Source organism: Coenobita brevimanus, chromosome 89, assembly GCF_032717465.1.
Source record: "Coenobita brevimanus isolate Jiangsu-jjx chromosome 89, ASM3271746v2, whole genome shotgun sequence".
NCBI lineage: Eukaryota > Metazoa > Arthropoda > Malacostraca > Decapoda > Coenobitidae > Coenobita > Coenobita brevimanus.
This window is the reverse complement of record NC_137042.1, coordinates 28,432,157-28,504,245: the sequence shown is the minus strand read 5'-3', so window position 1 is coordinate 28,504,245 and position 72,089 is coordinate 28,432,157. Positions and strand designations below refer to the sequence as shown.

At 40.9% G+C, this 72,089-nt stretch overlaps 3 protein-coding genes across 10 annotated transcripts in view; all 3 read right to left on the bottom strand.

Moving 5' to 3' along the window:
- Positions 1-32,403: 32,403 nt before the first annotated feature.
- Positions 32,404-48,621, bottom strand: AspRS-m (aspartyl-tRNA synthetase, mitochondrial). 3 transcript variants are annotated; one of them, XM_080281328.1, is made up of 14 exons: positions 48,428-48,621; positions 45,778-45,944; positions 44,769-44,867; positions 43,991-44,089; positions 42,057-42,140; positions 41,153-41,239; positions 39,987-40,163; positions 38,515-38,697; positions 38,001-38,108; positions 35,644-35,862; positions 34,787-35,002; positions 34,163-34,349; positions 33,110-33,297; positions 32,404-32,529 (listed from the first exon to the last, which is right to left on the bottom strand). In XM_080281328.1, exons 1-13 carry the CDS (start codon positions 48,597-48,599, stop codon positions 33,113-33,115), a joined length of 1,983 nt encoding a protein of 660 aa, XP_080137454.1. In that variant the 5' UTR covers positions 48,600-48,621; the 3' UTR covers positions 32,404-32,529; positions 33,110-33,112. The 3 variants fall into 3 exon arrangements, with proteins under 3 accessions (XP_080137454.1, XP_080137453.1, XP_080137455.1); XM_080281327.1 differs by lacking the exon at positions 32,404-32,529 and having other exon boundaries at positions 33,066-33,297; XM_080281329.1 differs by lacking the exons at positions 32,404-32,529; positions 43,991-44,089 and having other exon boundaries at positions 33,066-33,297.
- A 1,992-nt stretch (positions 48,622-50,613) lies between these two features.
- On the bottom strand, positions 50,614-65,130 carry nesd (SHC binding and spindle associated nessun dorma). The gene is made up of 12 exons (XM_080281466.1): positions 64,989-65,130; positions 63,492-63,640; positions 58,703-58,816; positions 57,705-57,799; positions 55,479-55,568; positions 55,026-55,259; positions 54,085-54,241; positions 53,426-53,570; positions 52,770-52,937; positions 52,328-52,500; positions 51,860-51,978; positions 50,614-51,309 (listed from the first exon to the last, which is right to left on the bottom strand). The coding sequence occupies exons 1-12, from the start codon at positions 65,128-65,130 to the stop codon at positions 51,141-51,143; spliced, it is 1,755 nt and encodes a 584-aa protein (XP_080137592.1). The 3' UTR covers positions 50,614-51,140.
- A 2,927-nt stretch (positions 65,131-68,057) lies between these two features.
- Nubpl (NUBP iron-sulfur cluster assembly factor, mitochondrial) overlaps positions 68,058-72,089 on the bottom strand; it is an 18,927-nt gene continuing 14,895 nt past the window's right edge. For all 6 annotated transcript variants that reach the window (XM_080281426.1, XM_080281424.1, XM_080281428.1 and 3 more), the window contains exons 5-8: positions 71,963-72,089; positions 70,887-71,078; positions 68,414-68,511; positions 68,058-68,181 (exon numbers count right to left, since the gene is read on the bottom strand). The exon at positions 71,963-72,089 is cut by the window's right edge and continues 58 nt beyond it. In XM_080281426.1, coding sequence (XP_080137552.1) covers positions 68,119-68,181; positions 68,414-68,511; positions 70,887-71,078; positions 71,963-72,089 — 480 coding nt within the window. In that variant the 3' untranslated portion in view covers positions 68,058-68,118. The remainder of the gene's footprint in view (positions 68,182-68,413; positions 68,512-70,886; positions 71,079-71,962) is intronic.

Here is a 72,089-nt window from a genome sequence, read left to right as displayed (position 1 = left end):
GAGCTCAACTTTATTCAATCCTACTATCCACTAAGACTATTTGCTGGGTCGAAGAACCTAGTTTTTTTTTTTTTTTTTTTTTCCCACTGCCCATCGGCCTCTTCAGTTACCCGTCTTCCTTTGCGTCTCGTTTTCCCCTGTCTAAAGGGAACGTGAGGATGAAGAAATGGATTCTGAGACATATGACGTGGAGTTGCGCACTGGAGTCTTGTCTATGAGAACACTATGTCTGGTATACTTTGTCTCATTTTTTTTCCAAGTGCCTTGATCATATTGTTAAGTAAAGTAGATGTGATTTTCATTATGACTCGGGCGATTGGGAGACAAGAAAAGATAATCTAGGAACAATAAGCATACAGTACTCATTTTATAAATTTGTTTCATGCACCTGTAGCTTCCATATGATCTAAAAGGGTAGGCTAAAGTTAAGATGTTAGCTAATAGTAACGAAAGATGATGCTAGTCGTAACAAAAACACATTGTAACCATCTCTGTCTTATTGTGTGTTACTCTGAAGTACTGACTTGCATCTCCTATGTCACTGCCCCAGATTCCCGCTAAGGAGAATTTCCATGCCCCTGAGAAGTGAATTCTGTCCTGATTCACCACCACCACTGCTGCAACCATTGCCACCATTGATACAGCCATTACCTCAGTCATCACCATCGTCACCACCACAACTGCCACCATTACTACAGCCAATACTTCGGTCATCACCACCATCACGTCTACAAACATCACCACCACCACTGTACCCTTCCACTTTAACGTGGCCTAAAATTGCCATCTCTCATCTTGTGTGCCGACATACAACAAAATATTACTGGTAACATAAGAATGTGATGTTAATCACGTACTGTGTAGATAACGTACGGGAGTAGAATTTGTTTTTGTTCAGAAGATGAACAGAGGAAGGAATAACATAAAACAAAAATCCATACACGACATTGCAGCGACTTCCAAAGAGAAACTGTTTGGTGAACAAAGGAATTCTGATAGGCTAAAGCTCGGCAATATGGCAGTGTGACATTCATGTCATGAGCGCTACCGGATGCCCGTGTAGCACGGAGGAAGGCGTGGAGAGGTGGCACAGTGGATGCAACTTCGTCTGATCATTTGCCATAAAAGTATCTGAAATAATACAAGAGAGACAACATTCCGTCTTACTTGTATAGGAGGTAGTTCATTTGTATTTACTGGGTCATCGATTAGTCTCATAGCCTTGTTCTGGACTTCTCCAGTTGTTTTAGTGCAACCTCTTCACATCAACACAAGGGTGAGCAATGTTCGAGCTGATAGCGCACATGACTCTTGTGAATTATGGCCAACTGCTCGTCAGTGAAGAAATTCGGATTCTATACAATAATCCAAGATTCTTTAGGGCGGTTCTTGCAAGTAATCTAGCATGAGAGGTCCAGCTGAGGGTATTGTTCAGCGAAACACTGAAAATTTCAATACTTTTAGAGATAGGATTATTGGTTACTTGGTAATACAGGAATCAGGTAATATTTATGTTAGTAAATTAGATATACTTGGTTTTCCTAGCATTAATTGAGACAATGTTGATTTGACCCCATTCAGCGATTTAGATAAGTCCTGATTTATGGAAACTGCTGTGCTGAGTTGGGAGTTAGAGATAAATGTTATGAATGGATGGTTAAGTGTGAGGAACTTTGAAGGGTTGAGTAATCTCCATATAAGTGAATGCGATTATTGATGTCAGAAGAGATCACATTATTTTGAAATGAAGAACAGGGTTCGAGCCAGGACTGATCCTCGTGGCACACCGACATTGAGTGGAAATTGGTGTGTACATCATCTACCTTTATTCTTACCTTTATGTTGCTGAGATATGAGATCAGTGGGACAAAAGATGATAGGCTGTACCAAGAAAGTCTGGATAACAGGGAACGGTACCACACTCTGTCAGAAGCTTTAGAAATATCAGTTGCTACTGCATGTTCTCCATGTTGGTTATTTGACTGATGGATTTTATGAGTAACGAGACTGAGTATATCAACAGTGGATTTTTCGTGGCGAAAGCCATACTCTCTGCCACTAATTAAGTTGTTGGCTTCAAAATATTTAACAAGGTGCTTTTTTAATATCAGTCATAAATACCTTACCTACAAGATGTGATAGCTATGGGTCTGTAATCAGAGGGGTCAGAGGAACTTCCTTTCTTTGGAAGTGGGTGGATATTTGTTTCTTTCCAAGAATTAGGGAATGAAAAAGTACGTTTACATGGTCTAAATGTTTTAGCTGGATCAGAAGCAAGTTCAGAACACTTTTTTTTTTTTTTTTTCAAAATTGTTGAACATATGAATACACGAAAGCGGTCGGGATATTTCGTGTTTCCTTTTCCTTGTGGATGTCAGCATATCTATGAATCACATGTTATTTAGTAATTTAAATGCGTATATATATATATATATATATATATATATATATATATATATATATATATATATATATATATATGTGTGTGTGTGTGTGTGTGTGTATATATATATATATATATATATATATATATATATATATATATATATATTTGCCTTAATGACCTGGGCCTTTGGGCCAAAGATCGATAGGCGATGGTGGTAATGTTGGTAGTCAGTGGTGGTGCTGGTGGTGGTGGTAATGTTGGTAGTCAGTGGTGGTGCTGGTGGTGGTGGTAATGTTGGTAGTCAGTGGTGGTGCTGGTGGTGGTGGTAATGTTGGTAGTCAGTGGTGGTGCTGGTGGTGGTGGTAATGTTGGTAGTCAGTGGTGGTGCTGGTGGTGGTGGTAATGGTACTGGTGATGGTGATGGTAATGATGATAGTTAGTGGTAGTGGTGATGGTGGTTTTTGGTGGTGATGATGATAGTAATGGTGGTAGTTGGTGGTGATGGTAGTGGTAATGGTGGTAGATGGTGGTGGTAGCGGTAATGGCAGTATTTGGTGGTGGTGGTGGTAATGGTGGTAATTGGTGGTGGTGGTGGTAATGGTAGTTGGTGGTAGTGGTGGTGATAATAACGGTGGTAGTTAATGGTGGTGGTGGTGGTGGTAGCTGGTGGTGATGGCAATGGTGGTAGTTAATGGTGGTGATGGTGGTAGTTGGTGGTGACGGCGATGTTAATGGTGGTAGTTGGTGATGGTGGCCGTAATGGTGGTATTTGGTGGTGGTGGTGGTAATGGAGGTGGTGGTGGTGGTAATGGTAGTTGGTGGTGGTAGCGGTAATGGTGATAGTTGGTGGTGGTAACTGTGGTAGCTGGTGGTGGTGGCGGTAATGGTGGTAGTTGGTGGCGGTAACGGTGGTAGTTGGTGGTGGTGGCGGTAATGGTGGTAGTTGGTGGTGGTAGCGGTGGTAGTTGGTGGTGGTAACGGTGGTAGTTGTTGATGGTGGTGGTAAATGGTGGTTGGAAGAACGGGGGAGGATGGAGGGGGTGGAGGGGAGGGAGGAGGGAGGGGGGGATGGAGAGGGAGGATTTAGATTCAGATTGCTTCACTGCGATAAACTTGCACATGTGTACATACTTATTGTTTTACGTAATTACACATAGACTACATGTATGCGCATATTAGCCCAAAAGGGTGGTGGTGCATAGGCAGTGATCACTCTTCAAAGGGAGGGAGGAAGGAGGAAGGGGGGAGGGAGGAAGGAGGGAGGGGAGATGGAGGGGGAGGAAGGGGGGAATGGGGGAGATGGAGGAAGCGTACTTTTCAGGGAGGAGGAAAAGGTGGAGGGAAGAATGATAACATGAGATGGAAAGATAAGGACGGGAAAGGAAGGAAACGAAAGTAAGAGAGAGAGAGAGAGAGAGAGGTGGGGGGGATGGAGGAAAGGAATGGGGGTAAAGGGAGGAAAGTGGTTGAACCAGTCATGTTGGTGGAAGGGAGGGGAGGGAGGGAAACCTCTTGGGAGGGGGGGTGGATGGTGGACTGGTGGTGGAATTCGCCGGCTTCCTGGCCAGTCCTGCATGAATTGTGAAGGGGGAAGCTACTCTGCGATCGGTAAGTTTTTTTTTTTTTCTTCCCATTAATTGCTTTAATGATGATCGTACTGATTTTAGATTGTAAACACACCTGAGTATTTCTGAAGCTTATTCAGATAATATGAATTGGTAACAACTGAAAGTCAGAGGGTAAACGAGCTGCGTGTTGTTTGGGGTTGGTGTGTTATGAAGTTTGGCGTCAGTGTCTAATTCCTGTTTTCTGTGTGGAATTTTGTTTTTTAGTATGTGTTTGGATAGTTTCTGGTGTTTTTATGGTCTTTTTATTGTGATGACATGATTTTTTTTTTTTTTTTCAGGGGTGTGAGAAGTGGTAGGGAGGAGGAGGATGGCGACCAGAAAGATGGTCTCAAGGCACAAAACACTAGCGGTACTAGCGTAACCATAGCCATCACTATGGAGGGGACATTTAATTGTATACTAATTTGGTGAGTGACACATTTTCCTTTATATGCTTGCTATTTCCATACGGCATTTCTGCTGGGGTTAGGTATATTAATTTTCACAGGTAAATCTTAAAAATCATTGTAGTAACGAGTTTGACAGAGATCCCTTTTCAGTTATTTGATGGCCAGTTGTAGCTAGATTGGAAAGATTTAGTAACCAAGGAGACTCCTAAAGTATGTCTCGATTCAATGCAGATCCCTAACTTTTTCAGTTAGTTTATGGCCAAGCATACAGATTGAGGGAGTTTTGACTAGTAACCAAGGAGACATTCACAGTAATGGCCCAGATTTGCATTTTTGTAAATTTCACCATACTTATTGGCTGAGACTGACCAAATTCATCCCATAGCACATGACCAGCCTCATACTCTTGGATTAATCTAGTATTACAATTTAGCATTCAAGGTATGAAGTTTAGAAGAGGTTAGAGTAAAAGCATTATAGAAACCAAAGAGACTCATTCCAATCTCCCAACCAAAGTTTGTAAAATTTTGGCATGAAACTGAAATGGGCTGGGAAAAACAAATCTGAACAGTTAAAGATGAAAGAACTGTAGTATATTTGTGATAATATTACTCTTTTGGATACCTCCAATTTCTTCATTACCAGTCAGTATTGGCGCTGGGTGAGGAGTTGACACTGTTGTACAAAGATCAGTATTGTAGAATAAATGGAATACCTAGCAGCTTGAAACTACCCTAATATATGGCCTATATGGAGAATTGTTTACCATGAAAATAGTCTGTGGGAAGAGGAATAACTGGAAATACAAAATTATCATGTTAACAATACCTGTGTGTTGATGCAGCATGTAGGGTGGGAAGACAAAGCATTGTGGAGGCATTTTGAAGTCCTGCTAAAGCCAGTTAGGCTAGTAATTTGATGTTTCAATGTTCTTATAGGTAGCACATTTTTTACGAACATATAGCTTCCCCAGATTAGTTTCCTGCCAAACTTCAGCGTACAGCAGATAAAGTCCAACTGTTACAGAAATTTATAAATGGACACGTATAATCGCGTAGTGGGGTATGACTGTAGTATACTAGTTGGGCTATTCAGTTATGATTCGGTTAATTCTAATGCTATATCCATATTTTTATATTAGAAATGTAGACTGTCTAAACTCACCCCATATCAGTTTCAACTCACCCCACGCGATGCTATAGCAAGGCCTAGGTTAGGTCAAGTGAAACACAACGAAGGTCGCCTGAAGATATAATTTCATCTTCCAAGGAGGTGTTGTCCGAATCTGCAAGTTTACCATACTTTTTACCGTATATTTGTATTGCTGTACATGTATTTCCTCTGTTTTTGACTTTATAATAGTGTTTATTTTATATGGTATGTTTAGTGTTGACCCCAGGCTGATGTGGATGAGAATGAAGTACCTGAAGCAAGATGGTCTCTGTGGAATGATGAGTTTTGGGAGTGAGGCTTTGGAGTGGTGGAAGTGAGGCTGTCTGGAGTGGCAGAAGTGGTTGGAGAGCAGGGATAGAAGGGGATTGATGGACACCAGGTGAAGAAATCTGTTCAGGTAAGTAGGCTAGTACTGTATCACATATGTGTCTGACCTAACATATCCTTAACCTCATTCAGCTCAGTTGAAGGCCAAATGTAGTCAGACTGGGAGATTGGAAATGACTGATGACAAAGGAGCCATTCCTGCCCCTTAATTAACACTAACTTTAACAACCATGATTTAGTCAAGGTAATGTGGGTTGGCCAAGTTCAGTCTGCTGAATAACTTGATAATCACTTGCAGAAATTTTCTGGTAGCACTAATTTTTCTCAGGGTTGAACACTGAAAGTAATCCAGTGTTTTCTCACCTTAGCTTGTGCAAGATTATCACCTTTTTAAACGTAATTAAGCCTAACTTAATGGAAGAATGGTTATTGTATGGCAATGCAGTTAATCAAGAAAGTATTGGTGCTCACTGTGCATGACTGTGATACACCTAATCACTGTTGCAAAAACCCATATGATTGTAAGTAATATCAATAACTTGTCTGAAGGATGCCATATATATAGCTTGCTTGACATATCGCAGTACTTAGTTATCTTATGCATTATGCACAATATTAAACACATCAGTGTTATGCTTTATAGATTTAGGGCATCATTGAGCCCTGCCTGCAGTGTACTTACATACTGTACTGACTACATCCACGCCATAGCACTTTGTGAGTGGCATTGTAGCCTTAGTGTTAATATTACAACTATATCATTGATAAACAGTAATATTAGGCATGATAGTAGTGTAGTTGTAGAAGAGTATCCCCACTGTCAGGCTGAGCAGACCCATCAACTACAAGCAAGCAATTGCTGCTGCAAGTCCATCCCATGCAGTGATCTATTGTTCCTTTGTGGTGGACAGTGCCAGTGTGGTGGAGATAGACAAAGCACATGGGGAGTATGGTGGATTATCTTTAGGTGTATTAGCAGTGTCTACAGGTTTTGCCTTCCTAAAAATTCCTGACAAGCCTAATCTATAGGTATGAAGCCCACCTGTAATTTGCACATCATTGTCATTTCTTTGTCATTGACTGATGATTGGAATTTAAGTGGGTGTGTTTGCTGCCATATTATTTACTGTATGTGCCTGGTGGTCAGGTGGGTTCAGGCAGTTCAGCAAGATGTGCATTGGAATATTAGGCCCCTTTTTTTAGGTATGGAATTTAAAACACTTGATGTTTAGATAATCCAGTTGGCAGGCGTTTGAATGGTGTGTTAGTATTTCGATTAGGTTCCTGTGTGTAGGTGCCTGGTGGTCCATTGGGTTTGGGTGTCTGGTCTAGTGTTTGTGTGTCTGGTATCACAGCAACCACAGCTTAGTGTTGCAATTTTGGGAGTGATTTATCTCCGTGAGATGAAAGCAAAGCAATTAATGTTTTTTTTCTGTATTTGCAGATGAGACGACTTATGAAGACTGTATGAAGACAGCAAGATCAACCCAGGTGTCAAGGAAAATTCCTTATGTTTCAAGAAGATTGGTAATGTGTTAAAACTTCATCTCTCCCTTTGCTTTAACTTGGCCTAGAAGTACCATACTAATCATGAAGTGCTGTGGGAAGGGATTAACTTTGGCATAAAATTATGATCTTTGAATCTTAAGTTTAAAAATAGTATGCTTGTCATGAAGTGCTTTGGGAAGGGTTTGACTTTGACCTAAAATTACAATCTTTGAATCTTGTGTTTAGCTATATTAAATAAGAAATAGCAATACTAGTCATGAAGTGCTCTGGAAAGGATGTAGATTTTTTTTTTTTTTTTATGCAGAAGTGAAGTAAGCTGCTAAAGGATAAATCTTGGCCAAATTAAAGTGAAAGAACTGTAGTTGTGTATACAGAAAGTCCTCATTTGTTCTAGTCACAAAGATGTTGTGGGAATTTAGTGAAAGAACAATAGTTGTAGGCCTATATACAGATTTTTTTTTTTTTTTTTTTTTTTAAATCCAAGTAGTGTACTCATTTTGCTGCCAGGCTCGTTTATATGCTAATCAAGTGCAGAATTAGTTTGTCTCCAGGCTTATCTGAGCATGAACATGGTGGACTCCAGGCTGATTTTGTCCTTCACTTGCAGTCTGTTATCCTTTGGGAAGATGAGGTACAGTATGTGGCTAGTACGGTAACCAGGGAGACTCCTGCAGTCCACCATTATCCTTAGGGAGAATAGAGAGGGAACTGAGGGATGTCATGTTTAATGGGATTGAATTGAAGGACAGTTGTTGATCAGCCTCAGTCTGGCTAAGCAGACCCATCAACCGCAGGCAAGCAACAGCCCCTTGCGGGGCTACCCCACACCTTGTTTCTGCAGTGCCCTGCAGCAACGAGGTATGAGGAATAGAATGGAGGTTTTGTTCCTGAATGGATGCTGCATTTGCATCTCCACCCAGTTAACATGGGCACCACAGCAGGCTCTACCTCATTATCTCGTTATCTGGTTACCATCCAGTGTTGTAAATGGTTTACTGGGCTGCAGGAGACCATTAGACTTGGCAGCCAGTGTAGAACAACCAAAAGTGGAAAGAAGAAAAATAAAAAGTGACAGGAAGAAAAGGGAGAAGTAGGGAGAGGACAAACAGAATGATGATTTGAAGTAGGCTGTACCACAGTGCAACCTCGAAAGTTTGGGAACGTCAAAAGTTCGATTACCATGATTTACTAAATTTGTCAATATTTCCCAAAATTAGCTCACAAATAACCAGTCTCAAACATTAAATATTGCCAGCTACACATATCTGGTACAGATGACCTCACTTTAAAGCATCTGGTCACCCACTGTAAAAATTTCCTTTCCTCCTTGTGGTTAAGAAGCCCTCTGTTCTTTGATTCAGTTTTATCGTACTCAAATTTCACAACAATTGTGGCTTCAGAAAGGTGTCCTAGCTTTACCAGTTAGTGCAGTGCATTAAAAACAATTATGCAACATAAGAATGCAGCCACAAGTACTTTGTGTGTGTGCACATGTGAACTGATTGTGATGATGGAAACAGCTCAGTTCTGTACCAACTGAAACTTGAATAACTCTTTGCAGGTGTTCTCAGAGATAATGGTGGTGTTCAACATGACAGTATGGCATTACAAAGCAGGGTGATAACATTGTTTCGTTGAATGAAATTGAAAAATATTCCTTAACCACACAAGACATGGAACACCACTTGTCAGATATCAGCTAATTTTACTCACTTTTAACATAAGCATGATTGTTAGTAGGCAGCAGTGTCTTAAAATAATTTAGATTATTTGCATCACTGTTAAACCACTGCGCAGTCTATATTTGAGTAGATATAAACATTTTATTCCACTTGTTTCACACAGATATACATATGTATTGCATCACTTTTAGATTTCAATATTTCTGCAAGATGACAATAATGCAGACTAGCAATAAGTGTACATTATCTTAAAATGCATCATAAAATTAACTAGCATTCTGTGAGTGAGCAATGCACAACATGTGAAGAAAAGTGTAGCATCACATTACGTTGTTCAGGCTTTAATATAAGAAATCGACAGATCACCTGCAACTCATGGCTGTGGGCTGTATCTGACTTTAGCCAAACACCATAATCCCATAAGGGGTGGCCATCTAACTTTGTTGTTTTATGGGGGGGAGCACTAACCCTTCACCAAGCCACTTAATGACATGCAGAACACACATGGGATGGTTGTGGTTACCACCCAGTGTTGTAAATGGTTTCCTGACTTACAGGAAACCATTAGGCTTGTCACTCAATGTAAAGCCACGTGAAAAGAAAGAAGAGTAATAAGAAGTGACAGGAAAGATGGGAGAAGTAGGAAGAGAGGAGGACAAAGAAAAATGATAAAGGTAAAGGAAGAAGTAGGCAGCTTTACATAGAGTTGAGGATGGTTGCTAAAAAACTTAAATATTCATGTACAGTACTGTAGTTTTATGTAAGTATATGAATGCAAAAATTATTGTCCCTTACAACTTACTGATGGATGTTAAATATGAATACAGATGTAAAGTGTTTTAGAACAAGGGGGACATAAACAAGATGAGGAAAGAGAAATGTGCAAGAATACTTAATGGTTTGTAGCAAGTACTGAGCTGATAATTATTACTTTGTGTTAACAGAGATCTAGAGAAATTGTAGTTGGAAAACAGGATGCCTGAAGCCAGCTAGTTAGCCCATACTACAATGCTTGTCGAAAGCATGGCTAAACTATGGAAATTAAAGATAGCCAGAGAAATGCTTTATTAAAAGTTCAATTTTTTCAAAAGTTCAAACAGTTTGGACACAATCACTTCAAATTTTAGAGATTGCATTGTACAGTATATAGAGTGGGTGATCAGTCACGTACCACCTGAGGGACTAGTAACCAAGGAGACACATGAAAGTAAGTCTCCTGTACCTGTAAAGTCTACTACTATACCACATTGATATGCCTAGTAACCTTAACCAAGGAGACTGTGCCACCTCTTGAAGGCAACCTTCTTCATTGTCTGTTAAATTTAATGTTATAGCATGTTTTCAAACCTGGCAGGTCCCTATTCCCTTTTGTCTCAGTTGATGGCAGTGTATAGTCAGATTGGATTGTTATGAATAGTTAACAAAAGTGATGTCATCTGGGACTGGTGGCAGTACTGTCAGCATAGAGGGGGAGTGGCCATGTGCAGTTTGCCACATGGGTGCAGGAAGTAACTGCATCATGTTTAGTGTTTAATAAGTGAGTGCCTAAGAGATGTCTTGGTATTAGAGGTAGACTGAAAAAAGAAAATGCCGATTTGGTGTGTGTGTTGTTGATTGTCAGTCATGAAAGGATTGATCTTGCTGGTGATTCTTTTGTTGTTGTTGTTGTTGGTGGTGTTGTTGTTGTTGGTGTTGTTGTTGTTGTTGTTTTTGGGGGGGCATTTTGTGCTGGAGGTGGGGCTGGTGTTAGCTCTATGGTTAAGATGACTTGTTGGAGGAAGTTCAGGGAGTTGTTGCATCCTGATACTGAAAGGGCTCTCCCTCAATGTTAAATGCCAAGAGATCTTTGTATGTGGCATGTTAGGACTAATGCTGTATGGTGGCGAGACCTTTGTAGGGAAGAATGAGGATGTTCATAGGCTCAAACGTACAGAAATGACACTGGTTAGATTTGCATGTAGTGCATCCTCGAATGACAGGCCATGGAATGGGTGTTAGGATTGCAGTTGATGACTTGAGGGGAAGGATGGGACTGGAATGTGTTGATGCGATGAGGAGGGGTAGATTGAGATGGTTTGGACTTGTGTAGAGGATGGAGGGTGAGAGATGATTGTTTAGGGCAGAGTTGTGAGAGGCAAAACAAAAAGATCTGGGATGAAGCCATAGAGTGAGACCTCAGGGATAAGGGACTGGACAGGGAGACTGCTAGAGTTCAAGTAGCGTGGAGAGTTGCCAACAGGTGACCAAGGCCAACTCATGCAAACATGTTGAAGCCTTTGTAAACGATATGAAAGTAAACAAAGTAACCAAGGAGACTAATTCATACTTCATAATTAAGGATCATCAAACAATGCAACCCCTCTCCTCCCCCTCTTTCCATATATATATATTTTTTTTCCAGTTCTGACCGTTTAAATGTTCGTATAAAGCTTAGGTTCATAGAAAGCTTAGTCGAAGTACAAAATTTTCCATTACTCGTTGTATGGGGTGAACACTTAGTTTAGGCCATACCTGTGACTAAACGAGGACTTCTGTATATGCACTGTCTGTATTTACGGATGTGGGAGCATCTCTTGGCCAGTCACTCAGTCAGACCATTTGATTTTTCAGCATTTCTTCACTCTTGCAGATTTTAAAATATCGCGGCCCTCATGATCCCACATCCATTACTTATTTATTTATATGTGATGACCACAAAATATTGTCTTTATTTCAATAAATGTCTTATATAAATGTTTATATATTTTTAGTATAGTAAACTTGATTCGCCTTCAAGACTTGTAGTATGAAAAAAAAAAAAAAATGCCTGATTTTGACAAGGCAGTCATAGCATTTGATATTTTGGAAGAAGTAAAATTAATCACGATTTTTCAAATCTTACGTCAGTTGTTTTGCCAATGAGTGACGTATTTTTGCGACCCTTAATCAAAATGCTAAACACTTAACCCAAGAACTGCAGAAAACAAGAAAAAAAAAATCCATGTTCCCAGTGCAGAAAAAAAAAAAATATATACTGAAACTATCGACATATTGATTAGTGGCACAGTGATGCAGCGTGCCAGCTTTTCTGACTACAACTGTTGCATCTTATTTGTTACGTCAATGGTCATTGCTCCTCTGAACTATCTGTTAGCATTCTTCCACCACATGAGCGGTGCGTAGCACCTGTCAATCGGCAATCTAGTCCCTTTTCTGTCCAGCTTCAATGCAAGAGTTGACGGTTGCTTCCAGTCCCTCCTGTATGCAAAAGGTCAACTCTGGAACCGCCTTCCTCTTCATTACCTACTGCCCATGACCTTCCAGTCTGTCACATGCTTTTATGTCCAGGCATCTCGACATTAACGGATCTTGAATTTGGCTCATAGCATTTTACTTTTTGTTGGAGGAGAAAATCTTTCACACTTTCAAGCATCTGCTTCCTTCTTCCTTGTATAAAAACTATATATATTTTTTACTTTAAATTGGCTTGGGAACATTGCCTAAAAATTAGCTGCTATAGTCTTCATCGAACATGTTTGACTTAAGACCCGTTCCATGGGTATGAAATGGCTGATTAGACCTGGAACATCATACTGATTTTATATATACTTTATTAATTGCCTACTTGCATCAGACCATGAGTGATGAATTTAAACTTCAGTCCGTCTTGGCGAAGATGCGCTTGTCTGTGTTTATTATATCAAACTTAAGTTGTGTAAACTGTTGGAGGCTGTTCTTTGGTTATTAAGCTAATTTTTTTTCATTTTTTTTAAAGTTTTAATGGAAAAAGTCTTGAAGGCAAGAAATGTTACTTCATACCTTTTAAAATATATAATTTGTGGCCAATTATAACTGGAGTGAAGGCGGTTTTTTGAGGAAGATCTGTTATTGGTGGATATGCATGCATTCCACATCTTAGTCTAGTCAGAAATTGGTACTTTTCTTTCACTCCAAAAAATTAGAATTGGGAGATCGGGGATATGGAGTGATGGAGAGTTAAAAAATTGACTAAAGTGTATGGGATGGGGGGATGTAGTGGAGATATAAGAGAGGATGATGAAAGGTGGGGTGGATGGAGAGGGACAAACTAATTAGAAGAATGTATGTGAGTGAGGTGGGGGGGAGGGCAGAGGCAGGGGGAGACTGAAGGATGGAGTGGAGAGGTATATGAGAGGGGTGTGGAAGTTGAGGGGAATAGAGAGGAGGAGATTAACTGGAAGAGTATATGTGTGTGAAATGGGAGGGATGGAGTGGAGATGTATATGAGGAGGGTGTAAGTTGGGGGAGATGGAGAGTGACAAACTAATTAGGAGAGTGTATGTGAGTGAGGTGAAGTACATGAGGAGGGTGGAAGCTGGGGTGGATGGAGAAAGACAAACAAATTATAGAGTATGTAAGTGAGGTGGGGGGGTGAGGCAGGGGGTGGCTGAGGATGATAGATGGATGTAGTGGAGAGGTATATGAGAGGGGGGTGTAAGTAAAGGGGATGGAGAGTAGAAGACTAAGTAGGAGAGTGTATGTGATTGAGGTGGAGGGGGGAGACCGACGATAAGATGGAGGGATGTAGTGGGGAGGTATATGAGAGAAGGGGGTTGGGGGGAGGGCAGCAAAATGGCAGGGGGCAGAGGCAATATGTACCCTTGCAGGATTAATGATACTGGCTGTAGGCAGAGATAGATAGCGTGTCCACACCTTAACAATTTCGGTTATAGCAATATGGCCATGAGTTATATATTTTTAAAGATTTGTTTACCATATGATTATACTGTGAACTTTAACTTGGCCTAAAATTTTAACTTTTCCTGCCGGATTTAGAGTTGTAATAGAATCTTATAACATGACACTAGTCAGACACACTATGAAAAGGATTGAGCCATAGCATTGGTTTTGTGCTTGAGGTGACAGCTGGAAAAGTATGAAAAATTGGGCTAAGTTGGTAAAGAGTATAAAATAGTCATGGTTAGTGGAATGTGATTTTATTAATGGATACTTAACCTGCGTCATAACCAGTGCATGTTAGTATCTTTGAACCCCTTCAGTATCGTGATGTCTTTTCTGTCACAGATGATTAAGGTTTATTCTTGCCACTGCCAGACATTTTATTCAGCTTAGGAAGTATTTCTCGTACCATCCCTACATTGTCCTGCTCTCCTCCCCTGCATCTTTGCTATACCCAGCCATGCCCTCCCATTCTTGTTCTGCCGTACCGCTTCAGTATATCACCCCTTTAAGCTGAATAAAATCGTGTGGTGTCAGCAGGTACAAAATGTCCTCATACTGAAGGGGTTAGTTGGCTCATGTCTTTGGTATACTGTATGCCATGTTGACTAATGGTGCACTGCTTCCTGTTTAACATGTCTTAGCAAACACACGTTGCGTGGTGCACACAGTGTTTAGCAATGCATGTTAAGTAGCCCTTTTGATCACTTTGTTGTATGCCATGTGTTCTTGTATAGCTCTGCCTGGCATTAGCTGGGCAGAGCAATACAAGACATGGCATCTACAAAGTGATTTGAAGGGCACGCTCTTGGAAGCATCGTGGGGTAGGGCACAGAACCTATCTCGATAAATCGGCCAAGAAAATACGGACTGGCAACCCTCCCTTGGGGTTGCCAGTCCGTATTTTCTTGGCCGATTTATCGAGATAGGTTCTTTTTTGCTACTCCTCTACCACTCGTGTTTTGCTACTCCTCTACCACTCTTGTGTATATCTAGTGGAAATAAAACCAATGTATTATTATTACTATGTCTTTATATATTCCTTCATGATATTTTTTTTTTACAAACATATATTTATTTGTGGACTTTGAAAAAATATCAAAGCATAATACGAAGACATGAATAGTATGAAGGAGACATCACTTCATACTATTCATGTCTTGGTATTACACTTTGATATTTTTTCAAAGTACACATTTTGTACACAAAGCACTTAAAATATAATAAATGAAATATATATAAAAATCATTACATAAAGGGCAAGGCAAGGTAGGGAAGAGAATAGCAGTACACAAGAGCAAAGCAGATAAAGGTGAGTAAGGCAGAGGGATGACAGGGCACAACAAGGCAAGAATGACGTAACAGATGGCAGGGTAGGACAAAGCAAGACAAGAACAGTAGAACATGGCAGATGACAGGGTAGGACAGGCAAAGGGATGGCAGGGTAGGACAGTGCAAGACAAGAACAGTAGAACATTGCAGATGACAGGGTAGGACAGGCAGAGGGATGACAGGGCACAATAAGGCAAGAATGACATAACAGATGGCAGGGTAGGACAGTGCAAGACAAGAACAGTAGAACATTGCAGATGACAGGGTAGGACAGGCAGAGGGATGACATAACAGAGATCGCAGGACAGGACCGAGCAAGACAAGAACAGTAGAACATGGCAGAGATGACAGGGTAGAACAGGCAGAGGGATGACAGGGCACAACAAGGCAAGAATGACATAAAATAGAGATAGCAGGACAGGACAGAGTAAGACAAGAACGGTAGAACATGGTGGAGATGACAGGGTAGGACACAGCAAGGCCAGAACAGAGCAAGAGATGGCAGAGTAGGACACGGCAAGGCATGAAGAGAAGAACATAGCAAGGCAGGACAAAGGGTAAGAAAGCATGATAGGGCACAATAAGGGTGCAAAATAAGGTATGACTGGGTATAGTAAGGGAGGGTGTGGCTGTACAGCAAGGGTGCAAGGGAGGGTATGGCTAGGTATTCCAAGGGTGTAGGGAAGGGCATGGCTGTGTATTGCAAGGGTGCAAAGGAGGGTATGGCTAGGTATTGGAAGGGTACATAAGAGGGCATGAATGTGTATTGCGAGAGTGAAGGGGAGAATATGGCTAGGTATTGCAAGGATGCAATCAAGGGCACGGCAGAGTAGAGGGAAAGGAACAAAGCAGGGCACGGCAGGGCGGAGAAGAAGATTGGGAAGGGAAAGGAAGGAAAAAGGACAGGTCTGTAAGGTGGCAGAGCAGGGTGGTGGTGGCAGAGCAGGGTGGTGGTGGTAGGGTGGGTTGCAGGGTGGTAGGGTGGGTTGCAGGGTGGTGGTGGTGGTGGTGGTAGGGTGGGTTGCAGGGTGGTGGTGGTGGTGGTGGTGGTGGTGGTGGTGGTGGTGGTGGTGGTGGTGGTGGTGGTGGTAGGGTGGGTTGCAGGGTGGTGGTGGTGGTGGTAGGGTGGGTTGCAGGGTGGTGGTGGTGGTGGTGGTGGTGGTGGTAGGGTGGGTTGCAGGGTGGTGGTGGTGGTGGTAGGGTTGCTTGTAGGGTGTTGGTGGTGGTGGTGGTAGGGTGGGTTGCAGGGGTGGTGGTGGTGGTAGTGGTGGTGGTAGGGTGGGTTGCAGGGTGGTGGTGGTGGTCGTGGTGGTGGTAGGGTGGGTTGCAGGGTGGTGGTGGTGGTAGTGGTGGTGGTAGGGTGGGTTGCAGGGTGGTGGTGGTGGTGGTCGTGGTGGTAGGGTGGGTTGCAGGGTGGTGGTGGTGGTGGTGGTGGTGGTGGTGGTGGTAGGGTGGGTTGCAGGGTGGTGGTGGTGGTGGTGGTGGTGGTAGGGTGGGTTGCAGGGTGGTGGTGGTGGTGGTGGTGGTGGTAGGGTGGGTTGCAGGGGGGTGGTGGTGGTGGTGGTGGTGGTAGGGTGGGTTGCAGGGTGGTGGTGGTGGTGGTGGTGGTGGTGGTTGGGTGGGTTGCAGGGTGGTGGTGGTGGTGGTGGTGGTGGTAGGGTGGGTTGCAGGGTGGTGGTGGTGGTGGTAGGGTGGGTTGCAGGGTGGTGGTGGTGGTGGTGGTGGTGGTAGGGTGGGTTGCAGGGTGGTGGTGGTGGGGGTGGGGGTGGTGGTGGTGGTGGTGGTGGTGGTGGTGGGTGTGGTGGTGGTGGTGGTGGTAGGGTGGGTTGCAGGGTGGTGGTGGTGGTGGTGGTGGTAGGGTGGGTTGCAGGGTGGTGGTGGTGGTGGTGGTGGTAGGGTGGGTTGCAGGGTGGTGGTGGTGGTGGTGGTAGGGTGGGTTGCAGGGTGGTGGTGGTGGTGGTGGTGGTGGTGGTGGTAGGGTGGGTTGCAGGGTGGTGGTGGTGGTAGTTGCAGGGTGGTGGTGGTGGTAGGGTGGGTTGCAGGGTGGTGGTGGTGGTAGGGTGGGTTGCAGGGTGGTGGTGGTGGTGGTGGTAGGATGGTGGTGGTGGTAGAGTGTGTTGCAGGGTGGTGGTGGTGGTGGTAGGGTGGGTTGCAGGGTGGTGGTGGTGGTGGTAGGGTGGGTTGTAGGGTGGTGGCACTGGTGGTGGGGTGGGTTGTAGGGTGGTGGCACTGGTGGTGGGGTGGGTTGTAGGGTGGTGGCACTGGTGGTGGGGTGGGTTGCAGGGTGGTGGTGGTGGTGATGGCAGTGATGGTAAGGTGAGCTGCAGGGTGGTGGTAGAGTGGGTTGCAGGGTTGTGGTGGTGGTGGTAGAGGTTGGATGGGAGGTAAGGTATGGAGGAGGAGGAAGGAAGAAGAGGAATGAATAGGAAAGGAGGAGGAAGAGGAAAGGAGGAGAAAGGAAGAAAAGGGGAGGGGGAGAAAGGAAGAAGAGGAGAGGAGGAGAAATGAAAAAGAGGAAGGAAGAGGAGAGGTGAAGGAAGAAAGAGAACAGGAGGAGAAAGGAAGACGAGGGGAGGAGAAAGGAAGACGAGGGGAGAAGGAAGGAAGACGAGGGGAGGAGGAAGGAAGAAGAGGGGAGGAGGAAGGAAGAAGAGGGGAGGAGGAAGAAGAGAAGAGGTGGAAGGAGGAAGAGGGGAGGAGGAAGGAAGAAGAGGAAGAAAGAAAAGAACAAGGAAGAGGAGGACATGAAAAGGGCAGGAGCCTAATGCAATACTTAAAAACAACATACAGAGAATAACAATTATATTGGTTTTCATTTGTAGTACAATGCCAACAACGGGTATGATTAGTTTAATCTTCATAAAATGCTTGTCAGTCAAACAATAATAAAAACTAACTGTGAAACCCATATCGGTAATTCCTCATTTAAGATACTTTCAATAAGCACAGTTTCTCTATTATATCTATCAGTAAAAACACAAACACTTTTCACATAACATACTTCTTAAATAATCTTAAAATTATGCTGTGAAAAATCAATGTTAATTGATCTAAAAATATTACTAATTAAAATTTGGCATTAATAAATATCTTGATACATAGCTGATATCTTGCGTATGATCCTTCAATACCCTGGAAAAAGTCTCTCTTGCTGGGACCTAACCCTAACTTTAAGCAATGTTCATTTATCAGCACTTTACTGGAATATATATCAATTATTAAATGAGGAATTGCTTTCTGCTGGCATTATACACAAACAAAACTCACAATTTTTACATATTCAGTTTGTAATAGTGTGGAAAACGTGCCATTGGATCTCAGATGATTTAGTTTTAAATATGTCAGTTCTATGCATATATATCTATACTGAGGTCATGGGGTAACCTTGAAATTCAGAAAGCATGATGGGCCAGTTCGGCTCAGTTTTTTCGTATCGTATCGTTAATGAAACCTCCAGGATGGATATGTCAACCTTGGTCACCAAATGGGTGGCTCTCCACGCTACTCAATCTCTGGCAGCCTCCATATTCTGTTCCTCATTCCTGAGATCACACTCAATGACCTCACCCCAAGTTTTTTTCGGTCTGCCTCCCACAACCCTGCCCCTGACATTCACACTTCTCACCTTCCGCACCCAACTGTAATACTAATGTGATGTTGGGAAGACACTTTCATGTGGTGGCACTGATACAACCAGTCCATGTCCAGTGAAAAGGGCCAGATGCTTACTCAACGACCATTTAAGCTTCTGGAATCCTGATCCCACCTCACAGGTCTAACTATCTGCACATATTTTCACTACTTCATAATTATCTACTCCATGATTTTTCTCATTCCAGAACGCTAGTAATGAAAAAGTGCAATGGGATGGATATAGTCCTGTAGTACTGTGTTATTCTACCACTGAGATATATGAAAAAAAATGGTGAGGGGACAAATCCTGGGCCAAGTTCAGGTGCAAGAACTATGATAACTGCGCACAGACTAACATAAATAGATAAGTTAAAAATAAACATCATTATTATCCTAAGACTTCCAAGCATCACTCTCAGCCGAATAAAGCCATCTGGTGTTAGCTGGAATAAAGACAGTTGCCCTCCCACTTATGAACTTCTGAGCTATGAACTATTGTTGTTGAGATTAAAGACTTACCAGCTTGAGATTTTATTATGCCATGTGGTTACTAGTGTTCTTATGAAGCCCACAGCCTCATAGTGCCAGGGATTACTTCCTGGCACTGCAGCATCCTATCCTATCATCATCATCATCATTGTTCTCGTCAATTAGCAAGTAAAATGAATATAGTACCTAGATTAAGTTAGCTGGAACAGTATACTCTAGCGGTGGCAAGATCTAATTATTTAGCCTAGCACTGCCACTAATCCTTATTATCATCATCAGTAGTCATTATCATTAGCTATCATTATTAGGCATTTACATTATCATCATCAGTTCCAACTCCTTTTCCCAACCAAGGATGAGGTGAGGAAATCTCTTAACATTTCATCAGTAGGGGAGCAGCTGTTATACTCTGTCCACCTCAACTTGGCATAAAAGTGATTTGGAAAAGATGCAGGGACACAGTATTGCTATCCTTGTCTTATTCCAGTTCCAGCCTTTGGGGATTAGGCTGCAAATGACAAAAATCTCCAACAAGGCAAGGTAGACAAACTAAAAAATTTCTAACTCACATTTCAGAAGGGTGGTAGTAGCTAGTAGTAGTAGTAGTTGTAGTAGAGGAGCAGATGAAGACAGATGGCCTCAGGGAACCTCTTCACAGCTGTCAGAGGTATTTCCCCAGAGGTTAAAGGCCACTATGTAATTAGAGAAAAAACTGGCCCAGCTGCAGCATCCTCAGAACAGGAGCAGCGGCGGAATCCCCAGAACGGAAACAGCAGCAGCGGCACTCCCAGCACAGCAGATGCAGCAGTACTCTAGGCAAAGCAGCAGCAGTGGCACCCCCAGCACAGCAGCATTCTAAACATAGCAGCAGCAGCGGCAGCATCCCCAACACAGCAGCAGCAGCAGCAGCAGCATTCACAGCACGGCGGCAGCAGCGGCATTCCCAGCACAGCAGCAGCAGCAGCAGGAACAACTGGACAGCAGGACAGCAGCACAGATGTACCCTGAAAATATGGCAAGTTTTTAAGAGACATTCTCAAGTCTGCTGACAATTTAACCCTCTGTCTGTGGAGGAGTTCAGTACAGATCTTAATAATTAACCCGTACAGTACTGGTGCCGGAGTGGCACTAATAGGACGGGAGGTAGGATGGGGGGGGGCTGCCTGATTATATTAACATTTCCCAATCCCATCTCTATCCCCCAACAGGAGAATGGTGGACTACAGAAGGATAGCTCTGCCTGCAGTCCATGGGGTTAATGTTCTGATGAGCCTGGGGCACTTAAGACCTATGATAAACTGATCCAGTTTGTCATATGTCTGGTTCAATTCCCTGGTCACTGTCCCTCAAGTACTTTCTTATTCCCAGAAAGAAAGATGGTGGACTGCAGCAGATGAGTAACTTCATGTCTGCAGTCCACTGAGTTCCCATTTTAGATGAGCCTTGGGCCATGACAACTATCATAGCTTGGGGGAAAAGTGGCAAATCTACTTCACAGGGAGAAAGGGAACTGTAATAGGCTTCTATTTATCTATAATAATAAACAAATAATAATAATAATAATAATAATAATAATAAAAAAATAATGATAATAAAATGTGGTAGGTGGGGGGGCTCACCATCCACTCACACGATGTAGTGCTGCTATCGGGTGTCTGCCCTTTCCTCTCCTCCATCCTTCCTTCCTTCCATCCTCTTTTGTCTTCCTTTCCTTCATTCTTTCCTTGTTCTTCTGCCTACAGTTAACTTTACATTCTCTCTTCTGTCTTTCTTTCCTTCACTCTTTCCTCTTCCTTCTGCCTGTGGGTGACTACACTGAGTGACAAGCCAAATGGTCTCCTGTACACCAGGAAACCATTTACTACGCTGGGTGGTAACCATACAACCAAATTTTGGCGCCTGGTGGTTTAGTGGGTAATTATTGCGCTCCAATCAGATTGAGCCTGTGAAGGTTTATATCCAAGGAGTGGTTGGGGTTGATTGTTCTTGTAATGCTACTCAGGGATGCATGAGGCTGGTCACTCTCATCTTAAATGTCAGGACCAACTGCCTAGCCCCGGGCTCCTACGCTCCTCATGGGGCAATGTAGGATTGGATGATGGATGGATGGGTGGATAATAATAATAATAATACTGTAATAATAATAATAATAATAGAGTGAGTTTTACACCAGGTACCCCTTTTTTGGATAAGGGCTAAGGCGTTGCCCCTGGGTAGGGGACTTTGGTTTGGAGCGTGTAGCATTTTATGACCGGATGCCCTTCCTGATGTCTACCAATGACCCTTGGGTGGATTCGATCCCCCGACCCTTCGGTCAGAGCGGAGTGCTCTAACCCACTGAGCCACGGCTGCTACAGAATAATAATAATAATAATAATAATAATAATAATAATAATAATAATAATAATAATAATAATAATAATAATAATAATAATAATAATAATAATAATAATAATAATAATAATAATAATAATTAATAATAATAATAATAATAATAATAATCCATCCATCTATCCATCCACCATCCAATTCTATGTTGCCCCATGAGGAGCGTAGGAGCCTAAAGCTAGGCAAGTTGGTCTGACATTTAATATGATAGTGACCAGCCTCACTAATCCCCGAGTGGCATTACAGTACATGAGGAATAAACCCCAACCATCCCTTGCATATAAACCTTCATCGGCTCAATCCGACTGGAGCGCCGTAATTACCCACTAAATCACCAGGCACCAAAATTTGGTTATATGGTTACCACACAGTGTAGTAAATGGTTTCCTAGTGTACAGGAAACCATTTGGCTTGACACTCAGTGTAGAGTCATCCACAGGCAGAAGGAAAAGGAAAGAATGAAGAAAAGAAAGACAGAAGAGGGAGTGTAAAGTCACCCATAGGCAGAAGGACGAGGAAAGAATGCAGGAAAGAAAGACAGAAGAGGATGGAAGGAAATAATAATAATAATAATAATAATAATAATAATCTGTCTAAACTCTGACAGCCTTAATCCTGCAGGGGAGGAGGGATGTCATGAAAAAATGGTGTCAATGTTGCCTGGCCAGTACTATCATGCTGTCCTTCCTCCAACTCACACCATACCGGTATTAAAACGGATAAAAATTTGCATGAAGAAAGCCTTGGGTCACATTATTTTTGGGCTTACAAGGCCTCTCAGCACCTCCTCCTAGGTAACTTTGGTGTACTACATCACAGTTTTCTCTTGCATATTATTTACATCATTTCTAAGGTACAGGAATGGTTAAGATAGCAGTGGAAGAAAACAGGAAGAAGTGGCTAGAGTGGTTACAGAACAGGGGTTAATGTGAACATACAAAAACTGATAAAAAATTTTAATTTCTATATTTTTACCTTTGTAAATCAGAACTGACCATCTATTTGATATCTCCTTGCTGGTCATTATTTAGCCAACCATTGCTGGAGTGTTTATACATCAACATTTCTTTTTTCCCATAATCTACTGTATATGCTGAAAATTTGCAACAAAAAATGAGGTCCATTATTGGAACTCTGGAAGGTTACACTGGTCCTTAGCTTTGGCTCATCTGATGTCTGTCTCTACCTATCTATTACAACACATATGTACCGTATCCCATATGGGGTGACCACAAACATATCTCCACATTGCCCTATCCTGTGCTGTTTGACTGGCCTTTCCCTGTCTCAAACTCCTACTTTCTCAAATCTCTCTCCACTCAATCCTTCCATTTCATCCTTTGTCTCCCCATTCTTCTCTCCCCCTCCACCTGACTCTCATACACTTCAAGCCAGTTTGACCCTAATACACACTTCTAGCCAGTCTCTCATTCTACATCGTTTCCACTTGGACAAACCATTTCAAAATTTTTTTTTAACACTTTCAGTCACAAAAGATCATTCAAATGAGTCACACCTGGTACTGACTAGGTTTTTCAGCCTTGTAATATCACTAACAGTTTGATATTTATGGGTGCTGGTTACCTCTGCATAAATTTAACATTTTTTTTGCTTTCATTTTATAACTCTGACAGTCTGTTTCTTTATCTGTGACAGCAAGTTGCAGCACAGTTGATCTGCCACAAAACAGACCCAAGGAAATTACTTTACATGGAGTTTCACTGATGAGTGGCATTGTGTTTATGCAAAGCTAATGGAGGATTTGAGGCAGAAGGTCAAAAGGAATAGGAAAGTGAGCTTGGGGAGCGTGAAATAAAAAAAAAATGTTGCATGACAGTATTATGATTCCTCACTCTCACAAATCAAGTGAAGTTTGGCCTTACCTTGTGACACCTGCGAAGATCTCTACCATTCAGTCTCAGTTACACATAGTGCCGCTACATCCATCATTTTCTTGCATGTGTACTCTTGCCTGTTGTAGTAAGGCTAGGTGTAATATGCAGGAAGTGGTGATGTCTTTGATTTTCTGCAGGAGGGCATCCAATTTTGAAGGCTTCTACAGTGCAGGTTAATATGTTTCTGAGATATCTAGGCAGGGTGCTGAACAGCTTGAGCCCTGTTATGGTGAAGCTGTTGGTTCCGAGAGTCCTCATGCTCTGGCAATTTATTTTGGATCTTTTGATGTAGCAGGATCCTCCTCTCTCACCGTGGAAATCTTACTCAGGCTTGGGTAGTACCAGACTCCTCCATAGGGTTAACATGCTGGTCTCATCCTGGTAGAAGGACACAAGTCAAGGGTGACAATAGTGAAGAAAAAAAAAAAAGTATTAAAAAAAAATATATATTTGTGGCGCATGTGGAGTTACATGGAAAGACAGAATGACAAATGACGAAGCAATAAAGCACTGTGGTATTGATATGGATGTGTCTGAGTGCTAAAAGGAATGGTTTGAGATGGTTTGGCCATATGGAGAGGATGGAGAATGAGACTGACTAGGAGAGTGTATGTGAGTGAGGTGCAAAGGGAAACTAAGGATAAGATGGTGGGATGGAGTGGAAAGAGATATTAGAGAAGTTGTGAGGTGGAAGCACGTCAACCTAAAGGCAGAGAACAGCCATGTGGAGGTGATTTGTCTGTGACCACCCCTTGACGGATTAAAGTATCTAGTAACAGTTAGACAGATAGATAGATCAACAGATAAACAGACAAAGTCAAAGATATCTGTTGGTGCTGCATGGCTTCCTGTAAATTCCTACTGCCATGGCCTCAAGGACATCTTGGCTTAAAAAAGAAAAAAGAAATCATATCAAAGGGGTGAAACACCTTACATTCTACAATTGTGTATCCTCCCCGCTTTTTTTGGGGGGGAGGGGTGTATATTAGTGATTATATAGTGCACAGCTTCTCTCATGTCTATAAAAATTCTAATATTTGATCTTTTTAAAAACATTTCCCCATCTTTCTTCCCGCCTTCTCCCTCTCTCCCTTGGTGGATAATGCAGAGTGTGGGGAAGTCTTGTCTATCCTTTTCGCACATGTTTGTTAGAACTTTGTAGCCCGACATCCCCCTTTTTTTCTCAATATATAACCTTATTATGTGGCAATGGGCCCCCCATTATTCCTGATTCATGTGAATTCTTGTATAATCTTTCTGATAATTCCTTATACTCCATTCACTCCGACAGAAGTACAATAAGTGCCCATTCATAAAATTTCATCATCAACCTGGCAATCCATTCACTAAGACAGTTTTCTCACGGCCCATTTTTACTATCACTCATGGAACTCTATCAAATGCCTTCTCCAAATTCACAACCATCATTCACTCACATGATGTAGTCCTGCCTACTTATTCCTTCCCCTTCTCATTCTACCTCTGTGTGCCCTTTCTTAATATTTCTCCTTTTCCATTCTGTTACTATTTATTATTTTTCCAGTTCAGGTGGCTCTACACGGAGTAAAAAGCTTAATGGTTTCCTGTAACTTAGGAAACCATTTACAGAGCTAAGTGGTACCATATAACATGATAATGGAGTGATGTGGAGCTTGCTATGGCGCCCGTTAACTGCGTGAACTGACGCAAATCCGGCATCCATCCAGGAACCAAACCTCCATAACATTACCTATGCCTCACTGTGGCGAGGCACTGTCAGTCACAAGGGAACATCAATTCACTGCAAAGGATGGCCTTGCAGGAGCAGCTGCTTGCCTGCAGTTGATGGGTTTGCTCAGCCCGACAACTGGGTTTGATCAACAACAACGACAACAACAACTTTAATTTATTTCTCATGCAGCTGTTGGGCAAATGAATATTCCCTTAAACTCACCTTCTCCTTTATCATGTTTTGAATGACACTTTCCATAATATAAAGTTTCTGATCTAAAAGCTTCAACACTTTAAGTACACCCAATCAAAAAAGTATCTTTACACAGGTGACTGATCATTTCACAGTTAGCATTGCTGTTGTTCAGATTTTCTTCCTAATGCAAACAGTTCTGAATGATAATTTATATCACAAGCTGCATAAACCTCATGGTTTCTGGGATGCTGGTGATGTAGCAGGCATACAGATAAATGTAAATTAAAGAACATTTCTAAATGGTTTGTCCACCATTTCAAAATATAAAGGCGGGAAAATGTAAAGATGATTTTTTATTGTGTGTAATCAAGCCTTCTCCCTATATCTGTGCTGGTGGGTACTGCCCTGGTTTGACACTGCTAAGCCCCTCCCTGTTCCAACTAAATCCCTCATTCATCATCTCTTTGGAACTCACCTCCCTATATTAGTTTCCCACCAAACTTCATCCCACAGCAGTTCAAGTTCAACTGTTATAGATTTTTTTAGAAATGAAGGACACCTGTAGCCTTGCATATTGAGTGCATGAATTTATTTTCTTATATTTAACTTGTTTTTCCTTCCTCTCTTCATCTTCAGGAAAATGGGGGATGATAATTGGGTGAGGAAGGTGAGAAGTGTTAATATCGGGGGTGGGGTTATGAGGGGTAGACCGAGAAAGACATGGGACGAGGTCATTAAGTGTGACCTTATGGTTAAGGGACTGAACAGGGAGGCTGCAATGGATCGTGCAGCGTGGAGAGCCGCCATTAGGTGTCCAAGGCCGACACATGCAAGCATGTTGGAGCCCTTAAAAACGAAACGAAACGAAACGAAACTGTTAAGCTTTCCACTGCAACAGCCAGCATTCCTGCATCATCCCTGATTGAATTTTCGCTGACCATTTGTTGACTTTTTGCTGTTGTAACGGCTTTCTCATTATTATTATCTCACTCCTTCCTCTCAAAACATTTTACTTGACAGCTACATACCATACTTCCTTTTGTCCTAGTTTTCCCCTTCCTTCCAATCTCTACATTTGGCCACCAGGTACAACTACCTACATGTTTGAAGCTAAAGGTAAAGCTGGGGTCAATAATGGATCAATAAATGGTTTGGTAGATGACTAGGTACATTGACATGAATAAATGGATAGCTTGACAAACAGACTGAGAAAATAGAAACAAAGATATCTTTTATGCTGCAATGCTCCTATTTGTAACTTGGGCCTTTGAGCCTGTGACAAGCTTTTCATAAACCATCCTAGGAGAGAGTGGCACTGTATCATCTGGGTAATGAACTCCTCTAGGTACTCATTTTGCCTTCTGTATTTCCCTCCCCGTCTCTCTCTCTCTAGTGCTAACGGACTGGCACCATCATACCAACACTGCTAACCACTCTGGTGCCCATACAAGAACCATGTACTGAAGGGGTCGAACATATGCCCCTGATGGCATTACATAAAGAAAAGAATGAAAAATAAACAAGAGCCCAAGAAAGGAATAAATGATTACACGGAAAGTGGAGGCCAGAAAAGGTATTAAACTGTTCTGGATAGACTGTGTGGATTTTTTTACTGCCAGGAAGTAGGAAGCAAAGGCTGGAAGCTTCCAGAAAAATAAAACGATAAGTCAAATTCAAGATCCAATCATTTTGAGATGCCTGAACACACTGCATTTAAAGGTTTAGAGGATGAGGTATATGAGAGGGGGGGGGGTTGTATGCTGGGAGTGGGGCAGTGAAGTGGCAGTGGACAGGGCGACATGGAAGTGCTGTGATTTGTTTGAGACCACCCCTTAAGGGATTAAGGCATCTGGCAATAGATAAATAGATGGATAGGAATGCTTTCTTGGGATGGCAATTTATAACTTGTCAACTCCACTACCTGGTATTACAGATGACCCTCAACTCCCTACCTATTTCCCAAAATGGAGGGCTGTTTCAGCCTGCAGTCGACTGGGTGCACGGTTCAGATGAACCTGGGTCTACAACAACTACAATATAACTGCTGAGACAGGCCCTGACAAACAGTTCATTTTGGTACAAAGATGATCATCACCTGCTTATGCTATTTGTGAACTAAGTCCATAAGAGAAAGGACAAATATTTATCAAGAAAACACACTTCAATACTTCTCTTTATGGTCTCTGCTGGCCAAAGGGAGATCAAGAGGGGGAGGGGGGTGCTCTGAACTGTGTACTGATGAAATGTGTTAGTCCTGTTGCCTCTATATAATTATTAGACACTTGGCTATCTAGTGTCGAGTTTAATCGCTGGAAATGGTTGTGGCACATACAGAGCTACTTCCCTGAGGTGCTTAAGGTTTCTCTTAACCATCACCTCTGAACCTCCAAGGCAGGGTAGGGTCAAGACAGAAGTGCCTCCAGGCTACCTTACCCTCACACACCTTTCTCACTCTCCTCAAACATTCTTCTTCCTCCTACTCTTCAATGTGCTGTTCCACTCTCGTCTTCCTCACCAAATAAGGTCTGCCTCTATATCATTTTCCCACACTTTCTTTGGAACCCGATCTATGTGCATTCTTTGTACCTGTCCACTGTATCTCAGTGTATTTCTCTTTATCCACTGAACAGTTCCACATCTCATTCCAATACCTTTTTCATTGCAGGAGGCAGGCAGGAAGGGCAAGAGAAAGGCAGGAAGGGCGAGGGATACAGGAAGGGAAGGGGGAAGAAAGGAATGTCAGGAGGAAGGGCAGGAGGAAGGCCGGAATGGCAGGGGGCAGGCAAGAAGGGCAGGAGTCAGGTAGGTAGGTCTAAAGTATGAAAAGGGTAATTAGTAAAAATTTCACTACCAACTCCTAAACCTTGTATAGCTTCATTAAACCCCCCAGGAATACAGAGGTATCCTGAGTTGAAAAACTTGTCAGGTCGTAGCCAGCATAAAATGAAAGACGTTGTCGTAGTGAATGGCTTAAACCTTTCAGTAGCATAAAGAGATTACTCTGAGGATGGCTGTTACCAAGAAATGCGACTCAACATTCCTTGGTTGTTGCCGTACAATACAACCGATACTGAAGTCATAAACCATTAGTATTCTATAACAAGCTTCAACTAATCAGTGTTGTAGTGAAAATGCACCATAAATTACTACACAACATTTTGTGAAAAATGACCACAGCGAAGGATTAACTTACCTCACGCCTCCTGCCTGCCAGCAGAGCACCCCTCTCTCACGCCTGGCGGCCGAGTGATGGGGCCCAGCGAGATCAGGGGTTCAGAGGATTCGAAAGTAAAGAGTGAAGTCATTTGTGATTTCGAAGAGCCTGATGTCCACATTGGTATTAATTCTTTTATTATGATGGCTTCAAATTTCATTCTTGATACGGAGCGATGCTTATAACTGATTCTGAACAAACCTTCGAAGTTAAGAGGTTAGCAAAAATCTCCTGGAGTCTGTGTATTGTAAGTGGCTATGTAGGTTTCGCAACAACTCTTCTTTAACAATTTACTCTGCATATTACACCTTGACATTCTCGTGTGTGTGTGTGTGTAAGGAAATCGTGAGGCAGGAACAGCGGGTTCGTGAATGTACTATCATCTACGCTCCCCCGCCTATATTTCCTACACGCACTCTCCCGTGAAGCGGCGCGGGGCACTAGTGAGCCAGCCTGCCTGCCTCACTGCCTGTACGATATCGAGGCCAAGCAGGTGTCTTAGCTGTCCTCGCTCTCCAGGACTATGGCTTCCGCGGTGTGCAGGGTCATACTCGAGCCTTTTCTGGCCACGCGGTCGCACCTGCCATGGGTGAGGATGATGTGGAAGCAAAAGGACCCCTCGGGCTGAGATCGGATCTCTTCGGCGAGACTCCTTCCCGCCTTTCGGAGCTAGTTTGTTCCTTAAGTTGTTAGTCCAGGTAAAGGTGGGATCGCTAGGCAAATAATATCCCGGTGTTCTCGGGCGTCAATCCAGTCGCCCTCCTCTTTCCCCCCGGTCATTATCCCAGTGTTCTCCATTCAACTCTTGGGTGGCCCTGTGGAGAGGGGGGTTGCGTGGGTAGGGTTAGTGAGAGGGGAGGCATGGGTAAGTGGGAGGGGATGATTTGGGAGGAAGCGTGGGAAGGAGGGGTTGGTAAGTGGGTGGGGTTAGTGCATAGAGGTAGGATTAGGGTAGAGGCGGCGTGAGAAGGCTCCGGTGAAGCCAGAGAACTGTCAAACGGCCATATTGGTCAAGTCAAGAGGTCACGGCAACACCTACCTGACTTGAAGAAGATTGCTGTGCACTTCTACCTCTATGGCTGTTCTTGAGGTTTTATCCACATTACAAGACAAACTTATCTTCACCACTTTAGAAAGTCATATGTCTGCCAGTGACCCTTTGCACAACCACCTTGTCTTGCTTATCAAAGCAGTCGCAGAGACATATATTTACAAGTGCGGTATTCCTATGCAGGAAAGCACTTTACAGCAAGAAATATTGCCTTAAAAAATGTCAAGAGTAGGACTGCTATGAATAAGGTAGTACTGTTTAGTGGTTTATGAATAATGCATGAGTAAATAATTTGTTGCCATATAAAGTCTCAAATGTATAAACGGTTGTTTCTATATCCTTTTAGGTTAGTATGCAAATATAGATAAATAAATAAATAAAGATAATACATATTTTTTTCTGTTTGCAACTAAGAAAACACTCGCGCCTGGTCAGCAGAACCGAGTCAGACAGTTGTCAAAGGGGTCGCCGCCATGTTGGTCGAGTCAGGTCTGTCGGCTTCACTGACCTACCCTTGGTTAATCCCTTATGCCGCCTTTACCTACTCCTACCTCTATGGGTTAGTGGGTGGCGAGGCGTAGGTAGGAGGGTGGGTTAGTGGGAGGGGAAGCGTGGGTAGGTGGGTGGGGTTGGTGGGAGTGGAGGCGTAGGTAGGTGGGTGGGGTTAATGGGAGGGGAGGCGTAGGTAGGTGGGTGGGTTTGTGGGAGGGGAGGCGTGGGTAGGTGAGTGGGATTGGTGGGAGAGGAGGCGTGGGAAGATACTTAGGGTTGGTGGGAGAGGAGACGTGGGAAGGTGGGTGGAGAGGAGGGTTATGGGGAGTGAGGGGACTAAGAATATGATACTTTAAGGGGAAGGACAAGAAAATGAGTTACCTTAGTGAAAGATAAAGGAAATAAAGGAATGACTGAGTTGATAATAAAGACAGAGATAATGATGGAATGATTGATAGTGATGATAGAGATAATGAAGGAATGATTGAGTGCTAGCAGAGATAATAAAGAAATGACTAGGTGTTATAAAGACAAAGGTAATGATGTAATGAATGAATGATAGTAAAGATAGAGGTAATGAAGGAATGATTGATAGTAGACACACATAGTGAAGGAGTACAGTACTTGAGTAACAGTAAAGATAGATTTAATGAAGGAAATATTTAGTGAGTGATAGTAATGACAGATAATCAAGGAATGATGCTTTAGGTGCTAATGAACAGATAATGAAGGAATGATTCAATGAGCAATTATGAGGTTAAGTGGAATTATACTGGTGGTGATTCAGTGATTGTTACCGACAGGGATGGAGTTATTGAGTGATAATAGAGTCATTCTGTAAGTCATTGTGATGGAGTCAGTGACAGAAAGTGGAGTGAATCAGCAAGTGGTAGGTAGTGATAGAGATGTAATGAGTGATAGTAATCGTGATGACTGGTTCAGTGAGTGACTTATGGTGATGGAGTTACTCAGGGAGGGATGTAATAAAGTTGTTCAATGAGTAAAAGTGATAGTAATGGACTGATTCAGTAAATGACAGTTACAGTGATGGGGTGATTCATCATCATTTGACTCAGGTGTCTGTCCACCCTTTGTGCATTAGTAAACATTACCTACAGGGATAACCGGGATAAGCTGGATAATGCAGTGACCCTGTATCCCAGGAAAGTGGATTAATAACTAGCCACAGGCCCAAAAGTCTAAATCACACAGATGAACACCTTAGACAGGCAGCTCATGTTATCTGCCCCTTTACCGTTTCCTTACCTTTACCTGAAGGCACCTGGTGATCCAGCTGGAGAGATGACTGCACAGCTTTAATCCCTGATATGACTGGAGGATAATTTCATCCTATAACACCACCAAAAGGGGTATGTTGGTCATCTATCCTTAAGAATACTGGATTCCAGCAGCCTAGCCTTGGGCCCCTACACATCAAAGGGGTAAAATGAGATTAACATACTGTACTGTTTCACCTATAGGAAGGCAGGTTTAGGCAGTGTACTCTCATAAAGGTCATATTCTAAGTGCCTTTGGAGATACTGTAACACCTCTCTCTTGGCAATTTGCTCTGCACATTAAACATCAATATCCTCCTGCAAGTTATAAATTGATGCAAATTATATCGATATTAAAATGCTATAAATAACATCCAAAACAATGTTAGTGTACAACTACAAATCACAAGGAAGACATGCTATGAAGCCTGCTATGCCACCTAGAACAAAAGTCTGTCAACTCCCTTCCTTATTCCCCAAAGGAGGATTGATCACAAAATGGAGGCAGCTTCAACCTGCAATCCACCAGGCTCAGATGCAAATGAGCGTGGAGCAACAGTAACATATTTTCTTCTATTTTATGTTATTTAAGCTCACTCCACTGGTAGGAATAAGGGCAGAGATGGTCTTGTGAGTTAACTAGATGGGGCCTGCAATGGTTTGCATCTAAAGGGTGGTTGGGAGTTACTGCTCACAGAGTGACACTTGGGAGTGGGTGAGGCTAGTCACCCTCGCCTTAAATGTAAGGAGTGGCCTTGCCCTAGGTCCCTATGATCCTGATTGGGCAGAGGATGACTGGCTTGCAGATTGACATGGAAAACTGTTGAATGCTGTCAAGAGTATGTTTGAGGGCACAAAGGTAGCAGTGAGTTTGCATGCATGCATGCACGTGTGTGTGTGAACGTTTGTCTGTGTGTGAGTGAGTGAGTGAGTGAGCGAGCAAGAAAGTGAAGTGCATCAGAAGATAAATGGAAGTTGGAGAAGTGCCCTTAGTGATTAAGGGTAGGGGTCTGCATACTGACTATACAGTACCTTCCTGATGCCTCTTGATGATACTGTTCTGTGAAGAGGAGTGACAGTTGCATGGCTCAATGAATGAGTTTGGATGTCTGTGTTCTGGGCCAATTCTGAGAACAATCAATACAAATGACCACTTGAGAAGTGAGCATGAAAGTAAAAGAAGCTGTTGCATGATTGCACTGTGATCTTCACTCAGACATATGAAACTGAAGCTTACAGTTCCTTAGAAGAACTCAAATCAAGAATGTGAAGAATGGAAATCAGTTATTTGAGAGCAGCATGTGGAATTACATGGCGAGACAGACATACAAATGAGGAAGTTGACAAGTGTTGTCCTGTTGATGTGGATGTGCTGGAATGTGTTAGAAGTACCCTAAAAAGGTCTGACCATGCAGAGAGAATGAAAAATGACAGTTTGTCTAGGAGTGTACTGTATGTGACTGAGGGGGACATGATGAGGGGGACAGAAACCAATGATGAGGTGGCGGGATGGCGTGGACAGGTATACGGATCAGAGTGATGAACTTAATGATTTCATGGGTAAAGACACTTTTTTTTTTTATCAAGTGTTCAGTATACTTTGAATATTCATATACAAAATTTCACATTTATTTGCAAACATTCTACACTTCTGTGGTACAGGTTGTTGTTCTGTCAACAACACTGATATGATACAGCGCCTTTTCTTCCTCTGTAATATCTCCTGGAGCACCTGACATCAGGCATCGACCCTCCATAGATTTTGGGAATGCTATAACATCTCGAATGCTTCTGGCTCCGCTTAATTCTGCGATGAGTCTATCAAATCCTGTTAACGGAAAGAGAAAACAGATGAACAAGTTGTTTGAAATAAAGTACAGTACAATATTATACCTAATTTTAACCCCTTCAATCCAATGATGTACTTTTATTCCTGCTATTTCCAGGTGGCAGCACAGTTATGAGGTAGCCTGGAGGGAACAAGGCCCCCCACACTGGCTCTTTCTCCTCCAAATCTTCATTATTTAATGTGTACATACTTTGTAGCATTAGACCTCATCACAACACGACTTGGTCCCACCATGGAACCCCCACTTGTGCAGACCCGGCTTTGTTACTTCTCCAGAGGGTTCTATTTAGCTCGGGAGACTTTTGAACTAGAGTGAGTATATACTGCCTTCACTAACCCCCTTCACTACTATACTCCATTTCACCCTCAACACCTGTAGTGTTGATGTAAATCCTCTGCACTAGGTGAACCTCTATGTTTTATCTTGAGAACCAATATATAATGGGAATGCAAAAAGGTATACCCAGTTCTGAGCACCTTTATCAGTGCTACAGGTGTTGACGACATCACTGATGGTGCCAGACTCACCGAAATGGAGTATAGGTGGGTCTCAGAAGTGGGAATAAAATCGATTGGTAGTATTGTACAGTACAAGCAACAACAAAAAATGCTATTGGACTGAAAGGACTAAATAACTAATGACTATTTATAAATTAATAATCAGAAACTTGGCTCATCAGCTTAACCATCTTATAAACAAAAAATGGGGGAGGGCACAAAGGAAAAAATTCAACACAACTAAGCACAGTAGCTATTTTACATTAACATGCATACTAAGGTTATATCCCACCATTTATTAATATTAAAAATCAAAATCCTGTAGGTAAAATGCAGGTTAACTAACCAAGTGCTATGCCACCATGAGGGGGTGCACCACACTCGAGGGCTTGGCTGAGGAAACCCAGGCTGGAACCCTTCACTCCCAGAATGTTGTGCAGGATATGTCGCTGTAACTCAGCTTCGTGTACTCGGATTGACCCTCCACCCACCTCACACCCATTCAGCACCAGATCGTAATGTTGTGATCTTGCCTGGTTGATAAAACAGTGCAGTGTAATTCATTATTACAATTTTTTCAAAGCTGCACTGACTGTGGCTTATGTGCATGATTATCATGAGGTTCATTACAAACCATCTGGTACAGAGATGTAGCAACCCCATCACCCATTACATATGAAACTAGAAACCTGACAGTATCTAACAGTGCCTGAGGGGCATGGTGGGAACTGAACTTTCTTTTCTTTAGTTCACACTTAGAACTTCAATATATACATGTGAAACAGCGATATGATGCTGATAATGATTCTTTACAGGCTTAGAAAAAAGAAAAAGCCTGGTTTCCACTCACAGCACATGAATTCTGAGGGCACCAAGGAGGAGTTTTAAAGCAATATATATATAAACAGGCCCTTCAATATCCTCCCTCCCTCACTTTTCACTCCCCACAAGGTTAAGTTCCATACGGTACCTTAATAGGGTCTGTGTAGAGGTAGTGAACATCTTCTTCCCTGGGCCGTGTGAAAGGATGATGGGTGGAGAGAAGACAGTCTGCGTCTAAGTCTTTCTCAAACAATGGAAAGTCCACCACCCAGAGGAAGTTGAAGCTCTCATGGTTTCTTACCTCTACTCCACAGCCCTCCAGGATGTCTGCACTGGCTATCCGCAACTGTCCCAGCAACCCACACTGTGCATTCAACAATTATATTAACTACAATAATATTTCCTATAATGTATACAGTGAAATGCTATTTAAGTAACAAACCCACACATGAGTCACAGGTAAATAAAGGTATATGCTGGAATTCATACCATACTCTGTGAATATTGCAACCAAAGGGCACAATAGGCATAATGGTATCAAGCCAGATTACACTGTTACTTCTTTTAAAATGCTGTATCCTTGGCAACTAGTGGCTCTAGTACAAGGGACAAGGCAGATTATAATTCTAAAGCAAATCTCTTCATCTGCCCATCAGTTGTTATCAAGGCATGCCACTACTTAAAAAAAAAAAATGTCTGCAGGTATTTTGGGACCTGCTTGTTCTTGTGACACTGATATATCTATCTATCTATCTATCTATCTATATTTTATCATGTATTAGTGCTAAATTTGGTACAACTTGAAGAAAGGCCCTGTTCTGAGATGGTCATATATCTACTAAAGAGCTACTCTGAAAGTTTTTATACAATGACTTCTAACAGTTACTCCAAGCAGAGTAATTCCAGAGACTTAGGAGTTCTCCCAGGTACCTTCTTAAAAGGTTTTATGTATACCAACCCCAGGCCTCTAGATCACCAATTATCACATCAAAAAGAGGTACATACCACCTCCTCATCTGGACCCACTGCCATAACCAAGACATCCCCCTTCTCAGCCCCTAGAGTCCTGCACAGTTCACTCTGGCTTGAGGGTGTCATCTTTTTAGCTACGATTCCTTTGACTGATAAATCTTCTTGGACATACAAGACAGAGATGCCAGGAAGACCATGCTGCTGCTGGGCTACATCTTCCCATGATGACACAATTTTCTTGCTGATGTATGCCTGTGTGGAGACAACAATGATGAAATGTTTTTATAATGTGACTCATTTGCAGTGTCTAAGTATTGTACATGTAAAGAAAAAAAAAACTCACATGAGCTATTAACTTTATTACAGAAAAACTGTAGTATGGCCAATGACCACTTAATTCACAAGACTTATGAGTCAAAACACATCTGATTAGTCCAGCAGTGAGATGGACTAAAATGCTCAATAAAATTGTATGCCCACAAAAGCTAAATGAATGTGATGCTCAAAACATTGTTTACTAATGGTCAAAATGTTTAAATAACAGGTTCTGATCAGGTAAAAAAAACAAAAAAACAATAACAATAACAACAATTCTGCTTCTTCTCAAGAGCCATCCTTGGTAAGAGTCACTGATCCACTATTACCATCCAAACCTATAACTGGTGATGGTAGGAATCATTTAAGATAGTTAAGGTTTGTGCTGCTTTCTGTTTCCAGTTATAATGCCTCCTAATATATGATGAACTCCCAGCAAAATTACTAATATCTCATTCTTTCCCTCAAACTGAGCACTGTATGATGATGTTCCAGAGCACCTCTCACTGAATGCACCCAGAACGGCAACTCATCAGTGACATCCTCGCATCACCATCTCTTCTTTGTGCCCTGGTTTATTTAGGCAATTTAATGGCACAGATATGGGAACTAAGCAGCCCACATGGCATGTCTCTGAGCATCTCTTACCCTGCCTTTTCTATTTTGCCCTTGCTGCTGTACATGATGACTTTATTCTCTGTTCATTAACTAACTAGTCAAAATTTTTCTTTGGCCATCTATTTTGTGAAATGGCCACTGCTACGTGGGATGGTCTTGTGTTTCCCCTCATTTGGCACCTTTATTGTATATTTATCTTTTTACGTGAATATAAATAATTATGCTCTGCAATTACAGTTCTTCTGTCATAAACAAAATGTATAATAACAAAAGCCTCTTCCCTTCCATCAAACATCACAAACAGGTACTGAGACTGTATTAACCCTCTGAGATTCTGATGACAATTTTGATTGTCACTTCAAATCCAACCTTGGAGATTCCGATGATGCTTTTAATTGTCATTTTACAAAACTTTTATAATATATTCACCATAAATTGTGTTTACGCGTCATAAACAAAGAGGTTCGTGCATGACGTCATGGAAAGTTTGCTCTATGCATGGGGGGTACTGTACAGCTGGTCTGACTCATGGCTTTGTTTCTTTATCACTTTACTCTGTGTGAATATTATTCTACAGCAAGGTATAAAATTGTTGGTTTTTGCCTAACTTCAGCTCGTCGCTTTGACTTTTTATTTCTTTGTTTTCCTTTTTTGAACATAATACGATAAAGTACAACTATTCAGCTTCAAAACAGCACCACAACCAGAATTCAGTCATAAAAAGTGTATTTACACTGACTGATCAAAGAAAAAGACTGTGAAACAAATATGCAGACAAGACTAAAATAAAATTGTGCATCTCTTTCCTTTCATTTTACCATGAAATAAAAGGCAAAAATTATCATACTCTATATATCAACACAAAAGTAATTTATTGTAGTTTTTCATGGTTTAAACTTGATTTACATATCTTTATTAGTTTTTTTTTTTGCCATATATTTTTCTAAGGCAAGGTATAAAATTTTTGGTTTTCGCCTAATTTTAACTCATTTTGACATTTTATTTTCTTTGTTCTCCTTTTTTGAACATATTATGATAAAGTACAACTATTCAGCTTTAAAATGACACCACAACCAATATTCTACCATGGAAAGCGTATTTACACAGAGGGATCAAAGAAAAATATTGTGCCGCGAAATGTGGGGGCAGCGTGAGAGTGACTGACTCTAGCACAGACATACATAATGTGCTCGTCCCAGAAACCTGATAGGGTTAATAGCTACGGTACACCATAAAAAGTGACATATATTTTAACTGTAAAATGCACTTCCTTGCAAAGATGGGAGACAGCTTTAAAAAAAAAAAAAAAAAAAAAAAAAAAGGGAAGGCATGACCCCCTCATTTCCTTGACTCAGTATAACAAAAAAAAAAAAAAAAATACAACAGAGGAATGTTACATATCTAAGAATACATGTTTGTAATGAGAAAGATCATACCACTATAGCAGAATCACTTACCTGTGCTTGAGGTATGCAGAAGGCTCTGGCTGACTGTCCCACCTGAGAAACTCCTGCCTCCAACACCCTCACACCACATTCACATACCACATCACTTACATCCATTAGCTGTAATATAAGCAACATTATGTAAGCTCAAGCAACATTTCATCTGAGTTTCTTGAGATTATATGTGCAAAAACAAAGAAAATGGAAAAGGAGAAAACAAGCAAACCAGGATCGAGAAAAAAATACTGACCGAAGTGAAAGCTGGAAGGTAAAACAAAATGGACAAATAAACTGTACAGTGGGTCTGCTGTTTGCATGTTTGGAGAGACAAGTAAGTCAAAATAACACAAGCTAAATTTTAACATTTATGAGAAAATTTTACACAATATGGTACTGAAAACAACTAAGAAAAAAAAGAAAAAAGAATCTGCAAGGTCCACTCCAACATAAAAACTACCAATGATTTCTGTGGTCAGAGCGGAAAATGTGGCTGATGCTGGGAGCAGGCCAAATAACAGTACTGTACCTTCCAGCCAAATCTTGTGTCAGGCTTATCAACACCATAACTGTTGATAGCTTCTGCATAAGTGATGATGGGGAAGGGTGGGGCCCTGAGGGGTGGGAGATGTGAAGGCCAAGAGTGAAGAATCAGCTGCTCTGTTAACTGCTGTATGTCTCTCATGCTCACATTAGCCATCTCAATATCAACCTGTAGTGGGAAAATGAATCATGCAATATGACTTTAAACATAGTTCACAGTTCATAAAACAGTTTGACAAAAAACTGTTTGACAAAAAACAGCCTTTTGCAAAGTCAAAAACACAACAACAAAAAATTCATTCATAACAAACAAGTTTTTGAGATATCTGAAGAAGTAGGAGTGGTGATTGGATAATCATCTCACACATATGAGCTGAGGAGCAGGTGCATTACTACTTGTCTCCATTATATTGGCTAATTTTTAGTATACACACTCCATTTCATGGCTCAATGGAACTACTATCCTTTGAAAACTCTATCTCCATACTGTGCTTAGCTTATGCTCCTGTACAGTATATACTGTATATGTACTTTGAACCCTATTTCCTGGTTTCTTGTATGAGGCAATCAGAAGTGAAGATAAACAAGCAAGTAAGCAACAATCTGCCATAAGGTGAGATTTCAATATGAAGTATAGAGAAAGAACCACTGACTTTGCTTTTACTTTCATCATTTGTCTACCAACGTTTCTGATAATCTTGTACACTCAAGAGGTATGGTAATTCATAGCATGACTCTTCCATTTTTCTAAGGATATCAATCAGAGGAGACTGAAATCCAAACTCCCATCCACATACCATATGACCTGAAAGGCTACTTGCTGCACAAGTGGGGGAGAGGAAAAGCTCTTTAGTGATCCTGAGTTACAAATCTTCCTTCAGTCAAAATGAATAATGCAAGTATTGTACTGCATGGGGTAAAAGATCAAAGTATGGGTAAAAAAAGGAAAGTGGGGGGGGAATCTAAAACTTGCCCTAAATTTAAACCTCCAAAAATAACCTTAATACAGTAATCCCTTGATTATCTGACACGATAGAGCCAAAGGCATGTCTTGATAATGGACTTTTCCCCAGGCCCCCCTTTGTACATAACCTAACTTTGAAAGCCATTGTAAAAAGATACTACAGTACACTGTACAACAATTGTTCCTGTTGTTTACCACTACTCTATAAACCCAATTACAGTACCATGGTCAAGCAGATCCATCAACCACAGACAAGCAATCACCACTGCAGGGCCATACCCTGCAGTGGGGAAAAAAAAAAATAAAAAAATAAAAAATATATACTACTCTAATAATGGTTTTGAACAGCCAGGTCACAGTGTTGAGGTCATGGATTGCTTGGAATATGGACGTCCGGATAATTGAGGGATTACTGTATTACGCTCTAAGACAGATGCAATACACAGTTACCTCTGTGCACTACTGATAATGTATAAGTTCTCTTAACAATTCACCTGCATAAATTCTGGTTGCCTGTCTGGTCTAGCCCCTTCATCTCTGTAGCATATGGCAAACTGGAAGTATCTGTCAAAACCCCCTATAACGGCCAGCTGCTTATATGTCTGGGGGCTCTGAACCAAGGAATAAAATTTTCCAGGGTGTCTAGTTGGTACTACAAATTCTTGGGCACCCTGTAATAAAAGTATGGTGTTTAAATGCCAAAAATGTTTTCACAAAATTACCACAGACTTAAGATTAGCATGGTACGATATACACATTACCAGATAAGATCCTCATAAAATCCTTGTGCACTATGAAACTTAGGTAATTGGGATCTACTCAAATTTCAACTTGTTGCAATGCCAATCTGGTGGGTGTTAAATCAAAATCCTACACTTGCTAGCTTAAAGGGTTTAGTTTGTTAATTACCATTTAAACAACAAAGTGCCACTGCAAACTACTGCAGAAGAATATCAATTGTAATACATAGTACAAAAGAATACCATACTTCTGGCAAACCAAATTAACATGACAGTAAAGACTTACCAGGCCAAGCTGCACTCACACTTATTCCTTGCAATGCCAATATTGTATACATTTATCTCACACTTATTTTCACTTTATTGCAAAATACATATTAATTATAATTTTTTAAAAGTAAAACTTATTAGCTGGAAAAGGGTGTAAAAAATTGCAACCGTTTATGTGAAACAACATTATCCATAATATCATTAAGAAAGAGACCTGTAGAGAAACATGTTTCACAGTCAGCTTGTTATAGAGTGTATACTCCAACCATACAAAGAACCTTTAGTCTTCTCAGCTCAACTGATAGCTAGGTGTAGAGTGACTGGAGGCTTGATATGACTAGTAACCAAGAAGACTCATCCCCACCTCATAACTTTGGCTCATCAAATTCCACAAAATCAAAACTCAGTATGCAGTTTGTGGGAGTAGCCCAGTTTTGTCAAGCAAAGGCATACTGACTAAAACTACGGATGGCCAAGAGGGAGTAGAAAGCTGCAGCATGAAATGGTGTGAGATTCAAACGGCCAAGAGGTACATTATAAGCATGACTGGGAAAAATGACAACAGACTCAAAAACACTATTATCAAATACATATTATTTAATTGCTAAAACTGTGTTGTCTTGAGCTGGCAAAACTTCAGATGGTCTTACCCCTGGAGTGTTAACAGATAATGTTGGCGTGGTGAGTTCAATGAAATTCTCCTTGTCTTGTAAGAAGTCACGCATTTTTTTGGCAACCTGAAAAATGAAGATTGATTTTGGGGTAGTTCTTTTGAGGGCTAAGGATCCTCAACTCACACCATCAGTTTTCCTGCAGTTACTTCCAAGAAATGCATGAAATATTTGGGTAGTAAAAGTCAGAAATTTGTACGATGACTGTCTTGTGAGAATCTAAGCTTGAACTTTGATTCGTGGCTGAAAACATCTGCCTATGAGTAAATGATTCTGACATCCAAATATATGAATATAAAGTAAGTGTAAAAACTCAGCCAACAAATGTAGTGTGTGGATGGATAATATGGTATTCTTCAGGGTTTAGGTGTGATTTGAGACAAAGTGCATATTCTTGTGAGCTTAGGAGGCTTCTCAGCAGTCTTTCTTATTAATTATTTTGCATACTATAACCTATTATTCCCTTGCATATTCAGTTACTCATGTCTGCCCATGTGAAGAAAATGGAGAATGAGACACTGACTAGATGCATGTAAGTCAGTGAGGTGGAGAGGGAGAGGAGGAGGAGAAGAGGGAGACAGAATCAGATAAAGGAATGGTGTTGACAGATTTATTAGACGGCAGTGTGAGTTGAAGGGAGGGCAGCCAAAAGATAGAGGACAGGGCAACATGGAGGTGATTTGTTTATGGCCACCTCTTACAGAATTAAGACGTTTGGCTATAATCAGATAGACAGACATTATCTCTTTTATATCAAAATTATTGCAAATACAGCATACATGAAATATTAACATATCAGATACATAAATCAACTGGTAAGGGAGACGTGCTGGACAGTGTCCTTAGTGGATGAGAATACAGGCCAAAGTTAGAATGTGCTCACCTGACTCTTAAGTTTGAGGTTGTGCTGCATTTGAGTACGTCGTAGGTCCAGGTACCGGTATTTCAGCCTTAGTGGCTCTTTTGGCTGGTGGCACAGAAAGTAACTAATGACACACAAATCACAATGTTGGCATTCAGAATTATGGAAAACAGTATGTGTATTGCAATAATCACTTAACTTAAACTCAAGTATAAGTGAAAATGGATACTGAGTACAATAATCCTTAAAACTGCTCATCACACTTCTTAGATGTTTATAGGTGCTCATGTTCTTTATATTCCAACAAATCACTTTCACTACAGTATGCACTCAATAACATCATTCCTTTAAAAACCACACCTTTATTTCTTACTACTGTATATTCATATTCAGTACCAAATTTCTTTTCTTACATATGCATTGCCAAACTCATTCAACAAGCATTGCCACTCACACTCATCTTTACTTCATCTATCTATCTATCTATAGCCCGACGCCCTAATCCCGCAAAGGGTGGCTGCAGACAAAACGCCTCCAAGTCACTCTGTCACCCACCATTTGACTCCCCTCCCCCCAACTCACCCCCCCCTCCCTCATATACCTCTCAACTCCATCCCTCCACCTCATCCTCGGTCTACCCCTCCCTCTCCCTCCCTCCACCTCACCTACATACACCCTCTTAGTCAGTCTTTCATTCTCCATTCTCTCCACATGTCCAAACCACCTCAGTGTATTTCTCCTAATCTTTTCAACCACATCCACATCTACCCCACAACGTTCCTTCACTTCTTCATTCGTCAACCTGTCCCTCCACGTCACTCCACATGCTCCTCTCAAGTAACTCATTTCCACTGCTCTCACTCTTGACTAGTTCCCCTCTTGCAATGCCCACGCCTCGCTTCCATACGTCAGGGTAGGGATCACAATACCATCATGCAGTGACTTCATAACTTCCATACTCACCTCCCTATTTCTCATCACTGCTTTCAGTGTACCAACAACCTTTCTTCCCTGCTGTACCCTTTCACGTACTTCATCCCCCAAAGTTCCATCCTTACTCATCACACTACCCAAGTACTTGAATGCACTCACATGCTCCATATCCTCTCCATCCAACCTCACTGCACACTCTGTGACTTCATTCCTCTCAAACACCATAACTTTACTTTTGTTTACATTAACTTTCAGCTTCCTCCTCCTACACACTGTCTTTATACAACAGTGTAATTAATAAATAACAGGATAGGTAATTTCCACTCTTTCCTCTTTCACTTGGGACATTAGCCTGGGACACTCAATCATCCACTGCCCTACCCTGTATGGTGTATTTCTTTTATAACACCATCCATAAATCTACTGACAATGATGATGATGATGATGAAGATGATGATAGAGAAGATAATGACGCTGCTGCACAACAACAACAACGAAAATTACATGGCAGATGACAGTGATGATAACAATGATGATGATGATAATAATTACATAGAGCAATATGAGAATACTTAAAATGTCAATAAAGGAAATTATCTCAATGGCAAGAAATGTCCCATGAATCTTAAATTTCTAAGCTGTAATTCTCAGTTATGCAAAGAGAGATAACCACAAGTAATTCAATCATCCACTGCCCTACCCTGTATGGTGTATTTCTTTTATAACACCATCCATAAATCTACTGACAATGATGATGATGATGATGATGATGATGATGATGATGATGATGATGATAGTGACAATAATGACGCTGCTGCACAACAACAACAACGAAAATTACATGGCAGATGACAGTGATGATACCAATGATGATGATGATAATTACATATAGCAATATGAGAATACTTAAAATGTCAATCAAGGAAATTATCTCAATGACAAGCAATGTCCCATGCATCTTAAATTTCGAAGTTGTAATTTCTCAGTTATGCAAAGAGAGATAACCACAAGTAATTCAATACCTTATTATGTTCTCTGATGAGGAATGGAAGATCTTTGCGGGCTGGGTTGATGACTCTGTACTCATCAGCTAAGATTTCTATATCTCCCGTGGCCATTGCCTGAGACACAATGATACATAACAGACATGTTATGAGTACAATTTTATCTAGCCAGCAGACCTTGCTGGGAAGAACTGTTTCCCTTGTGCTTTAATGTATTCAAGATATACATGCTTTCTAATCTGAATTTTATTTTATCTATCTCTCTATCCACCTATCAGTCTCCTTGCAAATATGGATAATAACTTTCATCATCATTTTTGGTTTTGTCTGCTCTTCAAATTGTAAGCATGGGTCAGACACCCTCACCTGATACAGCACTCCTCCACTTTGTTCTGTGCCAGTTATCTAATAATACCCCTAAATGTGAGGGTCAAAAGCACACTACTTCATCCCATGATTTTGTCAGTCTACTTCTCCACTGACAGCCCAGTACCTCTTTACTTCTACACCTCCTCACCCAAAGTCTGTGGTCCTTCCTCTCAACATACCCAAGATATCTTGGTCTCCTCCTTTCCACTATCTTTCTGAACTGATCTGATGCAGCATTATTTAAAATGATCTACTCCTGGGAAACCTCTGATATAAGTATTGTAATGCAGAGCTTGACAAAAATAACAGAAAAATTAGGTGGCACTGTGCAGTACTGGGAATGCTGATTAATCGTGAGCTCATTTAAAAGATAATTTACCATACATAAAGGTAAAACTGCCCATAGGGAAAGTATTTAATAGCATACCTTATTTTCCTGCCCAGGTGGTCTATGCTGAACAGTGCCCTTTACCTCCACATAAGATTCATAAGTTGTCTTGTTTAGTATCTCCTGCACCATTGTGTCCTGGAAAGAACAGCCAAATTTCTTTCAATATGAAATCGAAGCTTTAAAATTCTGCTGTTTCTGAGCATCATCATCCAACTCTACTTCCTGCTGAAAATGTGATGGATGGGATCTAGAAATAAGAAAGATAAAGTATAACACTATGAAAACCATCAACAGAATGGCATGTGAAATGGACAACATACCAATACTAATCATTCATCTCATATTTGCTTCACCTTTGAGACAAAATCTATCCACACATATTTTTCTTTATGCTTTTATTCAGGTTACCCCTCTCTGTAACGACCACTAACATTTTGTTTAGGTCACGGAGACATCTCAGACCAATTAAATGGCTGAGGATAGAGTGTTCATAGTACTTTTATGCCATAACGTCAGAGAAACCTCTCCCAAAGTTTCTCCACTGTGAACTTCCCTACTGTATTACCCACTGGATACTGAAAATGCACACCTACCAATGTGATATAGTCAGAGTGTACCTGATATGAGTTCAAAGCAGATAAAAAAGTACCAGTATATAAAAAATACAATTAACAACTGAGAATAAAGTCAGGAAGTCCTTTTTGGGATACAAAGAAAACCTGAGCTAAAAAAAATAAATTACTGTAAATTAAAATAATCAATTTACAAAAAAATTTTATCCAAAAGTGATAAGCAAGTATTTGCTCTAATAACTTTGAACATTTACTGGAACACATTGCTACTTATACCTCCATAACAAATCATATCAAAATAATGGCAAAGAAAACTGAGTTTTTCATGAACTGAAGGCATTCATGTTAAATAACTTTTCTCCACGAACAAGAAGAAAATAAACACAAACCAGTCTCATTTATTTAGCATCATAGGAAGCAAGTGAAAACAGAAGCATCAAAATATCAGGCATCCTCATCATAAGCTGTCTTACCTGGTCCCTGATGACAACCTGGGTGCTGCCATTGCTGTCCCGCAGTGTAGCAAATTTTCCCAGGCGCTGGTACTGTAAATGACCTCGTAGAGTTACCAGTTGACCAACCTGGCCTCCACATAATTCACCACAGTTGTACCGCATCCCAAGACTGGTATCACCAACACCTGAGTTTGGTTCACATACACTGTAAAAGCTGTTTACTTCTGCTCTATGCATTGACAGTAAGCTTAACATTAACAACCCTACAAAGCAACAATTAACCATGTACATCATCACTATTATTCTGATTCTTTGCTCCCTCCTGAGTTACCCAACAGCCGGTGAACTATTTCCATGCTATTGTACTTTGTCTCTACATATTTCTCCCATTCTCAGTCACTCCTCTAAGATATTCCTTCTCTGGCATTAATACCAGTAACCAAACCATACATGCTCCCTACGTGTCAAGTGGGTTGGTGGAGGGTTAGTGCCCCTCCCTGTAAACCAAATAACTCAAAGTCAAATGGCCACCCCTTAGGGGATTATGGCATCTGGCAATAGATAGATATAGTTTTATTGTTATCCCCCACTTCACACACAATCTACTGTTTCAACTGTTTCAGTGTCTGTTAATGGCCAACAATGGAGAACAAACACATCCAAAGGACCACCCATCCCCCCCCCCCCAAAAAAAAAAAGATACTAATAAAGAGAAGTACAGTACTTTTGTACCATATCTGCCAAATGAACTTGCTTGAAATGCTGGTAATCATTAAGGGGACATGCTTACAGGTACCATTACTGGCATTAAGTCCTGAGGGGATTCTCTTGTGCCAAACTACTTTTGACTCGAAACTGGCTTGGTGGGTCACATAAGCTGGTGAGAGGTGCCCTGTAATTGAACTTCACTTCTTTCTTAGCCTTATTTTAGATTTATTTATTTTTATTTATCTACTTATTTATTTCTTTTTACTAAAGCCCTTCTTGAGCACTGCTGCTTTGTTTCTGACTGTCTTTTCAAGTTTCAGTAATTTCTTCAATTTTTTATAAGCAGATTTACTCCATCAGAACACTGGGCTTTGTTTACAGTCACAATGGTGGGCACTGTTGATGGATATGCACAATGATGAGCACTTTTGTATGTCGTTTTGGCATTAATCTAGGCTCATTTACGATAACACCGTATACCGTATTTTGACTCTTTATGGACGGATGTGTGGATGGTGAACTAAGTGAATTTTTCTCTTTGAAAGTTGGGTTGAAACAGGGATGTGTCATGTCTCCATGGTTGTTCAATCTGTACATGGATGGGGTAATAAAAGAGGTACGGTACAAGGTAGGGTAGTGGATGTTGGAGTGGCCCTGGTGAGAGAGGACAGAGTTTGGAAACTCCCTGTACTGTTGTTTGCAGATGATACTGTGTTGCTGAGTGAAGACGAAGGGGAGCTGCAAGGCGTGGTGGATGAGTTTGGGAGAGTGTGTAAGAAACAGAATCTAAAGGTGAATGTAGGGAAGAGTAAAGTGATGGTCTTTAAGAGACGTGAAGTCAGTGAATGTACAGCAAGGTTGGATGGTGAGGAATTGGAAAATGTGAGTATGTTTAAGTACTTGGGTAGTGTGATGAGTAAGGATGGAGGTTTGGAGGGTGAAGTGCTTGAAAGGGTACAGCAGGGAAGAAAGGTTGCTGGTTCTTTGAAAGCAGTGATAAGAAACAGGGAAGTGAGCATGGAAGTGAAAAAGTTACTACATGACAGTATTGTGATACCAACTCTAACGTATGGAAGTGAAGCTTGGATGTTGTTGGAAGGACACAAGTCAAGAGTGAGAGCAGTGGAAATGAGATATTTAAGAGGAGCCTGTGGAGTCACATGGAGAGACAGGCTGATGAATGAGGATATAAAGAAGCGTTGTGGTGTGGATGTGGATGTGGTAGGAAGCGTTATGAGGAACACACTGAGGTGGTTTGGCCATGTGGAGAAGATGGAGAGTGAAAAATTGACAAAGAGAGTGTATGTGAAGAAGGTGGAGGGGGGAAGAGGGAGGGGGAGGCCGAGGATGAGATGGAGGGATGGGGTGGAAAGGTATATGAGAGAGAGGGGTGTGAGTTGGGAGCAGGGCAGTGAAATGGCAGGGGACAGGGTGACTTGGAGGCGATTTGTTTGTGGCCACCCCAAACAGGATTGAGGCGTCTGGCAATAGATAGACAGATAGATAGACAGATATATGGACGGACTCTCTCATAATCAAAAACACACTTCCTTGCACCTTGAGAAAGTTTCTGAATCAGTCTAAAGGAAAGTGATTTTTTTTTTTTTTTTTAATATTTGGTCATCTCATATCTTAATATATGGTACAGGAAATGCCATTACAGGTGATACCCCTACAGCAAAACTCTAGCCTACTAAAAAATATTGTTCTAACACTAAGGCACAATGAAAACTTTTCTGACAAGTACATAATGATTAAAATCCAGGAAAATATCCAAATATTACTAGCAGCCACTTAACACTTTCCTTCACACCAACAGCAACACTTTCTAACCTATTTCTGACATTTCAATATCCATCTTTATATGTGCATAGCATCTTAAATAAAAATAATTACAAGATTTCACAATGACCTATCCAATGCATTAGAAGCCAAGCAAAGTAAAACAAGCATATCTTACCATGACTGGAGTTCGAGCTGCAGAGTCGAGTATGTGCAGTCAATTTTCCTCGCTTTTCGCCACACAGAACAACAGACTTCCTTGATAATGAGTAGGCTCTTGATTTTACTGATGTATGTAATAACAGAATAGGATAATGTGCTATCCAGGGGAGCTTTACAAGATATTTCATTGTGAATTAACGGATTATCACTCATTACCAAATATTTGTTTATGTTGAAATTGGCGCATATGTTTTCGGCTCCTTTATTATTGCACCTCGGTATGAGATCCTCCAAAATTATCAAACAGGAATAGCTACTAAATATTGCTTTAGAATGTTCCAAAACAGATAAACACTAGGGAAAGTATGATGCTTCGAATCCCCCCAACCAAGGTAACATAAAGGAAATGTGATTTTCCGAAACCTCCAAGTAAAATTTGACGTTGCCGAACCACTGTGCCAAACGCATTGCAATACGATAATCACCGTACATGTATGAAATTGCTCCTCTTAATATCACTACAGGAGAACATAGCCGATGGGTTAGGCATATGAAATGTAATCAAATATTGTTTAAATTAGCCTTTCACATTTAATGTCAAATTGCTTTTTCTTAATAAGAATGCTTGGCAAGTTCGCACCCAGACATGGGGTGAGAGAGCCCAAGGAAGAACAAGAGAGAGAGAGAGAGAGAGAGAGAGGATCAAAGGCATACACAATGAAATGGGTTAACGCTCAGTCACTTAGTCACCATTCAAGTCCCTGGAGTTTACTTCACTTCCAAGGCATTACTTTCTACATATGCAGTTCATATTACCTGTCAGATAAAAAAAAAAAAAAAAAAAAAAAAAAAAAAAAAACTTTGGGCAAACAATGGCTATTCTTCTGAAAAAATTACATCTCTATTTACTATACTGAAGGGGTGTGTGGTTAACACTCACCAACTATTTTACCACACTGTACACTGAATCAGTGTACATAGTTTGGTTATAACTGTCACTACTCATCATTAGAAGAGTATGGAAACAATTGTTACAGTTTGTTGTAAGACTAGCCACTGTCTTCAACTTATGTTTCAGGTGTAATGGCCACAAGTTTACTCTTTTTAATCTAACTTGGCCTAAAATTGCCATCTCTCCATGTAGCAACGTATCAACTTAGAATATGATGCTAGTCATAAAGAGGTGTTATGAAAAGGAGGTAGAACCAAAGCAGAGTCTTTTTCTGCCACCGAGTGATGTGAAATAATGTGTAAAAGGACAAAAATCTAGACCAGGTTAGTGTAAAAGAACTATAGTCCCATCAGTGAATACTGTTCCTTCAGTTGGAATGTACACTGGTAGGTACACATCTGTGCCATAAAGTGAATCTCAGTGACCCTTGTAGGCGTGGCATAGTGGTGACTCGTGCCCAGAGGGATGCATATTCCTAAATGGTAAGGGGTGGGGATCTTACTGTTTGTTTGGAGGAACTGTCATAGCAGGCTATGCTTAAGTGTGGGAGGTTAGCAACCGTTAAGCTATCTTTCTTACATAATAAGAAGATATTAATCACAGCATGCTTGATCAGGGATGAGTGTCATGACCAGTGTTGTCTTCACTCTTCTAAGACTAGTGTGGTGGCTGAAACTGTCAGTGGGTTTCAGGCAGCTAGCATCAAGCATTGTAAACAAAGCTTGCCAGACCCAGTCAATGTGTGTGTGACCATTCTCAGTATTTCTTTTATTCCATAGCCAAAGGAGGTGATAATTAACCCAGAACTAAGACAACAGGCCACACTGATCAATCTTCTAGGACGAAAAAAAAAAAAAAAAAATGCTGCACAATTAGGATGAAGTAAAGAGGGTACAGGGACATTGGTTATCCAACTACAGCTTCTATCTACCCATAGTCATTTAGAATACATGCTTATCCTAACTGCATTTGAGCAGGCAGGGACACCACCTCTAAGTGGCCATTGATAACTGGGCTCCTGACAAAAACTTTTACTTACTCATACTAGCAAGATATGCTCTTAGTGACAGTGTCAGCCTGTGATCCCCTAATTGGGATATAAGGGTAGGGAAAATGCTTAGAGAACTACTTGTTTTTAGTGTTAAGGGTAAATTAATTTGGAAGAAAAGATAGGTAATTTTATTTTCTTTCACCCAGTTTTTAGTGAAAATACTGGTATTATTGTTGTGTAACCTTAGTGTTCAGTGTTATTCATTTTATATACAGTGTGCTGTGCATGTCTAGAGGTTTATAACACCATGAATGTCGAAACTGCAAAATGAAATAATGTACAGTACACCATGAATGGGGGATTCCACTGCACATCATTCACTGACATAGGCATCAAAAGACAATAATAAACTCCTTAACATAGTTTAATGTAATGAGTGCAAAAAGTGCTAAAGTACATGAGTTATATAATAGTTTATATTTCATCTACTGAATGTAATATAAATTGAAAACATTTTAATGTCTTGAAAATTAAAGGCAGCATTTATGACAAGGCATTATAAAGAAGTGTGCAGAAAAACATAAAACTGGCCATTAACAACCAACAATTATATCTACTAGACTACCCAATATCTGTTTGACACCAAATGGTATTTCACACAATGTCAATATCTGTTTATGACACCGACTGGTACTGTTTTTACATGTCATCTCTCTGACAAACTGCTAAAGTAACTGCAACTGCATATATTTTCTTTAATATCAATCACTGTTACTTTCAATCAGTTCACCCACTGACATTTTCTATTAGCTCAAACCCTGAATCAAGGGAACCAGAGGAGGCAGTAGGTGATCCATGTGAGAGTGGAATTCGAGGAGGACTGGAAGCAGCCATTACATACAAGTTCTCTTCTTGGTTGTTTTCCACACAGTTCCCTCTGTACTCTTCCAACATGCTACAAAGTAAAGAATAAACTGGTGAGTTTCAAAATATATCTCCCCATTTATTAGCTCAAAAAATTTGGTATCTGTAAAGCTATCTATCCATACCATGCCTAGATTATGCTCTCTGTTTTTCTAATCTTTTGAGTTGAAGATAAAAACTCATCAATGCTGTTTAACAACATTGGCCACGTACTTAAAAATACCCTGAGAGTATGCCTCCCAATTCATCCTCGCGTCCTCATAAACAAGGTTCCCATGCACAACCTGCCCATAAATTGCCTAACGACTACATTTCTTCATCTCCAATTTGCCACTTGAAAATGAAAATAGGTATGAGGGATGGAGGGTAGGTAATTAAGTGGGAGGACTGTAAAGTCACTAATTCCTACAGGCTAATAAATGCAGCCTTTCCTAGTTTCAATAGTTATCTGGAGAGGGGGAGGCAAGGGGTTGAAAGTTTAGACATTCTTTGGGTTAAGAGTAACACAAAAGTCTGTGCCAATAATAAATGCTTGTTATAAAAATTATAAAGGAAACTGAAGACAAATGTAACAAGCTTACCATTCCATCAGTGAGGCACTGTCAATATTGGCAAACCTGGTGATATCAGTTCCTCGTGGCCACACGACCAACACACCATACCTCACATTTCCTTCTATCTTGTTGTTTACCAGAGATACCTAGTAAAATACATGTACAGTATATGTAAAAAGATAGGGTCAGCAAAAATATTTGAAAATTATCAACACAGTAAAGTTTTACAAACTATTTCACATGTATGGACCAGTGGGTTTTAGAATAACTTTCCATTTCTGGCCCAGAGGCTCAACTGCCAGAATAAGTACTGCATCTCATATCATGCCTCACATAGCTCCCTTACTGCCCAACTGCTACAGCAATAACAAAAATTACATCACTGTTCAACAAAAACACAGGCTAGGAATTTAAAATGGTTTTGGGGCATAAGAGGAGACTCAGAGTTGATACATCACTAAAACTGTACTTAAATCCAACAAACAGTTATCATACCTTGGCCCCATCCTCCACTTGTACTCCAATATTGCATTCCTCTACAGTGGAGGCAAAGATAGCAGCTCGGGCATCCTCCCTGAAATCCAGCCCAACATTCCGGCAGCCCTGCACCTTCAAATCCCGTACATGTGATTGTGTGCCACCCAGGCCTACGATGCCACCAGTTCCACCTGTAAGCAGAAATTCATGCACTGGTTCAACGGCTTTAGTGATAATAATATCTCATAATATTCACTTACTAAAACACAAGCAACATACCTACTCCTATGACAATGTGTGACCACTGGAGATGACAGGTTCTACTGCAAGGAGAAAATGTATATACAGAGGTGTCACAAACACTGAATATAAAGAAATGGTTTCTACTGTACATAACGTAAATGTCATCGTCACTGTCATCTCTCTTTCTCTCATGCGCGTGCGTGTGTGTTTATTTTACCTTGAACTGTAACAGTGTTGAGTCTGAGAGTGCCAGTGTGATGTACTACAGCCACCTGGGAGGGAGCTGGTTTCAGCACCATGTTCTGAAGAGTAAAAGTACCACAAGTGTCCAGCATCACGTCCCCCACGCCACTGCTGCCACACACTTCCACCCCAGTGCCCATGCCTAGAATATGACAAATAATAATCATCATCATCATCACCATCACCATCACCCACACCTCTTTTCCCACCTAAGAGTGGGGTGAGAAATTAATAAGTGCCATATTCAATAATGTTAAAAAATTCAGCCTCAACTACTATTAACCACTGAGGCATATTAATCTGTGGCTGCACACACATTAACAAAGACAAATTAAAGGTTTAGATGACCTCTCTTGCTTAAGCCTCACCCCTGTCTCTATAAGGTGTGGCAGTGTGAAGTTACTGACAATAAATTTCAGGATCCACAATATCTATGAAAACAAAATCCCATTTTAATATACCAAGTCTTGCCCAATGCCAAGTCCTTATTTCCGAGCACACAGTACCAATTATATGGAAACTGCTATAATCAGGCTGATATCTGCACATAAACTAAGGCAGAACAATTTGCTGATTACTACACAGCTATATGGCAATGTAATCAAGGTATCTGTCACAGCTGCAACTCACCAATGAGAGTTCCACCTGTGCTGATGAGACCAAGGTGAGTAAAAGTATGTGTGCCTGGCAGGAGTACCACTACATCACTCTTCACAGCTGTGTCCAGAGCTAACTGAAAACTTGGGAATGTCTGACAAACAGCATCATCTGATACCTGCAGGACCAACACACACTGAATTATGATTGGTATGTGTTATCTGTCACAACCACCATAGCTGTCATTAAATAAATCTATTTCTGTACACTGATGAAAAACTTAGGTTGGGAATCCATTAACACTGTATAATGATGAAAAGGAATCATCAATGAAACAACCAGCTTGTATCCAAGCACAAGGAAAAGCAACAGATCTTTACTGCCGGCAACTCAAAACATGTACTCTTTAAAATAGTGTCAACAAGTGAAGATCTAGTATTATTATAATGTAGCTTATTTGAATTTCCAGAAAAAATGCAAGATTAATGCTACAACTGCTATTAATACATCTTGGAATGTACAGTACAGTACATATTGTAGCTTCTGAATTTTAGGGTAATGGGATTCCTGATCCCAAAGCCTTCACTCTTAGTCACTTTCTAAAATTTGGAAGGAATATGTGAATAGTCTTCTCAGTTCTCTATCCCATGGCACAACAAGAAAAAACACAAAAGATATTAACTACACCGTACTTCGGGCAATGACTTAATAATGTCTGGAAGCTGTTGCATGTGTTTAGCTAACTCTGATGCAGTGAGTGGGCTGACTACCACTTTCACCTTGGCAGAGTCTGATACTGAGCTCATCATACTGAACTGTTCTGCTGATGTTTGGTATGATGAAAGTTCCCTGGAAAAAAGAATAGTGGTATTAGTACAAAAAATAAAGAATACCTGCATTACAGTCATAATTTTGCTCTGCAAGTTCAAGACGTTCATATTTAATAATGAAACAGATGGACAGTTTATTCCATATTTTCTCTTATTATTTTATGCACAATGTATCTGGAGAGGAGTCAAAATCCATAAACATTTTACAGCTTTCCTATGCCTGCCTAGGTATGATGTGGTGTACCTTAAGGGGAATGGGCTGCATTAAGGCCAGCAACTTAACCTGTGGCTGCAGTAACATGAGCAGTACAAGCAAGCCAACTCTGGCTTGCTGTAATGGGTTGCTGAGGATATGTGCCTAGGTTCTGAAGGCATCAACATCAACAAATATGACAATTATAACCAACACACCATTGTAATCCTCCTGCAGCCTCTGTATTTGGATTTCTGTGTATTATCAAGAACTTCGTAGTGCCAAACACTTTTATTTCCTTTAACACACAACACATCATGTGAATACAGCAGAACTACGATACTCCAGCCTTCTCTGTTCATTACCATCCCCGTCCCCCCTCCACACAGCTCAAATTTTAACCTTCCACAAGAAAGGTTAAGGACTGGTTAATAAGCAATTTTTCACTTATACTTAACCTAATCTGATTTTTAAAATGAAGACCTGCTAGGGTTGTATCTGATAATATCATGAGTGATGTATACTGTATTTAAAAACTGTACTGTACTTAAAACTAAATTTTTCCTTATTACCTTGTTGCAAACACGCAACGAATGAACTCAATTTTTACCTAAAAACTGGGTCCCTTAGAAGATCAAACCGAGCCTTCAGTTGTTCCAATTGTTTGTGCAGTTGGATGAGATGAGCTACATCCTCTTGGTCTATCTCACAGTCAAACCCTTCTCCATCATTGGCAGATTCAATTTTCAGTATTTCTTTGTGCACACTTTTGGCTTTCTTTATAAGGCTTCTCATCTCTGAGCCAATGGCAACTGGAATACGACCTGATTCAATATCCTGGTACCTGAAAATATAATAAAATACTGCACAGGTGTACTGTATTATGCAGTCTACTGCACAATGCAAATTATCACTATCAATTAAGAGAGATGGCATGAGGTAGGATTCAGAAACAAAAATAAAGAGCTACAGGGGAACAATTGAACCTTTGGATGTAAGTCTATTGAAATGGGCCCAAAATCATTCATGAGAGAGAAAGAGAGAGAGAGAGAGAGAGACTCACAATTTTAGACGTGCAGTGATAAGGTAATGATCATAGATGCATTTTTCTTCCTCCAAATCCCAGGCCTGCCAAATGTGTTTGTAAAAGAATCTGTAATAAAAGGTAGAGATTATTAAAAACCAATCTCAAATGCAAAAAAAATCTATTCAACATGCAAATTTACTACACAATTTACTGATCACTGTACAAAAGCAGTCCACAATCATTATATTACACTAACCACACAAAAAACAACCTAAGTGCTCTTTCTCTTCCCTTCAACACCAAAAACAGGTATCAGAATACAAACAGTATTATAGCTGCGGCGCACGACTCTGAGGTTGTTATTATCGTGCCCTGGCAACCTACCATTCAAAAGTGCGTCTGATTTCGTGTATAATATGAGACGCATGTGACTCATGTATGATATGTTCATGTATAATAACATTTGTGTATAATATATTCGTGCATAATAATATGATTCGTGTATGATACGAAATCGGAAGCACTTTTGAATGGTAGGTTGCCAGTGCGCCGCAACTATAGTACATACAACACAAAATAAAGAGGGCAGTACGGTAATAAAAAATACATGAACTGTAAAATAAATTGTACAGTATTTCCCACCTCATTAAATTATCTTTACCCTTGCACAGTTATTGACTTTATTCACCAGTTTTATTTGTCCCAGTGTAGAGTACAACTCTCATGTGTGGGGAGGTTCCCCACATACAGCTGATCTCAACATGGTGGAGTCAAAGGCTTTTCGTCTCATTAACGCTCCTCCTCGTACTGGCTCCCTTCAACATCTGTCTCTTCACCGCACTGTTGCATTTTTATCTCTCTTCTATTGCTACTTCAATGGTCACTTCTCTGAACTATCTGCTTGCACCCCTCCACCACTACAATGGGCATGTAGCACCCATCTAGCAACAAACTCTCATCCCTTTTGTGTCCAACTCTCTAACACAAGAGTTAACCGTTACTTCCAGTCTTTCATTTATGAAACAGGTCAACTCTGGAACTGGCTCACTCTGTCTGTATTTCCTACTTCCCATCATCTCCAGTCTTTCAAATGCAGTGTGTCCAGGCATCTCGAAATGAATGGATCTTGAATTTGGCTTTCCGTTGTACTGCTTTTGTTTTTTCTTGGAGGGAACAGTTTGTGGGCTCCTGGCTGTTGGTTCCTTCTTCCTTGCATAAAAATAAATAAATAAATAAAAAACAGACAGCCACACCCATGCTTGTTGTATTACATGTGGGAAAGAAATAATTAATTGCTGAACTGGTTACACACCTGGATTACATGCATTCTGACTCACGGTTGATCCCAGCACTGTATAGCTAACTACCCTGCCCTCTGCCCTGCCCCCTGTGTCATATCTACGGCTATTCACAAACGACAAATGCATTCGGTCGACTACTACTCCTGCACTGTGTATTTCTGTTGGTTTTTAGGTATATATTTGGTGTCTTGTCTAGCCCCTCCATCATATTTACAGCTATTCTGGGACAGTGCAGGTACAAGGTCAACTAGAGGGGCACTCAGTGGTTCACATCTCTACGACAAGGTCAATGTAATTTCCAAACCACTCTTCATAATGGGTTAGGGTTTCTCATCATTGATTAGGGTTTCGCAAAAAGTGTTGTCTGGATCCAGAATCTGTAATACAATCTGGATTGGTCTCAAAAGTTAACTGATTGTTCCCTGAGACATGGGCTATCTACCCACCAAACTTAGTCCAAATCTCTCCCTTAGTTTTTGAGTAATCCTGCTAACTAACTAACAAACAAACAAACAGGGGTGAAAACATACTTTCCTTGTCAAAGATAATTAGTACAACTGTACTGTGTATTTAAGTGTGTGTATGCATGTAGTGCAGTATGTACAGCATGTACAACCCTTAATCCTCAACACACACACAGCCATAAGGCCTGAACCTCATCCATCAAAATGGTACAGTAAATCAATCAGTGAGTCAATGACTGGGTAACACTGTGGGTGACATGTGATGTATCTGGCCACCCCAATGGATTTGGCAAAAAGACTCCCAGTACTGGCCTGTGTACTAGTAACCAAAGGTAAGTTATGGGGTTGACAAAGCCATCAAAATCATAAATAAGGCTGCACCACTTTCAGATATTACAGTCCAGAATGCCAAAATTTTCAAACATTCTGAAAAAATGTTCAACTGTAATACCTATTAATTACTGGTACTTTTACCATATCATCTACTACATACTAACCTTATTTGTTCAACAACTTCTGCAGTGGTCGATATATCTATAACATTATTCTCCTGCTCTGCAAGTGGATATAATTCCATTAGTGGTACAGGAACCTGAAAAACAGTAAAGAATGACAAAAAAAAAAAAAAAAAGCATTAATGCACTTAAGACTACTTATTTCCTTAATTTCAATAAAATCAACTAGTGCTGGTCAGAATAATATCCTTTAGTGATGGAAAACATTGCATGGTGTATGTTACATCTGACAGAAAATTACAGTTCAAAATTACTGCACAGATAAACACAAACATATACTTACTGAAAGCTGTAGAAAATAAACTATGATGAGTAATGTACTATAAAGTACTGTATACTGTAGTGTATATAACACATTGCAGTCCTCTCCTCCCTTTACTACTGAGGTGTACATGAAGTATGGTTATGGTCAGGTGGGCAAGGACAACACTCACACATCTGTATTTTTCGCAGAGTTCCCTAGTGCACAGGGCTCTTAAGAGTTTGAAGGACACTGTGTGTGTGCATGAGAAGTGTGTGTACAGTATTCACTTGCTGTATTTACCTAGCTGTACTGTACTACAGAGGATTTGAGCTAAGCTTGTGTTCTTCAGTCTCCATACCTACATTTATTCAGTCTGTGAGCCTGTGTACTTGCCAATTCTATTATAATTCTGATAATGGAGCGTAAAATACTGCAGCGTAGCTTAGATGCTTCAAACATGCCTTATGTATGTCTTATAGAAGTAGAAATGATTGTAAGAAGCAAAAGTTTGGGGTGGGTGGTAAGTGAAAAATATTTGCAAGTACAGTATACAGTAGTCAAGTGTGCTTAGAACTCAAATACATATATATTTTCCCAATAAAGAAACTTTGGGATGCATTGTTCTGGCTTACAGTCCAAAAAAAAAAATTGTACAAACGACAATATTAGTACCGTACATAATTATCATAAATGAAAAACTGTGCTTCTAGTTATGAAAACCATGAACTACACTGACCTCTTTGTTCTTCATTTGTTCTGCTAAATTCAAATCTTTCTCTAGCATGCAATCTTGAACTGGATTCTGTATCTTAATATCTGCCATCAGTTTCTCACGACTTACATTTACAACCTGTAACAGGAAGGTAATTAGAATCTAGTAACAAGAATATTATAATTTAAATTCTGGAGTTTTGTCAAGCTCACCATCAAATTGCTCCACCCTGAGAACCATCCAACAAGAAACAACCATGACTGATTTGCCTCCAGGCAGAACCCTCACTCACTGCAGATAATCCTCTCCCTCTTATCTAAATTATGTACAGTGCCTTACTACAGTGCTCCTTTTCCAACATTTCCCTCACTCTCACTGACAAAGACTTTCTTTTGCACCTTATCTACAGGCATTCTATGCCTAAGTCCATACCATTTAAATATACAGTATCTTACTTTATTCAATCAGGAATTCAACATCTCACATCCTCATTCTATCTTAATTAATAAAATTACCTCAGTAAGGCAATCTGTCAAGTTATGTGTGCTACTGTAGTAGTCCACTCACAAGATATTAAATTTCTACTTTTTCATGGGCCACATTACTTAGCTGAGTCACTTAACCCACTAGGCCACCATGTGTCCATCTGCAGAGATGCCAAGTTAGAGGGAGCTTAAAGAGGAAGATTCCTGTTCGTTAGTGTGACCTGCAGTGGGAGACTTAGTATTTCTGTAAAACTGTCTGTAGATCTGTAACACTCTATGTGGTGCTGTTCAAGGCTGTATCAGTCGGCCCTAGATCTTCACAGAAACATGGCATCATACATGTACTACAGGTTAACATACTGTCCTGAGATTTGGCCTCACAGGGTCACGGGGTGTCTTGCTGTGTGAAATGACTGTAGCTACATTGCATCTGTTTACAATCCTGGAGTTTATACATGGATATATACAGTACATAGCACAGGGTCCCTGCTGTATCGCAGTTTCATGTCATCAGGAACAGACGTCACCAAAAGTCATTCAGGGTTGGAAACATATACAGTAATCCCTCGGTTATGTGATGTAATAAGAGCCATCGGTGTTGGCATCCCTACGTGTCAAGTGGGGTTGGTGGAGGATTAGTGCACCTCCCTGTAAAACAATTAACTCTAAGCCCTTGACCACCCCGTTTGGGATACATGGCGTCTGGCAATGGATGGATGGATGGATGGTATATCCGGATACAAAGTAATATCCTGCACTACCAATACCCAACCCATACCCAACCTATACCATATGTACTGTACCCCACCTAATTCTGGCAGTGTTCTGCCATCTTTCAGTTACTGTACAGTACTGCATTTGGATATCAAAAAACACATGGGAATATGCAATATAATGCCAGGCACTAAGAAAAAAATGTATAAACACTAAAAATTCAAAAAAAATTCACAGTACAGTATTTACCACCCAGTGAATAGTGGACAGGTGTCGTAACCTACTAGCCCCCAGCTGGTGTTCAACAAATGTCAAACACTTCCTCCTCCCCTTCCATCTGCTGGAGCTGGGTGATGAGTGGGGACGTGTGGCAAGGTGATGGAGGCCTACCCACCTCAGGACACTCTGAAGAGAGCCGCAAGCTCACATCTAACGACGACTCAACGGCTCTTGATGTGCTCGGTTATGGGTCCAAGTGTGAAGACTGGGGATGAGGTGGTGGTGGTGGGGAGAAAGGGCTCGCACACGTGGAGGTGGCAGGTTTGAAGGAGTTGATCTTGGTCTGACAAAATGTGCAACAATTCTGATGGAGGACAACAGCGTCCCTGACTGCCTGCAGATCCAGCGCCAGCTTCAGTAGCTTATTTGAGCACCTCCTCAATGCCGGCACGTAACACACCAAGATGAGGGTGATGGAGAAGCGGGGTGCTCTGAGTCAGGGTCCTCATCCTCATCCTTGTCACTGTCCTCTGTCTGCCCTGCAGAGACAGCAGCTGCGATCGCCTCATCAGACAATGATTGATAACCTGGATCGCCATTGTCGTCGTCCAACCACTCCCTCACATCATCAACATCCACATCCTTGCCAGCCATACATAGACGATGGTGGCATTCATCCACGTCAAATCCCTCAAATTCATGCATGACCTAGTATCCCTGAAGGAGATGAGACCAACCACTTTTGAGGATTCTGAGGGAGACTTCTTTCCAAGCATTCGCCTAGCTGAACATCATCGGCTTGATGCTGTAATGGAGAAGAGTTTCCAAGGTCCACTCCCCAAGTGTGTTGATCCCTTGCTCGCCCTCTAGCACCACCATCACCTCATCCAGGAACCTCAAACAGTACAGTCTCTTTGCTGCCATGATAACACCTTGGTTCATTGATTGAATGAGAGCAGTTGTATTACGTGGCAGAAACACACACCTCATATGACCGTTATCACCAACCAACTCCTTTTCGGATGGATGCACAGGGGCATTGTCAAGGATCAGGAGTGCCTTCACCTGGTTGCGAGGGATACCAAGTTCCTCTTTTTGATAATGCATAACTTCACTGACAAAGCATCTGTGGAACCAATCTGTGAAGATCTTACAGGTAAACTAGGCCTTCACAGAATGGTACCACACAACAGGCAGGGTATTCATCAACCCACGGAGACAACGTGGCTGTTTTGTGCATCCAACGATAACAGGTTTGAGGTGGTTCATCCTGTTAGCACTGGCGCTGCACAAGACAGAAACACGCTGTTTGGGCAACTTCCGACCAGGCACAATCATCTCCCTCTCTTCTGTCTGGATACTGGTGGGCAAGGAGCAGTAGAAGAGGCAAGTTTTGTCAGATCGTACACTTGACCTAAAGCAGGGCTCTCGTCCTTGAGCAGGCACTGCACTTTCTGGCGAAATGGCTCGACATCCTCTGCTGTCGCGTCCAAAACTTCGCCATGTGTCTTATGGCCAGTAAGTCCATGTCAAAGTCTGAACTGAAAGAGCCAACCTTCAGATGCATTGAAGTAGCACACATTGTGCAGGTGTGCAAACTTCTTGGGTGCTGCCTTTAGCTCAGTCCCACATATGAGCACGCCGACACCCAGTTGTTGGCAGAACCAAACCAAAGTTGACTGGTCAATGGAGGCATGGTGGGGCTCAGACATCACCATCCTGTCGCCCTTCCGAGTGGCATCACCGTAGTCAAGTCCGTACTGAGTCAGCTTAGGCTGCGATTTCTTGATATCAAACAAGGCTGAATGGGCCAGATCATATTCCCGCAGAATGCGTGAAGTGCTCCAGCCCATGTCAACCTTGCTCAATATCTGACGCTTCTTCTCCAGAGTCAAAACTTTCCTCTTTTGCTTCTCAGGTTGTGGTGGGGCCATCATCACACACACGAGAATGCCACAGAGGAAAATCAAGGCCTGAAGAAGGTAGGGAACCATCACAAATGCAATAATGGAAGCAGCCATGGCTATAAGCAGGTCCACATTCGCAAGAGAAAGATGGGAACTGAGGTGCGGTACTGCCACATGAATGCTGTACTGTCATGCCTCTACCCACACTTGGCTATGAATACACAAGTAAAGAGTGCCAAACTGACCTATGACTGCAAGGGTCAATAACATTTGGCCAGGCAGGTAAGCGACACTGGAATCCCGTACATCATGTCCTCAGGGAGTGTCTGAGTAATCCAGCCGGCCAGGCGACTTCGACCATTCGGTAGGAAGGCAGACAGCCCCGCGTGCCCGGGAGTGTCCGAGTGATCCAGGAGTCTGGAGGACTTTGACCATTAGGTGAGGAGGCGGATGGACATATTTGCTCAACCTGAGGGTTAGCATCTGAATTACTCGCACATGGACAGTAGTGTCTGAGTGATCCGGGCGGCTGGGAGACTATGACCATTCAGTAAGGACCTGGACAGCCATATTTGCTGAGCTTGTAGGTTAGGATCTGTATTACTCGCATGCAGCCGGTAGCGCTGGAGTGATCTGGGCGGCCAGGGGATTTTGACCGTTCGGTGAGGAGTTGGATGGCCATATTTGCTCAGCTTGTGAGTTACGGTCTAATACCCACATTTGGCCAGAGAGGCTGGCTGACCACAAAACTAATTTTTTAAATTTGTAGGCTGCTCAACCAGCAATGTCAGAAAGTTTATGTTCAGATATGAACAAATAAATCCGGATATGAACATAACAGAGTCAAGGGTTAATGTTCAGATATGGAGCATGTTGTATACATAGCATCCGGATAATCAAGTGATTACTCCATTTACAGATGACCATGTTGATGCTATCTCAAAAAACACAAACCCAGTTTGACACAATCTGTAACTTTCTATAAATGCTGTCTTCATATTACTGTACTGAAAATATGTACAAACGAGACTGGATGAAATATTATAGCATTTGCATCATTGTGCACTCCGATACTACGATCCTTTCTCCGATCCTTCCATTTTCAATGATGTGCACATGTTTACAAATAAGAGATTCATCTGTTTTTATACCGCTTGCCCATAGATAATTAGCTCGGTGGTTAGTTAGGCAGGGCAATTCCCTGCACCACAGACAAAGAGAACAGCTACTTACAACCAGCACACTTGTGCCAAAATGAGGGAGTTTTATTGCCCTTGGTGGGAGAGTGGGAGGCAGAGGTTAACAGTGGGAGTCTCCCTCTCAGTACAGCAGATTTGGCATGTCTGCATCTGGTATCATAATATGGTTACCATCCAATGCAGTAAATGGTTTCCTGGTCTACAGTACAAGAAACAATTGACTTGTCACTCAGTGACAAGCCAAATGGTTAACACACTGAAAAATGTAAACTGTTAAAAGGACACTTACATCAACAAAGTAATCTACTGTCTCATTTACAGTTAAAAGGCTATTTGAAGTTGAAGAGGAAGGTCTCCAAACAGCCCTCCATCCAGTAGGTTCGATGCTGTTCTCCACATACTGCACCAGGCACTTCTCTACACTATGGGCATCCACACCTGCATACATTTCAAAGAAAAATGGAAAAGGTAAATTGGTATGCTTTATCAGTAATGTAATCATAATGAATCGAAGTGGTGGCCTAATAACTAATATAAAAATAATGAGTGTTACACTTTAGACTATGATCAGTAAACAAAACTTAGGGAAAAAAGTAGCTTTTAGCATGGTATATAAGCCATCATTTTACTCACAGCAAGCAAGTTTTGGAGACACCCACAGGAAATTTATAACAAAGATAGATGGTGGGAGAGTAGAGGACACACTTTATATCTAATTCAGACAATCGAACATTTTTAATCAGAATGGGAAAGACCACTCTGTGATGAAGGCAAGGTTGTGGAGTCAGTGATAAAATTTACTGACTCTGACTCCGAGTCCAGAAATTTTACAGGTATGACTCCAACTCTGACTTAAGTATATACATCTATCTATCTATCTATTGCCAGATGCCTCAATCCTGTTTGAATATTATCCATTAATTTTGACATGTAATTCTTAAACCTTTATTTTAAATCCTCCACTAATAGTGCCTGCAAAATAACAAATAAACCATTATGCATGGTTGTAAAATAAAATGAATAAAATATTGAAAAGATGTGACTGATACTCTTTCAGAAACAAAATGCTCAGAGTCAAAGTAGTGGGAATTTTACCAACTTTGATTCCAACTCCAACCAAAAACAGATGATTCCAAGACTCCACAACCATGGATGAAGGGATTAAAACTGGGAGGCATTAAACTTGATATTCTAAAACAAAATTCTTAAAATATTGTACATCATGAGGTAAGTGGGGACACTCACCTGATGTAGTGTTGCTCTCGGGTGACTGCCTTTTCCTTTCTTCCTTCCTTCCGTCCTCTTCTGTCTCTCTTTCCTCCATTCTTTCCTCTTCCTTATGCCTACGTGTGATTCTACACTCCTTTGTCTTTCTTTCTTTTACTTCAGTCTTTCCTCTTCCTTCTGTCTATGAGTGACTCTACACTGAGTGACATGCCAAATGGTTTCCTGTACACCAGGAAACCATTTATTATGCTGGGTGGTAACCATATAACCAAATAATGGTGCCTGGTGGTTTAGTGGGTAATTAAGGCACTCCAATTGGAGTAAGCCTGTGTAGGTTTATATGCAAGGGGTGGCTGGGGTTCATTGCTCTTGTAATGCCACTCAGAGATGAGTGAGGCTGGTCACTCATCTTAAATGACAGGAACAACTTGCCTAGCCCCAGGCTCCTACGCTCCTCATGGGACAACACAACATCAGATGTTGATGATGACGACGACAATGATGAAAAGGATAACATGGTTACTTTCCTCACAACATTAATACCATTTACCATACAAACCTTGTAAGATCTGAGTAAGTTCTGCCACATGATCATCTGGCATCCAAGTGACTTTCAGGACATGTGGTGTCTGTGTGGAAGAAACCTGCTCCTCACTCCCATCACTCCTTCCATTGGCATTTTGGGTCCCATCATTTTCCATGATGGGATGCAACGTGAAACACGCTTCTTGCAAACCTGAAATCACCTTTGTCATTAATGGTTCCTAAACATGCATCAATAATACTGTAGTTATAAAAAATCTGTGTCAACTTCTGCAGCATGCCAGAGACAGACAGACAGACAGACAGACAGACAGAGATACCACACCTTTATTCTCATTTTGGCTCATAGGCCTACCTGACTCTGTTAATTTGGGTGTGCTCTACTGTTAGATTTCACCTCATGAAACCCCTTTTCTTCAGTGACACATCCATCAGAATTCAACATTAACGGATATAGCACTCCACATGGCAATGTCAATGTCCTCCATTGGATTCCCTACTCCTTGTGTGTCAACTTCCTGTTTCTTTTGTTGTCTTGATAAGGCTTAAATTTTCACCTCATAGTTATGTAAAGTGGGCTTATGGTAGGTTAAGCCTAAAGTGGCGGGTAATTATTCCCCCCCCCCCTTTATTTACTCCCAATCTTTAAAAGAACCTGGCTAGACTTTAACAACATGCCTTAGAGTTAAGCAAAGTGGGGTCAGGATAGGTTAATGTCTAGAACAGTTAGTTCTTATAAATTCTGTTCATATATTTCAACCCTTAGATAATCTTGGTTAGGTTGGAAATTTACTGTTTTTTTCCCCTTGATTTTTTAATATGAACTATAGGATACTTAGCTGTTATTTCCATAGGAAATAACCATTTCTTCCACCCAAAACCCCAGTTTCCACTGGTCCCCCATTACTATTACTACCAGGAGTTGGCGATGGTGATGGTGGGGGGTGAATCTCAAAGACTGGCCAAATCTTAACAGAAATTAAAATCACAAATCACAACCAAAACCATGGGAAATCCATAGAATTATTGCTTAATAGAGCATGGGCTGAAACTAAGAAATTACCATTAAAAAACATAAAAGTGCACTTTGATACATTATATATAGATATATAGATAGACAGATAGAGAGAGAGAGAGAGATAGGTATGGATATACATGGTACTGTAAAATTAAAGTTTCTGCCAAAAACACAATTACAAGATTTTGATCTGTTTTTTTGGCATTTTAAGCAATCCAAGATACTTTTTTTCTATAGCATTTTCATTGCAAATTATTTTTATTTTACTCGATGATAACCTAACCTAAGCTAACCTTCAAGAGTAAAACAAAAATTTGAAACGAATAAGCCATATAACAAAAGTGTCTTAGAACTGTCAGAAATACCTAAAAAAAACGGATCAAAATCTCGTTACTGTGTTTTTGGTTGAAACTACTGTATAATAATATCTCCCTCTCTCTACCAGTGCATATATATATATATATATATATATATATATATATATATATATATATATATTGCTTTTCATTTTTTTTAATTTTTTATTTTTTGTTTAATTCTTTACTGAGTTCTCTGCTTTTGGGGATGCTCTAAATACGCCATTTGTTTGAACCAACCTAACCACAAGCACTGATCCTTTTCAGCTTGGTTAGCCAAATATTGTCAGACTGAAACGTTCATTTAACAAGCAACCAAAGAATTCCTGCCTCCTGAGTCGTAACACTTATTAATCACTGCTTTAAGTTCTAGCATTCTACTACGGTAGTGGGAGTGGCCCTGTTGTTCGGTACTACCTTGCCACACTCATTTTCACATTCGTGTCGATGTACGCTACCTAACATCATGGTAAACCAACATTAAACATAGTAAATATACAGTATATGAATATACATCTCCTATACTGTCAGCATGAAACGTAACTACCCGAAATACTTGAGGAAAAGTTTCCATATCAAAAAGAGTTGCGAACCAACTCACGACTGGTCTTGGCCTCGGTGGATGGTTGAAGTTGTCAGCCAGCAGTATCACCAACCTTGTGCCTACTCGTCACAGCTGGTGCAGTGGCTGGTATCAAGTGCAGAACAATGACTCGAGTGCCACACAACTCTCAATTCAAACCAATGCTGGCAGCGGCGGGTCTGCGACTCATGAATGTCTTCTTTGACAAACCCGTTTTCTTGTAAGGGCAAACTATAGTAGCTCTATCGCAACTAAAACAAAATGTTATTTTAAAAAAAACATTAGTTCCATTTTGCCATGGAGAAAGGGGTATTTTCGGGGACTGTTGAATCAACTGAGGCTGACCAAAAATTCACTTCTACTTTCATCATCGTCATCCGGACCTCCTTTCCCAGTTTTGGGCAGGGTCAGACAGCTTAAGTTTGCCCAGTTCAATGGACAACTCTTCCATTCACATATCATTCAAGTCCACGGAATCCTGGCTCCATCATATAGGCCAAAAAAAAAAATTCACATCCTGTAGCTTCACAAAATCCCATCATAATACCCGAACTAATATCTCCTCTCCATTTCTCAGCTACATTATCCTCATCCTCTGACACAGTAATCCATATTCCCTACCTTACTCCATTCCTCTCTCTTCACATTGTCCTCTGGCTTCTTTCACTGCCTCATAGTATTACCACTTCTACACTGATCATTTTTTCCACCCCCAGTGTGTCTCTAACTGTGCCACTCACTCAGTTGATGTACCTTTTTGAGGGACAATCCAGCAAGCAGTCATTAGTTTTATTAACATCACACATGGGGGGAGGGGACTGAGGAGCAGGGGGTATTGGTGGTGCCTGGTATGTATCAGGGGTATGTCTGAGATGCATATGGTATGTACAAGTGGTGTATTCAAAGACAATTACACCTCTTGTGATGTACTGGGATATACTTGTGGTGGATACAACTATCAAAGATGTCCTTGGTCTTCGTCTTCCTCACTCATCACTCAGTCTCTTCATGGTTTCTTTTGTCATTTGCTTTAATCTCTGGTTCAATTTGCTATATTCCTGCTTCCTCCTCTTACCATTTATAACATTATACTGATACATATTTATAAGGGATAATGCAAACAAATGATGCTGCAGTAACTTACTGTGCTAGGTTTATTAACAATTCCTGTACATAAATCTTTTATCATTCACTTATTAAAATTTGTTACCTTTTGAATGATTTTTTCAGCAATGTTGTAGTATGCCGAAGCCTGAAATATATATAGAAATCCAATTACAATATGCAATAAGTAATTTCCAATATATATTTATCTATCTATCTATCTATCTACATATATATATATATATATATATATATATATATATATATATATATATATATATATATATATATATATATATATATAAAACATTATTTATTCACCATTTCACAACAACAACAGCAAAAATACAAAGGTCTGACTGAATTAGTGTATCTGTTACCTGAGAACTGGTGGGGTGTGCCACAACAACTGGTCTGCCACTATCTGCTCCTTCCCTTACTTGAAGACTTAATGGTACCTCTCCCAGAACATCCACACCTGCCATATGAACATAAATCAATATGCTGAGAACTGCAGAAAATAATGATTATTTACCTGATCTCTACCTGTTAAGTATATAGGCATAAGCACAATTAGTCTCCTACCATGAACACTTCAAAATAATGCCCTTATAAGAATAACAAATTTCACAGGACCAAGAAACCATTTTTCACTCACAGCAATCAAGGTTTTAGAAGGATCTTTAAGAAGAGGCTCTACAGTATGGCTACTTAGGGCACCATCCAAGCATTAGATGTGGTAACTGGAGGAACCATCCCAGAATTCATGAGCTCAGAAAAGGATGCATTACTACTTCTCTCCAATTATACAAACCATACATTATACCATACAAACTAAACATTATATCAATAAAAAGACTGACAAATACACCAATTACAAATGAAACAAACTGGAAGATTTAAAGTATCCCATTCAGGCACAGTGATGGGTAAAAGACATCTTGTTTCTGACCACCAGAATAGGTTTTGACTGATTAATGCCCAAGTGGTGGGAAGCAGCGACCAGCACCACCACAAGAGACAGTGCATGTGTCTGGGATAATCACACATTTTGTGCCAAAAGCAAAATCCTGAACATATGAAAAAATGTGGGAAGATCTTAGCTAAGTCAGAAAGGTCAGAACCCAATGTGTTCCAATTTATCAAGGTCTTACTGTACAGTACTAGGACCTCTACCAGCAGGTGCATCACTTCCTTCTGTATGACAGTTGCTAGTGTGAAGATGCAGGAAGTAATGCTTAGCACAAACAGTGGACTGCCATTAACTGGTACTTCTAATCCCTGACTGTTAATTGCAAGTACTGTATGGTACCTGGGGTAAATCAAGATATGCCACAAAGCATCTTGGGAAGCGATAAAGGTCAGCCATATTTTACGGTACAGCTGGTCTCTAATGTCATAGTACCTTTGTCATGCAAAAGGGCATGCCATGAGGGACCTTTCAAGTAACTCTAGCCAGCATAAGGTCATTGGTTTGTTCTTCCATAACCAGTGTCAATGGCTCACAGAAAGGCTTTGGATGATATAGCAACACACTGCTGCACTACCGTTACAGAAGTAATAATCCCATGTGTCTGTCTGTCAATTATGGTACATACATGTGGTGGTGTTCTCCCAACTGTCTGTTGACTGAGGAGACTCGTTTGGATGGTGGCAATGTGATATAGCGGCATCATGCCTACCATCATTACCTAGTTCATACAGTATTATCAACAACTTATACAGGTACAGGTATGTTAATTTTATTTACTGTTATATATGTCATGCTATATCTTTATCCGCCCCTGCCCTGGAGGGGCTAAGGGACGGGTATTGTTTTCACTTGGTTTATCTATTTGTTTGTTTGTCTGTCTGTTAACAAGTTTACATGAAAACTACCAGTGCAATTTTGACTAAAATTACAAGGATGATGGGCTATGACCCTCTGATCACATGATTAAATTTCGGGCCAAACTGGGCCAAGACCCAGGATGTAGGGCCCCCCCCCAAAAAAAAAAAAAAAAAAAAAAAAAAGTTTTTTCACCACAATTCCTTTCAAATTCATCATACTGACATGAAACCAAAACCTAAAGGTGCATCTTTCAAATCTGCATCCTCTAACATGCCTCATTACATCATGGGGGTCACCTCCCAGTTGGCAGTAGGGGGGTCAATGTCAAGTGGGCCAGGCCTAAAATTTTAAATGGGCATAAAATTGTCAATTTTCACCCAATTTACTCCACATTTGATATGTGACATCTTTGACTAGATATCCTGTTGTGTTTATAGGTCATCACTAAAATGACTGCCTGGGACGGGTTTGCTGTGCCTTAGCACCATTTCTTGTAATACAACTAATCATTCATTACAGTATCCCAAGGTCATGATACCTCTTATATCAATAAGAGTTCAGATGCCTACCTTTCCTCTTCCCTTTCAAATTGGCCTGGATAACAAACAATATGGATGATTTTCACAGTTGTCCAGTACCAGTAATCCCTGTGCAACTTATTTATGAAAAATAAATAAAGAAAGCACAGCAAATCTTTGGATAAACACCCAACAACTGAAACAAGGGTACTGAAGACTACAAAGGAAAAGGAGGTAAATCCCACAGACCCTCAATGCAAACAGACATGACATAATGGTAATGACCTTGACGGAAGGGTATAATGCCCTATGACACGAAGTGGGATGATTCCTAATGTGACTGGATCCACCTTCTCTGCTCACTGTGCCTGGGACAATTACTACTCACTACTGTAATGCCTGCCTAGTGTCAAAAATGGCCTGAAGCCTATTTCTGAAGCAAACCACCAAATGGGAGAATACAGAGTGAAATCATTTTTGTAAAACGACAACTTGCATACTCACCTAGTTCTTCAGCCATCCTGTGTACTCCTTTTTTCCCAAAAATGTGTTCCTGATGCCCACACTTGGGACAACAAAAGATGCTCATGTTCTCAACTAGCCCAAGCACTGGTATGTTGACCTTTCGGAACATCTCTGCACCCCTACGAACATCTAAGAGTGCAATATCTTGTGGTGTGGAGACCAGTACAGCTCCTGTTAAACAGTGTACCATACAGCAAAGTTATCAAAAAGAGCACCAAAAAGAGTATTAAAAGTTCCTTGGTAATTGAAATTCAGTGAACTAATGATCTATTAAGAATTTATTTCATACATACATCTAAGAGTTCATTTCAAAGTATCAGAATTACAAAAACAACCAGTAGTAATGAAAAATCTACTGTGTCAGTTTCACTTCCATATTACATTGGACTAAAATGTCATGTAGATTTGGTAATGCTCACAGTTCCTTTTATATAGGTTATATATATTACAGTCTTTAAAGCAACACAAAATATTCATCCATCCATCCATCATCCAATCCTACATTGCCCCATGAGGAGCGTAGGAGCCCGGGGCTAGGCAGTTGGTCCTGACATTTAAGATGAGAGTGACCAGCCTCACTCATCCCTGAGTGACATTATGTGAGCAATAAACCCCAACCACCCCTTGGATAAACCTTCACCGGCTCAATCCGACTGGAGTGCAATAATTACCCACTAAACCACCAGGCGCCGACAAAATATTAAAGTCAAATATTTAATTTAAAAAATTAAAAACATTAGAGTGAATAAGAAAAGACTGTAATATATAGTAAATGTAAAAAAAGTTTAACTTAGAAGTCAAGGACAGTTTTAAACAGCCATTACGTTTGTCTTACATTTCACCATTTCCTTCCCTGAAGCTTTAGTCACAACTATAGGACAAAGACTTAAATCACAGATGCCATGCAATGGCCAAGCTATGCTGATGCCCCCGTTTCTCACTAGAGAGACTGCTTAGGGCCTCAGTGAAATGTCAGATCTTACTGAAGACAAGCCTGTGGACAAGTGACATCTGCTACTGAAACATTTTGTAACCAAAGCAGCAACTACACTAACCTGTGATCTGAATAAGCTGAGAGATGGAAAGATGAGTGTCTCCAGTACCAGGAGGAAGATCCACCACCAAGTACTTGATGGGGCGCCAAGCAGTGCGCAATAGGAGCCGCTGTACAACTGACATTAC

Bases quoted from the DNA above. Each gene is read 5' to 3' on its own strand.
- AspRS-m (XM_080281328.1), bottom strand. From the start codon at position 48,599: ATGAAATATCTTGTAAAGCTCCCCTGGATAGCACATTATCCTATTCTG. The intron at 44,868-45,777 runs GTAAGACAGCTT...TGTTCTTTCCAG, and splicing joins AGGTTGTCATCAGGGACCAG to GACACAATGGTGCAGGAGAT. The intron at 41,240-42,056 runs GTGAGCACATTC...TTCATTTTTCAG, and splicing joins ACCTCAAACTTAAGAGTCAG to GTTGCCAAAAAAATGCGTGA.
- nesd (XM_080281466.1), bottom strand. From the start codon at position 65,130: ATGGAAAATGATGGGACCCAAAATGCCAATGGAAGGAGTGATGGGAGT. The intron at 53,571-54,084 runs GTACGGTGTAGT...TTGGTCCTGCAG, and splicing joins TTATTAAGTCATTGCCCGAA to GTATCAGATGATGCTGTTTG. The intron at 51,979-52,327 runs GTATGATAACTG...GTATTTTACTAG, and splicing joins AAGTGGAGGATGGGGCCAAG to GTATCTCTGGTAAACAACAA.